Raw genomic sequence first — 72,089 nt, forward strand, 5'->3', positions numbered from 1 at the left:
TGGTGATTATAGTAATTAATTATAATATGATTGTACTACAAGTCTGAATCTGTCCTTCCTTCTTTTCTTTCTGGTTCATAATGTGTACATAACAAAAAGACTTTATTTTTTTACTGTCAGTATTGATCTCAGAGACACATGTAGTTGTTTTCCCTCTTATTTTTTGGCAAGCTGCCATCTTGCACTTCTGTCATCTGGTTGAAGGTCCCATACATTCTATAAAGAAATTATGGACTAAATGTCAGTTAATGTACAGAGATAAATACTGTATAGGCCTACATGTATGTACATAATCTTCCAGTTTAAGCCTACATGTATGTTGTCAGACACAAATTTATAACAATTACACATCTTTTGAATACTGTAAAGTTCATCAAATTCAAACCTCACTAGATACTACCGAGTCATTTCTTGAAGTGGCTTCTTTAATACAGTAATATCCATAGCAAACAGCACAGTAAAATGATGTAGGCCTATATATATACTCCTGACGCTATAACATTAGCTACAATAGTGTACATATCGTACATAACACTGAAAAATGCGATCATCCTTTACTAGCTAATAAGGGAAACACGTATGTAATCCAAGATTAAATCTGTTATCGTCCCCCAATTTATCAACACTTTTCCTGGTTTCTATTTTACTATGGTACCAGCTCAGAAAAGCGACCAAAACACTTTTATAGAATATAACTGTCACAGTACCCCTTCGGGGCCCCACTCACCTTTTAGAGAAGAAGAGAAGTCAGTTTATGTGGTTTTAGTAGATCATTCACAAGTCATAGTTGTTGTCATAGCTCTAATTCGTCTCCATACATTATTCTCAGCAAATCACTACATGTCTAGTTTAATTTCAATGTTCTCCTTATTCACGTCGAATCAGCAGTTATTCTAAGCCGGTGAGCTTTATTTCCGGACATGCGCAAAGTAGCATTTCTAAGCTTTGAAGGCGGTAACTTTTGATTTTCTGTCGGACCGCGCATTTAATATACGGATTATGAGGCTTTAATCTCAGGTATAACACCGAAACTATGTGCATAATCTACGATATAGCAGATAAGAAAAATAAAGTTACGTGACATTACGGGTGGGGCTATCCTCAAACAAATCGATCTCAAACTATGGTGCAGAAAGCTTTGCGCGTTATCGCTAACAACAAACAATTAATATGCAGACACTTGTTGATATCATAGCAACCAAGAAATGTTACGAGCTGCTACATCTTAATCTCGCATACACTTTGGTCAAAGTTTTTCTGCCATTTGACTACTTCTCAACTTAAGATTGACTGGTAAAAGAGGTAAGATCGATTTTAGTCTTGTTGCTTTTATTAAATTAATGTACCTTATGTTGACAGTGTTTTAAAGTATTCGAAACTACGATTTAGAAAATTTAAACGTATTCCGTGCTTGAAATCGAATGAAAATGAACATTTGTGATTGGTATATTTGCTATTACAGGCTGTTGTAGCATACGATATTTCATAATAGTCTCATTCTTGCCCGTTTACAGATTATGAACGTAAACATGTTGGAGAACGGAACTCAGCTAGGTGGGCTGAAAACGAAGACGGTTGCCCTTGATGAGCTTCTCCCTAGACTGGGTCATCCCGGGAAGTTCCAAGTCATCACATTCCTACTTCTTGCATTAAACTATTTCTTTGTTTGTTTCAACCACGTTTGTATGGCATTTTACGGCTCCACGCCAAAACACCAATGTGAAGACAGTGCCATTGTGAATGGAAATACCACTGTACTTGGTGTAACTCACGGGAAATGTACAACATCTTACATCCTGGGGAATGGTCAGAACACAACTATCACGTGTAAGGCTGATCCTAAGGGGATGTGGAGCTATACTCCGTACTCAGACAGGGAAACTACCATCATCATGGAGGTATGGAACAACTATACCGCAGTCACGAGGGGTGGGGAGGGGGAAAATACCATCAAAATTGAGGTATCGAAATAATATGAACCAGTCACGAGGGATGAGGGAGGGGGAAGCTACCATCATCATGGAGGTATCGAACTACTATTCCGCAGTCACTAGGGTAGGGAGGTGGGAGGGGGAAGCTAACATCATAATGGAGGTATCAAACTACTATGTCGCTGTCACGAGGGTAGGGGAGGTAGGGAGGAACTAACATCGTAATGATGGTATCGAACTACTATGTCGCTGTCACAAGGATATGAGAGGTGGGATGGGAAGCTAATATCATAATCGTGGTAATAAACTACTATATCGTTGTCACGAGGGAAGTGGAGGTGGGAGGGGAAGCTAACATCATAATGAGTGTATCGAACTACTATGTCGCTGTCACGAGGGTAGGGGAGGTGGGAGGGGAAGCTAACATAATAATGAGGGTATCGAACTACTATGTCGCTGTCACTAGGGTAGGGAGGTGGGAGAGGGAATCTAACATCATAATGGAGGTATCAAACTACTATGTCGATGTCACGAGGGTAGGGGAGGTGGGGAGGAACTAACATCGTAATGATGGTATCGAACTACTATGTCGCTGTCACAAGGGTATGAGAGGTGGGAGGGGAAGCTAACATCATAATCGTGGTAATAAACTACTATATCGTTGTCACGAGGGTAGGGGAGGTGGGAGGGGAAGCTAACATCATAATGATGGTATCGAACTACTATGTCGCTGTCACAAGGGTATGAGAGGTGGGAGGGGAAGCTAACATCATAATCGTGGTAATAAACTACTATATCGTTGTCACGAGGGAAGTGGAGGTGGGAGGGGAAGCTAACATCATAATGAGTGTATCGAACTACTATGTCGCTGTCACGAGGGTAGGGGAGGTGGGAGGGGAAGCTAACATCATAGTAAGGGTATCGAACTGCTATGTCTCTGTCACGAGGGTAGGGGAGGTGGGAGGGGAAGCTAACATCATAATGAGGGTATCGAACTACTATGTCGCTGTCACGAGGGTAGGGGAGGTGGGAGGGGAAGCTAACATCATAATGAGGGTATCGAACTACTATGTCGCTGTCACGAGGGTAGGGGAGGTGGGAGGGGAAGCTAACATCATAATCGTGGTATTAAACTACTATATCGTTGTCACAAGGGTAGGAGAGGTGGGAGGGGAAGCTAACATCATAATGAGTGTATCGAAATGCTATGTCTCTGTCACGAGGGTAGGGGAGGTGGGAGGGGAAGCTAACATCATAATGAGGGTATCGAACTACTATGTCGCTGTCACGAGGGTAGGGGAGGTGGGAGGGGAAGCTAACATCATAATGGGGGTATCGAACTACTATGTCGCTGTCACGAGGGTAGGGGAGGTGGGAGGGGAAGCTAACATCATAATGAGGGTATCGAACTACTATGTCGCTGTCACGAGGTAGGGGTAGGGTAGGAGGTGGGAGGGGAAGCTAACATCATAATCGTGGTAATAAACTACTATGTCGCTGTCACGAGGGTAGGGGAGGTGGGAGGGGAAGCTAACATCATAATGAGGGTATGACGAACTACTATGTCGCTGTCACGAGGGTAGGGGAGGTGGGAGGGGAAGCTAACATCATAATGAGGGTATAAACTACTATGTCGCTGTCACGAGGGTAGGGGAGGTGGGAGGGGAAGCTAACATCATAATGATGGTATCGAACTACTATATGTCGCTGTCACGAGGGTAGGGGAGGTGGGAGGGGAAGCTAACATCATAATGATGGTATAAAAGCTAACTATATCGCTGTCACGAGGGTAGGAGGAGGTGGGAGGGGAAGCTAACATCGTAATGATGGTATCGAACTACTATGCCGCAGTCACGAGGGTAGGGGAGGTGGGAGGGATCTAGAGTATAACATCCAGTAATGATGGAACTAACATCTAAGATGGTATCGAACTACTATGCCGCAGTCACGAGGGTAGGGAGGTGGGAGGGGGAAGCTAACATCATAATGATGGTATCGAACTACTATGCCGCAGTCACAAGGGTAGGGGAGGTGGGAGGGGAAGCTAACATCATAATATGGTATCGAACTACTTTCCGCAGTCACGAGGGTAGGGGAGGTGGGGGAGGAACTAACATCGTAATCATGGTATCGAACTACTTTGCCGCGCAGTCACGAAGGGTATGTGCTGAGTGGAGGTGGGAGGGGGACTAAACATCATATAAATAGATGGTAATCGAACTACTATGTCGCTGTCACGAGGGTAGGGGAGGTGGGGAGGGAAGCTAACATCATAATGGATGGTATCGAACTACTATGCCGCAGTCACGAGGGTAGGGGAGGTGGGGAGGAACTAACATCATAATGATCTGTATGGTATCGAACTACTATGTCGCTGTCACGAGGGTAGGGAGGTGGGAGGGGAAGCTAACATCATAATGGGGTATCGAACTACTATGTCGCTGTCACGAGGGTAGGGGAGTGGGAGGGGCTAACATCTAAATCACTAATAGAGGATGAAGCTACATTATAATCGTGGAACTATATCGTTGTCACGAGGTAGGGGAGGGGAGGGAAGCTAACGCATAATCGTGTAACACGTTGTCACGAGGGAAGTGGAGGTGGGAGGGAAGCTAACATCATAATAGTGTATCGAAATGCTATTCTCTGTCCAGGGTAGGGGAGGTGGGGAGGAATTAACATCGTAATGATGTCCGATACTATGTCGCTGTCACGAGGGTAGGGGAGGGTGGGAGGGAAGCTAACATCATAATGATGGTATCGAAGTACTATGCCGCAGTCACGAGGGTAGGAGAGGTGGGAGGGGAAGCTAACATCGTAAAGACGGTATTAAACTACTATGCCGCAGTCACAAGGGTAGGGAGGTGGGAGGGGAAGCTAACATCATAATGATGGTATCGAACTACAATGTCGCTGTCACGAGGGTAGGGGAGGTGGGGGGAAGCTAACATCGTAATGATGGTATCGAACTACTATGCCGCAGTCACGAGGGTAGGGGAGGTGGGGAGGAACTAACATCGTAATCATGGTATCGAACTACTTTGCCGCAGTCACAAGGGTAGGGGAGGTGGGGAGGAACTAACATCGTAATCATGGTATCGAACTACTATGCCGCAGTCACGAGGGTATTGGAGGTGGGGAGGAACTAACATCATAATGATGGTATGGAACTACTTTGCCGCAGTCACGAGGTAGGGGTAACATCGGTATCGAACTATCAGGAGTCGTAATCATGGATCGAACTACTATGCCGCAGTCACGAGGGTAGGGGAGGTGGGGAGGAACTAACATCATAATGATGGTATCGAACTACTATGTCGCAGTCACAAGGGTAGGGGAGGTGGGAGGGGGAAGCTAACATCATAATGATGGTATCGAACTACTTTGCCGCAGTCACGAGGGTAGAGGGAGGTGGGAGGAACTAACATCGTAATCATGGTATCGAAACTACTTTGCCGCAGTCACGAGGGTAGGGGAGGTGGGGAGGAACTAACATCTCGTAATCATGGTATCGAACTACTAATTGCCGCAGTCACAAGTAGGTAGTGGGAGGGGGGGAGGAACTAACATCGTAATGATGGTATCGAACTACTAACACGAGGGTATTTAACATCATAATGTGTGTATCGAATACTATGCCGCAGTCACAAGGGAAGGGGAGGTGGGGGGGACTAACATCGTAACGATGGTATGAACTACTATCCACAGTCACGAGGGAAGGGGAGATGGGAGAACTAAGATCGTAATGATGGTATTAGAAACTATGTCCATGTCGATGTCACGAGGGTAGGGAGGTGGGATGGGGAAGCTACATCATAATTGTGGGTATCGCTAACTACAGTACGCTGTCACGAGGGTAGGTGGAGGTGGGAGGTGGAAGCTAAACATCAATAATGAATGTATCGAACTACTAATACCGCTGTCACGAGGGTGTGGTGAGGAGTGTAAGCTCGCATTATAATCGTGGGTATTAAAACTACTATATCATTTGTCACGAGGTAAGGGAGGTGGGAGGGAGCTAACATCATAATCGATTGATAAACTCGAGAACTATGCCGTTATTGTCACGAGGGAATTGAGAGGTGGGAGGGTAAGCTAACATCATAATGATGGTATCGAATGCTAATGTCTCCTGTCACGAAGGTGGTAGGGGAGGTTGGGAGAGAATTAAACATCGTAAAGATGGTTCTCGAACTACTATGTCCGCTTGTCACGAGGGTAGGTGAAGGTTGGAGGAAGCTAACATCATAATGATGGTATCTATAGACGGTAATACTACTTTGCCGCAGTCACGAGGGTAGGGGAGGTGGGGAGGAACTAACATCGTAATGATGGTATCGAACTACTATGCCGCAGTCACGAGGGTAGGGAGGTGGGAGGGGGGGGAACTAACATCGTAATGATGGTATCGAACTACTATGCCGCAGTCACAAGGGTAGGGAGGTGGGGAGGGGAAGCTAACATCATAATGATGGTATCGAACTACTTTGCCGCAGTCACAAGGGTAGGGGAGGTGGGGAGGAACTAACATCGTAATCATGGTATCGAACTACTATGCCGCAGTCACAAGGGTAGGGGAGGTGGGGAGGAACTAACATCATAATGATGGTATTAACTACTATGCCGCAGTCACGAGGGTAGGGGAGGTGGGGAGGAACTAACATCGTAATGAAACTACATGCGCAGTCACGAGGTAGGGTGGAGGACTAACATCATAATGATGTATCGAACTACTATGTCGCTGTCACAAGGGTAGGGGAGGTGGGAGGGGGAAGCTAACATCATAATGATGGTATCGAACTACTATGCCGCAGTCACGAGGGTAGGGGAGGTGGGAGGAACTAACATCGTAATGATGGTATCGAACTACTATCCGCAGTCACGAGGGTAGGGGAGGTGGGGAGGAACTAACATCGTAAGATGGTATCGAACTACTTTGCCGCAGTCACGAGGGTAGGGGAGGTGGGAGGAACTAACATCGTAATGATGGTATAAACTACTATGTCGCTGTCACAGGGTAGGAGGGGAGGGGAGCTAATCTATGGTATTACATTGTGCTGGAACTAACATAGTAATCGAGGTATGAAGTACGACTAAGACTACTATGTCGCTGTCACGAGGGTAGGGGAGGTGGGAGGGGAAGAACTAACATCGTAATGATGGTATCGAACTACTATGCCGCAGTCACAAGGGTAGGTGGGGAGGGGTGGGAGGAAGCTAACATCGTAATGATGGTATCGAACTACTATATGCCGCAGTCACGGAGGGTAGGGGAGGTGGGAGGGAAAGCTAACATCGTAATGATGGTATCGAACTACTATGCCGCAGTCACGAGGGTAGGGGAGGTGGGGAGGAACTAACATCGTAATGATGGTATCGAACTAATGCCGCAGTCACAGGGTAGGGGTGGGGAGGGATGATGGTATCGAACTACTGCCGCATCAGGAGGAAGTGAGGAATGATGGTATCGAACTACTATGCCGCAGTCACAAGGGTAGGGGAGGTGGGGAGGAACTAACATCGTAATGACGGTATCGAACTACTATGTCGCTGTCACGAGGGTAGGGGAGGTGGGAGGGAGAAGCTTACATCATAATGATGGTATTGTACTACTATGCCGCAGTCACAAGGCTAGGGGAGGTGGGGAGGAACTAACATCGTAATGACGGTATCGAACTACTATGTCGCTGTCACGAGGGTAGGGGAGGTGGGAGGGAGAAGCTTACATCATAATGATGGTATTGTACTACTATGCCGCAGTCACAAGGCTAGGGGAGGTGGGGAGGAACTAACATCGTAACGATGGTATTGTACTACTATCCCACAGTCACGAGGGTAGGGGAGGTGGGAGGGAAAGCTAACATCATAATGATGGTATCGAACTACTATGTCGCTGTCACGAGGGTAGGGGAGGTGGGGAGGAACTAACATCGTAATGATGGTATCGAACTACTTTGCTGCATGTCAGATATTCATCGTAGTAAACATGGTAATAGTCATTCCCCACATTGTGTTGACAGGAATTTATTTATACATATAGTATCATAGTTATGTATCCATTTTTTTGGCCCAGAATGGCTTTGTGAATAAGCAAATATAATTGTGCAGTAGTAGTACAATAGTATTTAGAAGAAAATACACCATTTCATGTAATGGGCATGTTAACAGTGGGACCTGGTCTGTGACGATGTCTACATGGGGAAGCTGGCCACCACCATCTACTTCTTGGGAGTGATGACAGGTGGTCTAGTGTTCGGACACATCGCCGACATCTTCGGACGGAAATGGACTATGCTAGTATGCCTGTACGCTCCGGTTGCCATAGGAATAGGGATATACTTTGTCACAACATTTGCTGGCTTTGCTGCTTTGAGGTTTTTCCAAGGAGTATTCATTCAGGTAATGTTAAAACTAAGAAAAGTAAATAAAATATTATTGTTTTTCTGAATGATGTAGAGTTGGTTTCGCTACACGTATCATGATTATGATAACTACTTTCCTATAGGTGAGTGGTGGGTAATTTTATAATTAATTGTTTAATATTTTATTTTTATTATTATTAGCATGGATATCTTTTACACTTCCAGTACGCATAATAGTCCAGTAAAAATACGAAAAATAGAGGCCTAATCTCCAAATAATTGCAACAGAATTTGTTTTCTGCTTTTTGAGTTGGAGGATCTTATTATTTTACCATGAAAAAAGTCGCCAAAATAATATGTTCGGAAAGACGTTTTTTCAACATCCGAAAAATAAGAAAATAAAAAGAAATCACACTTTTGACAACTTTTAAAGTATAATATCTGCTATTTTTGCAAGACTTGAAATATGAAATCGGGTATATCTTAAGACAAACTTTAGGTAAGTACAAATAAGTTGAAATGATACAATAATTTCAGTCAATCCAAGAAATAAAGAAGGATGAAAACGGTTCAAAAGCTTTGAATTTAGCTTAGCAATACCGGTTTTGTTCTTTTTAGATGCAAACATTTATAAAATCTTACCATGAACAATATAAGTTAATGTGTTATGTCTTAAAGGAATACTTTTTCTTTGATATTAAAGCATGATCGATAATACATTAGCTAGAAAAAAACTAAATATTAACCCGTCAAGTTGACCGATCGTGCCATTTTGTAGTGTTTTTATACTTAGATTTTTGGCAAAACTCCCATTTTGGTAGTTAATATTTCGAAAAATAAAAAAGCAAATGCTTCCAAATATGTGATATCCTTTTCTGTATATTTTGTACTTGTTATTTTGATCATTTATTGTAAAAACGGTATAAATATGCACATCTTATTTAGTAGTAAAAACTTCCTATCACGTTAATTTGGCTGAATATCAAAATACATGTATGTCTAAGTCCATAAATTTGCAATGCAAATATCTTAATTTTTCGAATATGCTTTATTCGTTTGTCATATAGTTTTGCCAGTAAATAAATCAGAACTGTGATGATTTTCAGCTATAAAATTGAAATTGAACTTTTAATTTATTCCTTTATCTCATTGAAAATTATGTAACCTCCATCCGGTTCCATTATAGAAAAAATTAAAAACTGACCTATTCAAATATTTGATCAAAAAGAAACTTCAATTTCACTTTATAAAGAACATTCCATTATGGTGGTAATATCTGCCAAAGGATTTTGCAATCTGATTAGTCACAAAATAGATATTCATATTTTTTACATTTAAACTTAAGTACTTAGCCAATTAGAGAAGTTTAGTCGAATTGGAACTAAATGAGGATTTGATCGACCTCACGTCTTTTATTTTTGTTGATATCTTGATATAGTTGTCCCTTTTAGGTGAGTTTAGACTACATAGAATCTGAATTAATAACTATCTAAACACTTGAGACGGTACTTACTGAATAATTCTTGAATAAAAATTACATATTATTCAATTTGGACTTCAAAATATCCTTGGAAAAGGTCAAAAGACCAACTTTGAGCAACCATGTTATCTCAGCCTTTAATCAACAAGTTTTATCTAAAAAGATTCCACCAAAATGAGAATCAGTGGTATTGTTGATAATAACAATTTTTTACCTTAGCAATCCAACAAAAGCATATTTGGCTGTTACAAGGACATAATTATGCAATTTTCATGCTGTCATACTTTTTCCCTGTGTTGATTTCAACTTAGATTTTTGGCAATCTGTGCTGTCCTTATAACGTTCTTATCATACAGTAATTTTTTAGTATCTCATGATAACCATGTAAGTTTATATTTGGCAAATATCCCTATTTTTCTGATTTTTTGGGGGTCAAGAAAAACACTTTCCCAAATTTTTATTTGTGGCGACTTTTTTTTCTTGTATAAAACAAAGTCAGATCTGCATAAAAAACAAAGAAAACATTCTGTTGCAATTATTTTGGGGTAGCACCCTATCTTTACTTGACTATAATAAAGCGAAGATGGAATGAACATTTCAAACAAATGTATACAGCTTGGTGCTTACTTTTGATTGTAATCGAAATATTCTTTGAGTATACATTGATCATACTATATAGTTAGATTTTTTACGACTAGCACGACTACAAAGTATTTTTTCGATATATTATGAAGCATAAGGCATTTTACATTTTTAGGTAAAGTCAAAACATTGTGTAACATCTCCTTTACCAGGGTCTGCAGACATCTACGGTTGCCTTGGTGATGGAGATAGCAGTCCGGGAGTACCGTGGCCTGGCCATAGCAGTGTTTGAGTGTTACTGGGGCGCTGGGGTATTGATCCTGGGCGGATTGGCTTACTTCATTCAAACCTGGCGATACATTCAACTGGCAATAACACTCCCTCCCATCCTACTGGTGTTCTATATATGGTAAACTTAACGTAAACAGAAATATATAACAAACAACAAACACAAAATGAGAAGAAACTTTTTTTGGCACATTGGTTTTGTTATGTTCATTCTATTATTATATGGTATTGAACAGTATCCTTAATTCATAATTAAATCTTCATGTATAAAATCTAACAAGGGTACAACACCAATGAAACATACTGTCTTAACTGGTGATATGTAGTATCACTCTGAAAAAATGACCCATATGACATGTTGTAAATGAATAGTGCTTTACTGCACTTTATATGTATATATATTAGTTCCCTAAGGATTTCGAATACATTGGTTTGGGTGGAATTACATGAATCAGGACTCTCACGAAATATGTAACAAACGCTAATATTCACATTTACCAGCTGGGTCCCAGAATCACTTAGATGGCTGGTGATGAAAGGACGATTCGACGAGGCTGAACATGTGGTGAAGAGAATCGCAAAGTTCAACAAATTACCTTACCCGGCAGATATAATGGCTGCTATCAGGAAGGAAGGAGTACCTTTCCAGGATAAGACAAGAAAACAGTACACCGCCCTGGACCTGATGAAGACCTCGGTCACCAGAAATAGGACATTCCTGCTGCTGTTCCTTTGGTAAGAACCTCAGTGGTTCTGACTGATGTCAAATTAACAGCAATTTGAGACAATGTTGTCGTTATTATGAAATTAAAAAAATAGTGAAAAAAGTGTATTAATATTGGCGTACCAGAAATTCGGTTATTTGTTCATTCCATTGGATCGATATTACAATGGAGTTGTATATATAGATCTAAACTATGAACACAATACAGTACGCTGTCATAACTGGCATTATTCTACATTATATTTAGGCTGATGAAATAATTCCTGTCTTATACTCCTTCATGTTCTCAATGGTGTATGTATGGAGTGATTTGTTTATTTATATGTTTAAGAATCTCATGAAAGTCATCTTTTCGCTTCCCTTTCATCGTCATCATGCTCTTGACTGAAATTAAGGCATCGTATAGACTATGATTAAAATTGTTTCCAGTCTTGCATGAATAACTTAGGTAATAGGTATTAGCTGATAATTATAATCTTTAGATGACAAATGTGTATCTCTCATACTATATAATTTAGTATTTTTTTAAAATTTACTTGGGTTTTGATTATTTCCTTACTTACTTTAAATGTAGGTTTACCACGTCTATCGGGTACTACGGCCTCACATTACAGATAACAAGTTTGGCCGGCGATAAATATCTCAACTTCTTCATTGGTTCCATGGTAGAGATGGTCAGTTACATCTGTGTTATTTACATCATCAAACCGTAAGTGAACCCATTTACTAATGCCGACGATGCAAGTTAATAGTTATATAGTCATACAGTTACTTATTCCCATATAAAGCAATGGACGGTACGATTTATAGGGGTTAGTAACTGAATTTTCAATGACTTCCTTGTTTTTCCATTCAATAAAGGCATTTTATAAATATTTATTTATTATACACGTGTAATATAACATATCTGCATTTCGATTGGTTGATTCCGATGAATAGTACATATTTCTACGCATGGGAAACGACTCTTTGTTTTACTACGAAAATCTGGCGCATTTGTACTTGACGTACTTGACCGAATTATGTTTTTGGAACGGTCAAAATCTCAACTGATCGATTGATTGATCATTTGGCAGAAAGCTCCAAACAGGCAGAAACAAAGGCAAATAGAATCTGTCATTCGTTCCCCTTCACATTAGATTTATGATTCTCGTTTCGGATGTCTCATTTTGTGCTCACCAAAGGCTCGCAAGAAATGAAAAATTCTAAACTCATTCTATAGTTCTCTATAGCGCATAGTTCCTTGATTCGTATGTAGCGCAATTCCTCAACCTTGTGGGTTCTCGCGCGACCAGATGACACAGGTCAACGTTAATGAGATCCACTCTTCCCTGGAAAGCACTGCAGCGAACTTCGAAGTTTTACGGAGAGCTTTCAATATTCTGACCTTTTCCACTCCCTTGAAGGCGCTAGTTGTCGAATTTTTGCTGAATTCTTCATTTACAAATCTACATATATTGAATTATTTGGCCCTACTATTTATGTGTTGGCGTTCAGCGATCATTTTGATACCTCATTTGTTCCATTCGGTTGATAAATGTCAATGTTATATCTAATGAAATTCGAGATGGCGGACAACTTCATGTTCATGACCAGAAGTTCATCCCAATTTCTGCAATGTTCACATTTAATTTGTGATCATGGTGTCATAAGGGTTCAGAAAAATAATGGTTTGGGTTTGTTTGTTTGTTTTTTGGGGTTTTTTGGGGTTTTTTTTTTGGGGGGGAGGGGGGAAGATGTTTGGTGGGGAGTGGCATGTACATAAACATAATTTCGAATATTTCTCATCACATTTGCTATATTATTAAGAGCTGCTGATTACGTTTAGATTTGGGCGACGGAAGCCATTAGCCTTCTACTTCCTATTAGGCGGATGTTGCTGTATTCTAGCTGGCATCATACCATTCTTTGGATCAGGTACGTTTCTTTCTGTCCATCTTTCTTGCTATCTATTACTTATTGAGTCATTTAGATTCATCCAATAATCCTTATAACTCAATTTACTACAAATGTCTTTTCAAAATTACAAAGTAAATGCGGGACTCTCTTTTTTCTTTGAAGTCACTACGTCGTTGTATTATTAGTCAATCAGAATGGACGTGATATGTTTCCTGTAAGAGCCGATAAAGTTTTTTGAAGTCCATGAAATACTCGATAAAAGGAAGATTAAATTATATGTTTATTAATAAAACATTCAAAATTCATCATTTTGTAAAAAGTAGATTTTACTGAAAGGTTAGCAGTTTCCCAAGTATTTGTCTAAATATGTTTAAATTACTTTTAAAGGCCAACTTTACTCTGTTTTTGTTGTAATCCAGGTGATGATATTGCCAAAGCCTCCACCAGTTTTGCCATTATTGGTCGGTTCGGTATGGCCGGAGTGTTCAGTGTTATATTATTGTACACCTCAGAGCTTTACCCGACAGTCATTAGGTAAGCTCATGGACCAGGTTAATCTCAACTCGTGACGCTGTTCATGTGGTCCATTTGTGATAAGCTCTTACTAGTAACTTATGTCATGAAGGATTTTATTTTGCTATCAAACGTATTTAGGATTCTATCAGGCGGGGTAATATCAGTGTCCCTGAATGCTCTAGTATAATATATCACTGTCATTGAAGAATTAGGTTGCAGTATGTTACACCTTCAACCATACTCCCACCTGGTCATGTTCCTCTAGACACTCAAGATATCATATAATCTAGAAATATGACGCATTATTTGATCTTTATTGCTATTTAAGTTTTGTCTCGCATATCACATACATGTACTTATGACACTGCCAGCTGTTATTAATTAATCGAGATCCCGAGTATTTATCCTGCTGAAGATAGCTATTACAGCAATTGTTCGGTACATGGATTATATTTATTTCGTCATACCGAACGGCCTATTATTGCTTATTTGACATATCCATGAGAATAATTTGATCATTTTCAGGAGTATCGGAATGGGTTGCTGTTTTTTCCTGACCAGGGTAGGAGGCTTACTTGCCCCTCAGATCTTACTCCTGGTAAGTGTACCTTATTTACTATTGTAGAATATATTCGTGAACAAATCAGACCACAAATGATGTATTTTTTGTGTCTTAAAAGTATTTTCTTGTTGTTTTCTCCCAGATATATACATTTACGACTACCAGTACGTAAAGTTTGCTCACTACATTATACTGAGAGAGAACTAAATCTTGAGGAAATGATTAAAGGAGGATCCTCAGATTATTACATTTCTTACATTTTTCTAAATACCAGTCATATTAGAGTACATAATTGTAAATATATATGTTATAGTCGTATGCTGCACATAGATTATAATTAAAATCCGAATTTTGTTTCTTTATTTATTACATAATACGTAACACACTATTCTATATGAATAAAGGGAGACTATACACATTCGTCAGTTCCGGTGATAGCGTTCGGTGTGTTGGCTGTGATTGGTGGATTCTGTACACTGATACTTCCGGAAACGCTCGGACGTAAACTTCCGGATACCATCGAGGAAGCGGTGAATATTCGAGGTAAAAAGATATTGACTAACCCTGACAATACTGACAATATACATGGTGACAAAGACCCCAAGGGAAAGAATCAAGCTGTTAACCAAGGCTTTAGTGAAGATACCCATATGTAACCACGAGCAGATAGACTGTGTGATGTAAGATAAGTGCGCCAAAAATTAAATTCTTGAAGAATAATGTACATTCTTCGATTCAAATTTACTGTGAAAGTTTTCGGTAAAACAATATTTCCTAAAATGACGAAACGGCTTGGTTTGTTATTAGAGAATTCATTCGTTACCTGGATGTATAATATACAAAGTAAAAATGTTCAATAATAAAACATGTATACCCCTTAACACAAAATAACAACAGCAAGCTTTTTGTGTGGATATTTATCTGTTATCTCTAAATTGCGCTAAAATCCTCACAAAAATAAAATAAAATTGTGTCCCAATGTTACAAATAGGATAGTTTTATTCAGTCAATTTTCTAGAAAATTGAACTTAGATTTATCAAGCAATATTTTTAGCACCACAAAACGCAGTATTTGTATAAGTTATATTGCATGGTAATTTCATTGTAACGATGTGTCACTTAAACATTTGATATTTGAACATTGACACATGACTTGATGCTTTAGCTCCCCAAAAGCATATGTCGGCCTATAAGTGTTATTTTGGACTGAAGAGGTGTACACGTTAAAAAGATTTTCTACTTTTATTATTAAAACACTTTCATCGCTGCAACTTTGAAAAAGGGGTAAAATTAGAAAGTTTAAACCTCGGACAGACGGAGAAAAATATGTATAAAGCTTTAACAGTTTTCACTGTGACAAAAAGAGCGAAAGTTATAGACCATACAACTTTAAGCTGATGAGATTGCTATTTTTCAAATACAGTAACAGTAATATGAAAAGAGACACCTTGTTCAGCATAGTGTATTAATACTTAAATATTTAGAGACATTTGTATTTATTTAAAGGTCCACTACTTTTCCGAAACAAAAAAATAAAGGTTTCTTAAAAACAAAAATATCAAAAGAATTGTATATCGATGGCCTAAGATAAGATAACAACACCAAACAAATGCAGTTTTCCTGTGTAATCTATGTTTACAGTAAAAAATCATTTCGCTGTTTTACCGTCTGGCGCAGTGATAGACAACTATCTTGACACTGAACTTGCCCTACCCAACACTGGCAACAATAAACCCTCCAAATTGACCTACATGTTTTATTGTAAATTAATTCGGGCATCAAATGTGTAAAAGGATACGCCTCCAGAAGCCATTAGAGCTTATGACGGTGTCATACAAATGTAATTACAACTGACACATTCTGCCACCTGATAACCCGACTCTAACTTTGCATTTGGAATGTATAAATAACGTGCATAGACAGAGCCTGACAAAAGATGCAGAAATCATTCCATTCTCTTCGTGATGTGGGTCTTCGATTTTGAGATATTACGGCGATCGAGTCCTCCGTCATATGGAAACGCGTGATATTACCAACCAGAATGTACGCTTGTGAGACGAGGGGAGAAGTGCGGGAAAGAAGCTTAGACAAACTTGAAGTAATCCAGCAGAAGTGTTGTCGAATCATCCAAGGATTTGACAGGAATTGAAACCCTTGGAATCTGTAGACTATCACATTATATGGATAAATTCATTTTGCTCTTCTTTGGAAGGCTGTGTTTAACTGATGTGTAAGGACAATTCACAAACGGTTATTCAATTTTAATATTAGTATATTTCTCAAATTTGGATTGGCAGAATGAACTGAAATATTCCGGACATTGGTTACAACAATATAATTAATTTTTATTTGTTTTCATACCAAATCTGGCTTTCTGATTGGCCAATATTTTTTTATGCATACCACTATAAAAAAATCCGAGAATGGCGCGAAACCCAGACGTTATCGTGACGTCACTATAGAGACATTGACGTTACGTATTGATTCGGAAAAAAGGATCCCTTGAAAAACCACTATAATGTTACATTTGCACATACTTCATTTCTTCAAATGGAGTATAAAAATAATTATAAGTAATGATGTCACTATTTTTTAATTTTATCGGGTTATGAAAAAAAATGTTTGCAAACTTTTGTGAGAATCCGCTACGCGGATTCACACAGTTTGCAAACATTTTTTTTATACCCAGATACAATTAAAAAAAAGTGACATCAATGCTTAAATATTTTTTTTTCATACTTAATCCACCTCTCTGATTGGCAACTTCTTTTTCTTCATATACATGTACTATGAAGAAAAAGTCCGAGAATGGCGCGAAATTCCGACATAATCATGACGTCACAGTAGAGACGTCGACGTTGCGTATTGATTTAGAAAAAAATATTCCATTGGAAAATCAAAAGAATCGTACGTTTAAAAGTAATTAATTATAAGCATTGATGTAACTATGTTTTGACTTCATAGGGTTATGAAATAAATTTTGTTTGCAAACTTTAGTGAGAATCCGCTGTGCAGATTCACACATTTTGCAAACAAAATTTCTTTCATACTCCTATGAAGTTAAAAAATAGTAACATCAATGCTTAGATAAATACGGCATTGAAGGATTTCTCATCAGTTTCATTAAATTTCGACAGTTTCCCACTAAAGCTGCCTGGAAATATTTAGTGAAAAAAGCAATATGTGAAACTTCAGAAATCAAATGCAGAGAACAGTAATCTAAAAGGACAGATCTATAACGGTTTCGAGAACTTCATCCAAAAATAACTCCACATAAGTTATGGCTGTTGTATCAAGAAATGCAAAATATGTGTAGAGAATTTGCATTTCAGGTTAAGCTAGGAACCCTTCCTATTACCAGCTGTATTTGTGACTCTTGTAAAAGAAACGTGGATGACATCGTAAAACATCTATTAATTGATTGTCGTGTTTATTTTAATGAAAGAGACGAATTACAAACAGCTTTAGTAAATCTACTTTCGGTCATACAAAGTGTGAGAATTCTTAATGACGATGATGATCTAGTTAAATTTCTAATTGGAGGAGACATTAATTCAATAGAAACAGTCTGGATCATTGAAAATACATTATGGTGGAATCAGCAAAGAAAATATATGTAATGAAGCAAGCCCTCGTGCATTGGTAAATTATGAAATACATGTAGCAGTAGTGACAATTGGTTAACTTACATCATTGACAGCTAATAATTGCAGTTCCTTACTCACTGTACATATATTTTTTCTGTCTTATTTTTTTTCTGTTTTGAGTTGTACTAATCATCAATCTTCACATGTTGGAGGAAATAAAGATATTCATTATACAAATAAGGTGTAGTGATATCATTATAAGCAAATAGGCACTCATTGATATTCGAAATTTTTGATTGCATTTGGAATATATAAATAACAAATCAATCAATCATAAATTTCTATTTCATGCATGAACGCCTTTTTGAATAATCATCAGCAATCGGAGTACAGAAACATGACGTCATTCGATATTGATAACGTTAACAATTTGTGACGTGACAATGAGAAAAATAGAACAACTGGTACGAATCCGCAAATGGAAGCACGGAATATTCCTTTCCAAACTTCATTTCCGAAACGCTGCATTCTTTAGGGTGGCGTTCTTTGACCAGTGCTTTTCTTGTAATTAATATACATATTAGAGACTGTTTTTGACATTTGTAAAAGAAACGATATGTTTAATATAAAAAATCGGATCTTTGTTTCGGTCCATGTGGTGTTATATCACCCTTGTAGAATTTATTCAGTCATTATTTATTCTACGCGGGGGACATGATACCATATGGACCTAAACAAAGGTCCATAATTGATAGATATGGGTATTTCACATATGGATAGCATGTGATCTATGTAAGATATTTAAACGATCGTTGTACTGAGGATACTCACTCATCAGTCTATATTTAGTAATTATGTTAGTCAAAGTTCATCCGCGATATTGATCGAATACATTAATAGAGTTGTAATCTTGTCAGGTGGCGCCTACATTGTATGCCTGCATAACCAGGTATTGAAGTAAATAAGTGGTACACATATAGATGCTAAGTTATTTTGATCTATAATTTGTAAGCTATACGATAGAGTCTACTGGGTAAATGGAATGTGGATAGACGATATCCGACCAACAGAAATGTATGTAAATAAATGGTGTTGTGTAATATACAGTATTTAGCTAAAACTGGTGTCATGTTTCGATTTACTTCTGAACTTATTGCACTGACGTTAGTTCAGTTCGTTGACTGAATGATATATTAGACATCTCGTTATTGCTAAAGTTTTAACGACATGCGTAATCTCCTCAAGGGGGTATAAGACTCACTAACTAAAAATAGAATTTGTTAGCCGCCAAAAGCTAGGTCGGTAGCATTTTCGTAGCATCGAGTTTTCCCATTTTCCCCTCATTATACCGCATGGGGATATGGTTTTTATACAGACATATTATGGATAAGTTGATTAGATTTACATAGATTAGTAACGTTGAGCCTAACAATATACTATCATTATGGTTTAAGGAACATCACGTGCTCAATCAAATAAGTCTAGATCTATATGTTTGTATTGATTTTAAATGCTTAGGATGTAAAGGAGTATATATGATTGTACCAGTATTTGGCCTTACTTTTTCAGGCCGAAAAAAATTAACTCTGATCCCCATCAATTTCATATCAATAAATACTCTCATTCTTGCAATTCATCAAAACATATTTTTTATAACCATGTACACGATGTGTCCCACCTATGACGTCATCAAATTGATGATTTTCCTCTTCTCGCCAAATTTTGCTAGAAATTCATCATCTTTAGGTTAGAAAAGGCTTGAAATTGATTTGGCCTCCACCTTGGAGCAACTTTACATTTTGCATGGTACACGATACACAACATGTGAAAATCTCTTTCTGCTCCACGAAGGCGGCCACATTCATGTTTAGAGAAAACCACTCAAAAAGTATGATTTTTCAAGGATTTTTGTGAAAAATGGCGGGAAACTGCATGTTGATGACGTCATAGTGAACATAATTGGCACATGATGGATATTTTCGAGATGTAATGTGTTAGCAAATGTATTCAGCTGTTATATGGCAAAATACGTTGTTCTTTACTGGAGAATTAATTTTGAGGCCATATTCGAGTCTTAACGTACCTTCTCCTTTGTTTTTATGTTGATTGTCGCTATAGTGTTACGAGAACCCTACCTTTCCGAGTCAGGACTTTGGAGAATGGATGTTTCTTGAGTTCTTGAACAGATTGATCACGGCGACATCAGATTCGTTATAGCAAAGGGTAATCAGTACATACTATCTCTCTTTGAAATTGATATCAACATTTTTCGGTACGAGTGCATCGGAGAACGATTTTCTGCGAAGAGGATTGAAGCTGTATTGGATTGTACTGAATAAAACGAGCTATACTATAAGTTGGTCCGCTCTACGAACAAAATTGATGATATACGGGAAACCCCTACAAAAGTCGTAAATCGCATGATAATGCAACTTTGTGCTCATTTGATGAATTACCTATTACAATTAACAAACTACTTTTCCCAAATGAGATAAGTTATATCTTGGATTTGAAGCATATATATGTATTCAGAAACTTCATATTTTGATATTGAGGTTTGTTTCTGTTCACATTAAGGTCGAGACAGGTTGACACATGTATGAGCCATATATCTTTGTTTTGTTATGAAATATATTTCTCTTAAAAATAACCTTGGAATCATTAGGTCGGCAAATATTCGCCTATTTGAGTAACACCTAGGGTAGGTTATCATAATCCTTCATATCCTCATATAAAAAGTCTTCACTTTGTTTTCAAAACCTATGATGGTGTATTCCGCCCGCCATATCGGAATAAACTGTTAACCAAGTGTTACACTAGGACATTTTTACCTTACACAATATTCAAGTCATACAATACCTCCCTGTTCTAAATATAAATTAACCTGAATGTGGAATATCGCATGAATAGGATTTGCTGGTGCCTAGCTCTTCAATTTAGGAATCAAATGACGTTGATGACGTACATTTTCCTTACGACATTCATTGGGCAACGCAAATGTTGACACTGTACCTATTTGAATGTTTTCTCAAAGGTAAGTTCTGCAGAGTAAGATTCAGTCGGTGTCTTATTTCAGACAAATAATGACAAATGAGAATTGTGTCATTACGTGCACACCAGAGCAATTTGAATCCTTTTTTCCATTATCGTCCTAGACACCGTTTGTGTTTAGTAATGGTACCAGTAGATGATTGTGACCAAATACAAGTACACGTCTACACGTCCTCTTTAACCGTAACTAGGACAGAGGACAGTATCAGACACAAGAGCTTATCCCAAAAGTCACATCATTAGTACGTGGTATCCCGGATAACGAGAAGAAGTGTTAGATATAGCTCGTTTGTGAATATATTAGTAGCACATAGACAATGTTGTATTTACATTGTGATTAAGAAAGGCAAACATTTAATGTCCTGACTCCGATTTCGTGAAACCAAAGTGCAGACTTAGGTCGAAATCTTTTGCTTATGTAACTGAAGTGAACAAATTGACTTAAGTAATATTTCGACTCAAGTCTGTTTGAGAAATCGGGGTTTGATGGTCTTGAGCATTATAGCATTAGTAGTATGGCCAACGCGCTTAATTATACTGCACATCACCCTTAATTGAAACGCATTCAAGCGTCCGGATTAGACTCCTCCCTCAAATGTTGTATCATTCTGTTACGACAGCCCGTGAAATCTCTGGGAAGTTGCCGCGATTGGCTGTACTGCATGTGGTGTAGTGCAAAGAATATTGACTTCAAAGGGATCTACTGATTTGACTTGGTCACACGTTTGTATCAAAGACTTCTTAGCATACACTAAGATATAAACAGGTTTCAAACATGTTTCTTTATTCAATCTACCATATATATAACCATCGAAAGACAACAACATTATATCTTGATAGCTTCGTAAAACGTTGCCTGGAACATACACGGTTGTAGCTGTATATATGAGGCCATAAATATGTCTGTTTAGGGTTACATTGGCGAAAAATAGGGTCGGTAGGTAGGGATTTTTTTTCAAGTTCAGATGCAATAGCGAGCTGTTTACTAAACAGATATATGGCTCCTATTTATCAATAAAATGATTTCACACATGTATCTTTCTCTCTTGACTCTTTATTTAACAATTAATAATTGGAGATTTTGATTAAGAAAGAAGGCCTAAACAAATTAGATTGGCCTAGAGTAAAACTATTAATAGAATCCTGTCAGGTGCAGAAAAAATTAGGGTCATCCGGAAGCAGACATCCCACCTCTTATTGTTAGTTGTATGAATTGTAATAGTAATAATTAAAAGTATGTTTGTAAATATGTAGATTTCTATTCAAACCTGGATAAGTTGTACTTAAAGCACTCTATTGTAGTTCAAGGAGGCATAATTTGACGTTTGGAATATAGATGTATAAAGTAACGACTCTCTATTTCATGTGATTTCAAATAAAATAGTATTGTAAAGTTAAGATACCAAATACATAATTTCCACTTACTTTAACCTTTGACTATAACTACATGCATATTTATGTACATGTAGGTCATGACAATATATATGCATGTAATTTTGTTTTTATTAAACGATTTTGTATGCCAAATTGTTGCGGTATTAATGATTGAAATAGCGTACGTTTTTGAATGTGTAACAGCTATAACAGGTAAACTCCGCCCTCAGTTAGATTATCCCTGTTACTAAACTCCGCCCACAGTTTGACTGACGGTATTCCCGAGCCGATAAACGCGCATACGACTGGTTGAAACTATTCACGTGATTTGTGGTTTGAACTATCCGAAAGGCAATTCCGGACGATTTCAAGAACGCATTTCACTGTACAAACTACGCAAAGTGAATCAAGATCGTAATTGAAAATAAACAACCATCCTTTTTCCATGCTAAATATACCACGAATACCTGCCATGTCCTTCTATATTATATGTTATTATTTACATATTAGGATCAGCTCTGGTGAGGTTTCAATCTTGTTGAAGTCTCGTTTCAACATTAATCAAAGAGTTTTTGTGATTTTTTTAAAAACGTATTGTCTCAATATATAGGAAGTTGCCATTTAGAGAATATGTCAAAAAATAGACGTCTATTGCTGGTAGAAGTTTTTGTACACAAATTTAAAGAAATGACCAATATGGTGGCCATTTTGGAAAGGTGTATTTTTACACTTTGTAAAGAGGTGCAATTTTACCTTGTTTTAATTCCATATCTCTACTTAACTCACCGATACGACACCAGTTTTAGCTATATCAAGTTAAGTTTCGTTGTAAATCTTTCTTAGGTTCATAGAGATGAAAATGATAAACATTTAATGTGGAATTATACCATATTGAATTTTAATTTTTTACACTGAAGATAAAATGATTAAAAGTTTTAGCAAGAAATACAGAAAAATAATAGATGTTGTAACATGAAAAAAGATCAAGCACACTGACCCCCTATTTTTATGATGGTTTTATAAACAACATCTGTATTTCTTTTAAACTGCACAACTTAGAAAAAGTTAATCATTAGACCTTATGCTGTGATGCGTTGAATCGGTCAAAATCGTAAAAGGCGATGCATTTTCATCTTCAAATTTTAGGGGTAACATATACATCTGTTCTGAGCTTAAATCACTGGTTGACTGTGTGATGTTGTTATTTTTAAAAGAAAACATTGGTTTTGTCAATTTTGTGAATATTCATACTGATAAGACAATTAAATTGGAAATTATTGCTAAGTGTTTTATGTGTATGCCCAAAACAGTGAATTTCCGCTAAAATTACAATTTTCGTTAAAGATGCTCCACCGCTGACAAATGGTATTTTCTCACTATAAAAAACAGGAGCAGACGATTTAGTATTTTTCTTCAGTTACAAAAGTTACTTTTTTACACCATTACCATCATTGAAAAGTTTGAGCTTCTAATTCTACTTCAAGTTAAAAATATGAAAAATAATTAATTGCATCCCGAAAAAATTCCGTGACACTATATCCTATATGGAATGAAGTACTGATTGCGCATGCACCAAAGGCGAAATAAATTATTTTATAGTATTTTTTGTGTTAATTAGGCATATATATACACGATTAAACACCAATTATTGTTCAAATGATTAATATCATTTATGCTCTGTCGACGGTGGAGCATCTTTAAATAGCTATCATTGATTCATAATTGCTCAAAATCAAACACACCAGCATATTATTTTTATTCCATTTTTAACTTTGGTATGAATTCCTTTTTCCAAAAATCTATATTAAAAAAAATAGTCATCAGAAAAAACGACTTTTCACCAGAGCAGATCCTTAAGTGAAAAATACAAATATTATATCAACGTCATGAAAATATATCTTTATACATATGAAACGGGTACACATTACATTTACAGCTTTAAAAGTATATTTCGACAATAAAGCATTAGAGTCAAAGAACAGATAAATGCATAAAACTGTAGTTTACGCAGCTTCACATCTCTGTTCACACAACACCCTTGTGAGAGCTCCCCCTTGTCATATATCGCTAGATGGATGTCTGACTTACTGACTATGTGTGACGCCGGTAACAATATTCCCAACAATAATGTGCAATCTATTTCTACGATTAGGCAAAGTTTATCTTCGCAAATGTTTACATGAACATCTGTATATTATGGTTGCATATTTCTGCCATCAAGTTAGTTTAGGTCGACTTATGGTAACTCAACTTTGACTAGATAGTTATGTCGGCAAGTCGAGTTATAACATGACTTGTTGTGATAGTTATGTCGACCAGTCGAGATATAACATGACCTGTTGAGATATTTATGCCGGTAAGATGAGTTTTAACACGACAAATCCACATATTCACATTGGAAAGTCGAGTTACACTATCGCGACTGATTCTCGTGGATCTCGTCGTAATAAGGTAAGTCAATTTTCCAGGATGTAAGTCGACTTTCCGTGATGTAAGTCGACTTGCCGATATAAATATCTCAACAAGTTATGATATAACTCGACAGGACGACATAATTATCTCGGCAAAGTTACGTTACATAACTCGACCTAAAATAACGCGATGGCAGAAATATGCCACCATAGTAAATATCTGACTTATAAATAGTGATAACATTTTTAAATCCGCATAAAAATAATCTTAAAATTATAGATGTGAACTGAATAAAAGTTATCTTTATTAACAGAACACAATATTTTTTTTTAGATTATTTAGTATTTATTTCTTTTGTTCACCAGATTTGTAATAGAAGCAAAAAACGCAAAAATTGGGTTTGTCAAATCTTATTTACTGTAAAATGTCTGGAGCGAAAACCACAAGATTAACATCAGCGCTGAGATATACGCGTACGTTTGACGTGCAATTTGATAGGTGTACTCAATTGAAAATGTGTTACTCTGTAAAAGTACAGCTTCATTTAAAGGAAAACTGGTTTCTTTAAAGGTATGAATAAGATCTAATGAAGCTGTTTCAAGAGAGGTTCATGACATAATTCCTCCCCTGGTGCATTAAGGCCGTCCATTGCCGTACCTGTCTCAGTACAATACACAGAGAGACTGTCGTGGTGTGGTGACGGTGGTGGGAACTGAACCAGAACACCGGTGACCTTCTAGGTAGGCTCTTCACTGCATTCTATCATAATACTGCATGTAAACAAGCTATCAATAAACCTATTCAACTGCACCGCATTCAGGATTGTTTGAAAACAATCATAGAATTTCTTTTTGCATTCGATTTGAACGTGAACCTCAGGACTGGAGGATAAGTCAATAGTCAATTCCAATGCATTAACCGAGGACGATCGCAAGTTCTCTCTCTATATATATACATTTAAATCAGGGAAACTATTTGGTCTTCTCCACTACCTGGTCACGACTGCATGGCCTAAGACAGGTGAGACAGGTAAGGGGGCATATTATTGATATACCTGTTGTCGCTTCTTATCGTGTATGTTTATAATGACAGTATGGCAATTACCTTGATACGTTGTCTTTAGCCTATAGTGAGAGTGGCTTTCTCTAGTGATATAAAAGTAAGTTTTTGTCACTTATATTGTACACCTCTGTAAACAAGGACTTCATTTTATCATTTTAATGTTGCTGCTGTTGACTGAAATTTCCAATTATTGCACTTTCTTAATTCTATTGCTGAACACGGAAATTTGCAAAGACAAGAAATTTTACATTTTATTAGTGATATGGCTGCTTACGATAATCTGGCGATACTTTATCGCTTTTTACCACGGTTTTGACTGAGAGTATTTACTCTGTAAGACACGGGTCTCATGTATTGTAAGACAGTGTTTGTACAGTGAGCTATGTGTAAATACAGTAATGAGGTTTAGAGTGAAGTACAAGATGTCAGAATCAACAGTAGACAGTTTAGGGAGTACACCAAGTGTGTATTATCATACGACTAATTGTGCCTTAGTGAATATTGGTACATCTTGATGACTCATTACAAAGGAAAGAAACTCACTATCCCAGATTTTCTATCTGATAACTAAAGCTATGTACCCTAAAAAACATAGCATCATCGGTATTTCTTAAATATAAGATATTTGTTTTTATAATTATAAATGTGCTTAGCCTGAAGTTTTTCTAATTTCAGTATAATGTCTTGCAGATAATGACATGACATTTTTTGTATATTGGACAGTCTTCGGATTATGGTCTTGAAATGATTAATTTCACCAAGTTATGCAGTTTTGTAAACGAAATGAACAACCAAACATTTTAAGTTGACTATTCTGAACCAGGGCATGTAAACAGGTCCTGTCAACAGGCGTATTTATAAGATTGCTATCTTTTGTACTATTCTAAAAATGAACTTTAGTTTACCTTCACACCTCTAGATCTGCTCTCTCGATATTAGCGGTGATAGGCTGTATCACTGTTTCTGTATGAGCCTGAAAATGTATGTTGTGTAGATTTCAAAACAAGTTGGCGTCGGAGCAGAACGACTTTTATTCAACTGCATCTTAAAGAAAGAGCTTGATATAGTCTATGTATTATATCGTATTTAGATTTCATGAGAGCAGTCTTGATCTAAGCCATTAAGGGTTGTTTATAGTGTATTAGGCTATTACAGACTCGCAACTTTAGAAGATAGATGGATATTCAAAGGCAGCGAGGTCGATAACGGTGAGGATTTCTTTCTTGGTGCATGTTATTTTTTATTTTTGCGTTTCAATCACTTGTGCAATCATATTTTTAACAATTCGCAGATTCCAAGCGTAAACATGGCGGATACGAAAACTGAATTAGGTGAAATAAAAACGAAGACGGTCGCCCTTGACAAGCTTTTGCCTAGACTGGGTCATCCAGGGAAGTTCCAAGTCATCACATTCCTACTTCTTGCATTTAACTATTTCTCTGTTTGTTTCAATCATTTGTGTATGGCCTTTTATGGTTCCACGCCCAAACACCAATGTGAAGACATCGCCATTGTAAATGGAAATACCACTGTCCTTGGAGTAACGCATGGGAAATGTACGACATCTTACATCCTGGCGGATGGTCAAAACACAACCATCACCTGTAAGGCTGATCCTAACGGGATGTGGAGCTATACTCCGTACTCAGACCGGGAAACTACCATCATCATGGAGGTATGACACAAATATTTCACCTTTGTATGACAGATGAAGCATAAAGAGTTTGTGTGGTGTGTTAGGTAGTAAATGAGATACGTTAGAGTGCAGGCATTGGTTCTCGAAGTGATTAAGCCGGATTCATTTTCATGATAGTGATTCTTTTTACTATAACTCTAATGTAAATTAAGCGATAAGCATTCCACTTCCATATTAGAAAAGGTAAATGTTACATAATTGTCCATATGCTTCAAGTTTGCTTTCCAAACATGCTTTTTTCCTTCTCCATATCTTTTGCGCCAGGACTTTGATGCAACTTTACTATGTATTGTTGACCATGGGTGATTTAATTGTGTTTGAAATGACACCACATAATTTTACTATCCTCTGATATATAGAGGTCTACAAACAATGAACAACACACGAACCCGTTTAACCTTTGTTAACAGTGGGACCTGGTCTGTGACGATGTCTACCTGGGGAAGCTGGCCACCACCATCTACTTCTTGGGAGTGATGACAGGTGGTCTAGTGTTCGGACACATCGCCGACTTCTTCGGACGGAAGTGGACTATGCTGGTATGCCTGTACGCTCCGGTTGCCATAGGAATAGGAATATACTTTGTCACATCATTCGCTGGCTTTGCTGCTTTGAGGTTTTTCCAGGGGATGTTCATTCAGGTAAGTAGTTTTTGTTTTTCCTAACTTACATTAAGCTTGCAAGCAAAAGACATCCCTTTTATGTATTTAAGGAGATTCATTAGTAGATTTATATATCGTCTACTCAATTTTACGCATATCAATAATCGCGCTTTGGTTTCTGAATGACGTAATATGCACAGACAGCGATGACACACCTATCCGGCTATGTTTGGATTGTGTGGTTGCGGTTTATTCCTTCTGATATAAAAATGCTGATGATAAACGATCTACTAACCAGTATTTACCCCACAAATACAGTGGTTATGTTTGGAGATCTATTTTGTGATACCATTTTAGTGGGGTGATTTTCATTCCTAAACTATATACAAGACGTTATCAGCAACTTTATCATTTGCAGAAATATTATCGTCAGGCACGATTTGGGTCACTTAACTGTTAAGTGGACGATTAGATCGATCATAACAATTTTATGGAAACTACAATTTACAGTGTTTCTTATATTTAATTATATAGTTTTGTTATATGTAAAATTCATTAAACTGATTCAAAATTCATATTATTTGATATCACATTATACCGACAGAATAAAGAAATGCGGACTTCTTAGAGTATATCACCTACCTAACTGTCTTTACTCGTAGTCTTCATTTGGATATTACAGAATTATCTACATGTGCGGGTAGGTATTGATTATGACGTCATGCGAGCGTAACAAAATAATGACGTCACAATCACAATGGATACCTACCCGCAAGGGCGCTAAATCTATAATATGCAAGGACGAAATAAATGTACCTAAAGAAAATGATACTTGTTTAGCCGAAACACTATTCTCGCAGTCCCCAGACTCTCGCCGCTGAACGAGAGTCTGGTCCAGTTCGTTTGAATTGAAACGGTAAACAAACATGGATGGCAGACGGAAATTACAATACATGTACATCTTATTTGTGCATAACGGTATCTTGAAGAAAGCTGATTTGTAATGTTTTTAACTGAAAATCTATTTTTCGTTATGTAAGTGTGGCTAACGACGTTTTTTTCAAATTTTGTATCCGTCATGTTTGTAGTGGATCTATCAACCAAAACTTCATCGATTTTTCGGTTAGCCTCAATTTGAAATAACAAAACGGAAATACGAACCACACCAGACTCTCGTTCAGGGCGGCGAGAGTCTGGGGGAATACGAGGTTACGGAAACATCTGATTAAAACCTTTCGGTATTCAATACTATATCTTCATTCGATTTAATGGATATTACATGTTACAAACACCTTTGTGAAAATATCAGGTATATACTACACTAGGTCAGACAATAAACTTTTAATCACACTCATCTGTTAATTCCTCTAACACATAATGGTTTACATAGTCGAGACGATTGTATATTTCTGAGGACATGACCTCGTTTGTGTATTTTAAGAAATGCGTTTATGTGAATATCGTGTTAAACTATGTCAGGTTTTTTTCTATGACGTCAGGGCTTTACCTTGATATGCATTCACTGAAAACAGATTTCTGCACATTATTCATTCTTTCCATTCTGTTTATATGATACTTTACGTAAGTCGTTTCATGGCTTTAGACATTTAAATTCTCTTTCACACTGGTCTTTGTAAGGCTGGAAATACAAGGAAGACGGTCACACTGATCTCCAAAGTTTGACAATAAAACATCCACCATCGAGAGTTTGTGTTTGTACACCAATGCCGGAACTACTCTATTTTTTATATGGAGTTGGTGATTCAGACATGCATGTTTTAGAGATAGATTGCACTCATTCATAAAGGAGTTTATATAAACCGTTTTCAAGATATACGATGATAACGAAACTGCATGTGAAAATTATAAAAAGTGATATTTAACATGCCAATTACTCACTTATTTAAGTTAATTGAACATAACGAAATGGATAAAAAGTGTGAATGCATCAGACCTAAAATTAGTCCACGGAGTTCGTAACATATTTTATCACCATATAGCCATGTATTATCAGTGTCTATAGCAGGTACAAGGATCGCTTGTTTGCCCGGATTCGACTTTGTAAATACCTATACATCGAGTCCTTTGTAGCATTGTCATGCAAATGGTAGTTGTAAAGTATACACAAATTATCACTAGATTACACTGGGGATTATACCTTTAAGTTTCCCTTGACTTCATCATTATACGTTATTAGTTCACTTCATCATTTGTTCCCTCAGGGTCTGCAGACATCTACGGTTGCCTTGGTGATGGAGATATCAGTCCGGGAGTACCGTGGCCTGGCCATAGCAGTGTTTGAGTGTTACTGGGGCGCTGGGGTATTGACCATGGGCGGATTGGCTTACTTCATCCAAACATGGCGATACATTCAACTGGCCATCACACTCCCTCCCATCCTACTGGTGTTCTATATATGGTAAACTCAACGTAAATAGAAATAATTCAATTTTACTTCTAACGACTATGTAACGTCGCCTTCCATTTTGAATTACAACCATCTGCTCAACACTCAACACTCTATTGCCCATATTTTATGTATGGTAAACTCAACGTGAACACAGAAAAAACCGAACTCGCCATCACAATCCCTCTCACCCTACTGGTGATCTATTTCGTATTTGCATATCACAGATTTATCTGCCTTTGCGGTAGGTATTAATTGTGACGTCATGTGTGTGCGAGCGCAACCTCATACTTTTCTCATAAAACAATGACGTTACAATGGTAACCTACCCGTAAGAGAGACAACTCTATGTATATGTGAGCGTAACTTTTTGTTTTTCAGAGCTAATAAAGGTGGTTTTGCTCACAAAATAATGACATAGAATTGGGTACCTAACCGCAAGAGAGATAACTTTGTGTATAAGACGGAATAAATAGTAAACTCAACATAAATACAAATAAATACCCAACTGGCACGTTTTATTATTTGCTTATTAAAGAGTTATCTGCCCTTGTTGTTCGGTATTAATTGTGTCGTCATGTATTTGCGTATTAATGTTCTAAGTGTAAATGTATATCCAACATCCAGTACACATCTTAAAGAGTTTTCTGCCCTTGTTGTTAGGTATTAATTGTGACGTCATGTATTTGCGTATTAATGTTGTAAGTGTAAATGTATATCCAACATCCAGTACACATCTTAAAGAGTTATCTGCCCTTGTTGGTAGGTATTAATTGTGCCGTCATATATTTGCGTATTAATGTTGTAAGTGTAAATGTATATCAAACATCCAATACACATCTTAAAGAAACCGAAGCATGTAGTCGTTCTAAGATACGTAGTCGATGAATAGTACATATTTATGAACATGTTTAAAATTGAGATAAATACTGATCAGAAATGCTTATTCATTTAATTATTTCCTCCTAGTTTTAATTAAATTGATTTAAAATAGTGACGAAATTGTATTTAAACTTGCATCAAAATCCTACAAAGCTACTTTTCATATCACAAGCTTGGTGCCAGAGTCCCCTAGATGGCTTGTGATGAAAGGACGATTCGACGAGGCTGAACATGTAGTGAAGAGAATTGCAAAGTTCAACAAATTACCTTACCCGGCAGATATAATGGCTGCCATCAGGAAGGAAGGAGTACCTTTCCAGGATAAGACAAGAAAACAGTACACCGCCCTGGACCTCATGAAGACTTCAGTTACCAGAAATAGGACATTCCTGTTTTTCTTTCTTTGGTAAGGCGGGTTTCCCCCTTTAAATATACAGTATGTAATGTATCTCATTTCACGAAACAGTCATATAAAGGAATTGGCGGTTCTCACTGTGCCTCATTTTTATTGGGATCAGAACTTCAAGCCAAACTTGACCTCAATTCGTATGTCGTCGTAAAGTAGTTCATATTATATCCCAGTCGAAACGTCTTTGATAATCAGGTAATGGCTAAGTATCAATGATGGAATATGCTATCGAGAAGTTATTATAAATGTGTCTTTATTTTGTATCACAGGTTTACCACGTCTATCGGGAAGTCATTATAAATGTGTCTTTATTTTGAACCACAGGTTTAACACGTCAATCGAGAAGTTATTATGAATGTGTCTTTATTTAGTATCACAGGTTTACCACGTCTATCGGGAAGTAATTATAAATGTGTCTTTATTTTTTACCACAGGTTTACCATGTCTATCGGGAAGTTAATATGAATTTGTCTTTATTTTGTACCACAGGTTTTCCACGTCTATCGGGTAGTAATTATAAATGTGTCTTTATTTTGTACCACAGGTTTACCACGACTATCGGGTAGTTATTATAAATGTGTCTTTATTTTGTAACACATGTTTGCCACGTCTATCTGGAAGTTAATATTGAATTTGTCTTTATTTTGTACCACAGGTTTACCACGTCTATCGAGAAGTTATTATGAATGTGTCTTTATTTTGTACCACAGGTTTAACTTATCGGGAAGTCATTATGAATGTGTCTTTATTTTGTACCACAGGTTTACCACGTCTATCGGGAAGTTATTATGAATGTGTCTTTATTTTGTACCACAGGTTTACCACGTCTATCGAGAAGTTATTATGAATGTGTCTTTATTTTGTACCACAGGTTTACCACGTCAATCGAGAAGTTATTATGAATGTGTCTTTATTTTGTACCACAGGTTTACCACGTCAATCGAGAAGTTATTATGAATGTGTCTTTATTTTGCAGGTTTACCACGTCTATCGGGAAGTTATTATGAATGTGTCTTTATTTTGTACCACAGGTTTACCACGTCTATCGAGAAGTTATTATGAATGTGTCTTTATTTTGTACCACAGGTTTACCACGTCTATCGGGTAGTTATTATGAATGTGTCTTTATTTAGTATCACAGGTTTAACACAGGTTTACCACGTCAATCGAGAAGTTATTATGAATGTGTCTTTATTTAGTATCACAGGTTTACCACGTCAATCGAGAAGTTATTATGAATGTGTCTTTATTTTGTACCACAGGTTTACCACGTCAATCGAGAAGTTATTATGAATGTGTCTTTATTTTGTACCACAGGTTTACCACGTCAATCGAGAAGTTATTATGAATGTGTCTTTATTTTGTACCACAGGTTTACCACGTCTATCGAGAAGTTATTATGAATGTGTCTTTATTTTGTACCACAGGTTTACCACGTCTATCGGGTAGTTATTATGAATGTGTCTTTATTTTGTACCACAGGTTTACCACGACTATCGGGAAGTTATTATGAATGTGTCTTTATTTTGTACCACAGGTTTACCACGTCTATCGGGTAGTTATTATAAATGTGTCTTTATTTTGTACCACAGGTTTACCACGACTATCGGGAAGTTATTATGAATGTGTCTTTATTTTGTACCACAGGTTTACCACGACTATCGGGTAGTGATTATGAATGTGTCTTTATTTTGTACCACAGGTTTACCACGTCTATCGGATAGTAATTATGAATGTGTCTTTATTTTGTACCACAGGTTTACCACGACTATCGGGTAGTGATTATGAATGTGTCTTTATTTTGTACCACAGGTTTACCACGTCTATCGGGTAGTAATTATGAATGTGTCTTTATTTTGTACCCAAGGTTTACCACGTCAATTGGGTACTACGGCCTCACATTCCAAATAACAAGTTTGGCCGGCGATAAATACCTCAATTTCTTCATAGGTGCCATGGTGGAGATGGTCGCCTATATAGGCGTTATATACATCATCAAAAAGTAAGTAGACCTGCTCGTAAAAGCTGACACTGGGGGCTTAAATTTCCATGTTTCTAATGTAAAAAAAAAGGTTTTTGTGGTTAATAGAGTTGACTGTGTACACCTTACCAGTGACATATGTATCCTAATGGTATAGCGAACGCCTCGGATGCATTTCAAGAATTGTAAATCCATGTATGTTTTCAATACAATGACAATTCTTAATTATAATATTATCTTATTAATTTAAATGAAAGTAGGAGAACAAATGCTTTGCCATATTTTGAGAATGAATTGTTATATAATCGTATACATTCACATTGTTTTCGTATGTAATTGATATTATTTATATGGGGGCAAATTCAAACAATTTGGACAAAATTTCGTCGAATTTCCGAGACAGATTGGCAAAGAAGTAATTCCAACATTGTGGACAAAATATTGTTTTGAATGTTTGAGACAGATGGGCAAAGACGTTATTTCAACATTGTGGACAAAATTATATCGAATTCTCGATGCATTTGGACAAAGAAGTAATTGCAACATTGTGGACAAAATGATGTCGAATTTTCAAAGCAGATTGGCAAAGAAATAGTGAAGCAGCTTATTTTCAGCTCGACCACTACATAAACTACATGATTATTAAGTGCTTTTTACGTTTAGATTCGGACGACGGAAGCCGTTAGCCTTCTATTTCCTACTTGGTGGGAGCTGCTGTATTCTGGCTGGCATCATCCCGTTATTTGGATCAGGTACGCTACAACTATAACATATCAGAGTTAGGATATCAACTAACGGATTCTTTGCTACATATTATCATTCCATCTCTATATATTACACGGTTGCTTTCCGGACGGGTAAGTATCAACTCTGACATTATTATTTTTTGAGGCTACCCACAAGAGTAGATAACTGTTATGTCTAAATACGGAATATACTGAGAACGATTTCCGTAAAAAATGACCATTTTTACATTTATAAGCTAATTAATTACTATAACATATTTTTTGTTGTTTTCACCATGGTTACGTTTATGAATTCAGGTGGTGATATTGCCAAAGTGTCCACCAGTTTCGCCACCATTGGTCGGTTTGGTATGGGCGGGGTCTTCAGTGTTATTGTACTTTACACGTCTGAGCTTTACCCGACTGTCATTAGGTAAGCATTGCATAGATAACGTTGTAAGGATTTCATTGAGTTCCAAAATGAATTTTAAATTTTAAAGAGTTTATCGTTTGTAAATTTCCCTATTTATTTAGAGTTCACACACTCCATCACATAAAAATATATTCAAACGAATTCTTATAATTAAGTTTACTAGTATTTTTTCACCAATTTTTACTATCTGTTACATATTTCAATAAATGTTATTGAATGTTTGCAGGAGTATTGGAATGGGTTGCTGTTTTTTCCTGACCAGGGTAGGAGGCTTACTTGCCCCACAGATCTTACTCCTGGTAAGCGTACCTTACTGGTTGATATAGACTAAATATTAAACCTAAAGTAATTAGTATTACAGCCTTAATTTATTTAAAAATCAAATGTAATTCTGATTTGCTCTTTAATCTTTATAAATTCAATTTCAAATAGTTTTAGCTACATAAGAGATAACCGTATCTTTTGAGATCGCGTTATTAATAAAAAATACATTTCTTTTCATTTAAAATATTATTTGATTTCTGATATTTAAAAAAAGAAACTATTTGTTTCATGATGGAACATATCTTGTTATAACGCTTTTGTACTGTAAGTGAAACAGAAAGAACAAAAAATCAATAATTCTATAGAATATGTTAGTTTACACAATTTCACCCCTAATTGGTGTTCTATTAAGGTATCTATGGTAAAAAGACAAAATAGATACAAAGCAGGAATAAAGTCGTAATTAATATTTAACACTCCAACTTGTAAAACATCGGAGTGTGGCCAGATTTTGAAACCTCACCTTTTGCTTATTAGATTAGATTGTGACCGGATATAAGAACTAAACCTAGAAGAAATGATAATAGATGACTCTAAGATTCTTGTATTCCTTATCACTTTTCTAAATATCACAGTTACTTTAAGTGTTGTAAACTAATACTTGATGTACACATACGGCTCTTGGATTCGTATGAACCCCGAAATTTACATTTTGTTTTTTGTAGTGGTAATGTCTTGTATATTTTGTGGTCACGTTTTTATACGCTATGGTTGAATTGAGGTAGTGAAATACATATCTATTACACAATGCATAACACACTATTCTCTATGAATGAAGGGAGACTACACACATTCGTCAGTTCCGGTGATAGCGTTCGGTGTGTTGGCTATGATTGGTGGATTCTGTACACTGATACTTCCGGAAACGCTCGGACGCAAACTTCCGGATACCATCGAAGAAGCAGAGAATATGCGTGGCAAAAAGTTATTGCCTGACCCCGACGATGCAGAAAATATCAAACATGAAAAAGAACCCAAGGAAAAGTACAAAGCTGTTAATGAAGGCTTTAGCGAGGATACACATATGTAATCACTTGACAAAACATGGATATACCGTAAACGGCCTTAGAACAAAGACACGTGTGCTGAAGACAACTAATCCCGACGTTATTGTGACGTCACAATAGGAACATTGACGTTGCGTATTGGTTTTGGAAAAATTATCCTTTGGAAAATCATTGTAATCGTACGTGTTTACGTATTTCATTTTATCAAGTAGTCTACAAGCATAAATGTTACTAATTTTTAATTTCATCGGATTATAAAATACATTTTGTTGGCAAACTTTTGTGAGAATCTGCTACGCACAAAGTTTGCAAACATAATTTCTTTCATACCCCGATAAAAAAAATAGTGACATCAATGCTTAAATACTTTTATCTGTTAATTTAGTCACCTTAATTCCATAGACATAGACAGGTATTATGCTGTTTTCATTTATTATCATATATATATATACTTTTAAATGTATAATGAATGTGTCTATTTCCCCCTACAAATTCCCTAGAGCATGTTTTGTACCTTGGTAGTATATAACCGTTTAAAATAACAATCTAATCATTTTAAGATATATTTTGGATCCCATATATGTAATATTTTCCTCTAAAATACTCTTGATCACTGTATTAAAGGAATACTCACTTAAACATGCGTTTATTTTTCATTTCGGCGCCAATTTTATTATAACTTCCCGACGAAGTTAGGGGAGTACTAGATTTAGGTTATCCGTGTCTATCGTCCGTCCGTCCGTGTCTGTCCATATATATCTTTAAAGACAACGATTGACCGACTATTAATAAACTACCGGAGAGAATTTTAGTGAAACTTGATGTCTATAATCTTTACATGGTCGCTGTGCGTAATCCATGTCGGAACAACATATGTACACACTTTTCCAGCTTTATGCCCATTTGTAATCATTATATAATGTTAATGAGTGTAACGTTATTTTGAATTAGTTACCTCTCATATGCAGAGTTTTGCCACTTATCTATATAATGATCGACATACTACTGTACAAGTTGGCTTCCTGGACGACAATTCTATTATAATTAAGGAATTATATCTAAACATTTCACAGACGTTTACCCGCTGATACAAAAAATAAATGCACCATGCACCGCTCAGTTAATTCTAAATAGCTAAGCCCGTAAATGTTCAAATTTCTAGAGGTGTCATTACGCGGTTATGCAAGCCAATTAGAGGAGACGTTATTTTTAAACGGTATGAGATTATGACATTCTGAAGCCAATGTAAATGTTTGTTACAAGCAAAATTGAAGCAATAATTGAATCGGATAAAATATTTCCCGGAGTAAAGGTAATCCACTTCATTCAGTCTGTTTTATCGATTAGTTTGTTCTAGATTTACCATTTCTGCAGATACCAAGATGTCAGTGAATACTGTCTTTTTTCTTATATTCAAACCTTTATCAATAACTTTGTTCAATAATCGAAAATGCAGTTTTTAGGACTAAATGTTTTAAATGAGAATATCCACATCTCGTATATAGCAAACTTTAATGTACAATAGTAAGATTAGGATATTTGCGTAAGACAGGTCCATTGGGAAAAAATCTATGAAAAATATAATCAAGAATTCTACGAAATGATTTATAGATTCCTGAAAAGTAATGGCAGACTTATACCAATGTAAGTAAAAGTCAGGTCTGCTCCAGTTTAAAAAAAGATCTCCTCAGCCTTTTCAGAAACACAACCTGAGTAGTACATGAGTGAAACCTCGTGTTTTATCATGACATTTTGGCTAAGAAGTTCACACTACTTCTGGTGTAATTGTGTCATCAGCCTTCCTCCGGGGTACATATGAACCAGCCCTGCTTTGAGCAGTCGGCCGCTATCCACCCAGACATCGTCGACGGCGGGGTAAACTTCATACTTAAACAATATCCATCGACATTGTGAGCCTCTTCCCAGTTTGAGCGTAGAAAGTCAGGATAATTGAAAGGTGAGTCATCACTCGTTTTCCAGGATCCCTGCTGATACGAGGCATCCAGCCAGATTAGTTCAGGTTTAGCTATAAAATACAATGATGTGTAACTATTAAATACAATGAATGTAACTATTAAATACAATGAGATGTAACTATTAAATACAATGAATGTAACTATTAAATACAATGAGATGTAGCTATATAATACAATCAGGTGTAATTATTAAATACAATGAGTGTAACTATTAAATACAATGAGGAGTAGATATTATATACAATGAGGTGTAACTATTAAATACAATAACTGTAACTATTAAATACAATGAGTGTAGTTATTAAATACAATGAATGTAACTATTAAATACAATGAGGTGTAACTAATAAATACAATGAGGTGTAGCTATTAAATACAATGAGTTGTAACTATTAAATACAATGAGGTGTAGCTACTAAATACAATGAGTGTAACTATTAAATACAATGAGGTGTAACTATTAAATACAATGAAGTGTAGCTATATAAAACAATTAGGTGTAACTATTAAATACAATGAGGTGAAACGATTAAAACAATGAGGATTAAATACAATGAGGTGTAGCAATATAAAACAATGAGGTGTAAGTTTTAAATAAAACAAGAGCTGTTGGAAAACAGCAAAGCTCGCCTATTCAGAAGAAGTTGATGTTCAAGTATTTACTATTTAAACATGGAAATATGACAAATTAACAGACTCAAAAAACCCCTAAAGGGCCCAAAATTGGTTGTATTATCACGTCCAGCATCCATACACATTAGGAAAATAAAATCAAAAACATTTATGATGACTTAAGCTTAAACAAAAGACAAATTAGAAACTTGCTCAAAAACTTTAGCATGGAAATATGACAAATTAACAGACTCAAAAAAACCTAAAGGGCCCAAAATTGGTTGTATTGTCACGTTCAGCATCCATACACATTAAGAAAATAAAATCATAAACATTTATGATGACTTAATTGTTTAAATTGACGAAACAGAAACTTGCTCAAAAACTTTAACGTGAAATGAAACGCCAACGCTGACGCCGACGCCGGGGTGACAACATTAGCTCCCCCTATTCTTCGAATAGGCGAGCTAATGAGTTGTAACTATCAAATACAATGAGGTGAAGCTATTAAATACATTGCAGTGTAACTATTAAATACAATGAGTTGTAGCTATATAATACAATGAGTGTAACTATTAAATACAATGAGGTGTAACTATCAAATACAATGAGATATAACTATATAATACTTTATTTATTTTTACGTCCTATTAACAGCCAGGGTCATATAAGGACGTGCCAGGTTTGTTGGTGGGGGAAAGCCGGAGTACCCGGAGAAAAACCACCGACCAGCGGTCAGTACCTGGCAACTGCCCCACATGGGATTCGAACCCGCATCCCAGAGGTGGAGGGCTTGTGGTAATATGTCGGGACATCTTAACCACTCGGCCACCGCGGCCCCTATATAATACAATGAGATGAAACTATTAAATACAATGAGAAGTAACTATTAAATACAATGAGGCGTCGCTATTAAATACAATGAGGTGTAGCTATTAAATACAATGAGACGTAGCAATTAAATACAATGAGGTGAAACTATTAAATACAATGAGTTGTAACTATTAAATACAATGAGGTGTAGCTACTAAATACAATGAGTTGTAACTATTAAATACAATGAGGTGTAGCTACTAAATACAATGAGTGTAACTATTAAATACAATGAGGTGTAACTATTAAATACAATGAAGTGTAGCTATATAAAACAATTAGGTGTAACTATTAAATACAATGAGGTGAAACGATTAAAACAATGAGGATTAAATACAATGAGGTGTAGCAATATAAAACAATGAGGTGTAAGTTTTAAATAAAACAAGAGCTGTTGGAAAACAGCAAAGCTCGCCTATTCAGAAGAAGTTGATGTTCAAGTATTTACTATTTAAACATGGAAATATGACAAATTAACAGACTCAAAAAACCCCTAAAGGGCCCAAAATTGGTTGTATTATCACGTCCAGCATCCATACACATTAGGAAAATAAAATCAAAAACATTTATGATGACTTAAGCTTAAACAAAAGACAAATTAGAAACTTGCTCAAAAACTTTAGCATGGAAATATGACAAATTAACAGACTCAAAAAAACCTAAAGGGCCCAAAATTGGTTGTATTGTCACGTTCAGCATCCATACACATTAAGAAAATAAAATCATAAACATTTATGATGACTTAATTGTTTAAATTGACGAAACAGAAACTTGCTCAAAAACTTTAACGGAAATGAAACGCCAACGCTGACGCCGACGCCGGGGTGACAACATTAGCTCCCCCTATTCTTCGAATAGGCTAGCTAATGAGTTGTAACTATCAAATACAATGAGGTGAAGCTATTAAATACATTGCAGTGTAACTATTAAATACAATGAGTTGTAGCTATATAATACAATGAGTGTAACTATTAAATACAATGAGGTGTAACTATCAAATACAATGAGATATAACTATATAATACTTTATTTATTTTTACGTCCTATTAACAGCCAGGGTCATATAAGGACGTGCCAGGTTTGTTGGTGGGGGAAAGCCGGAGTACCCGGAAAAAACCACCGACCAGCGGTCAGTACCTGGCAACTGCCCCACATGGGATTCGAACCCGCATCCCAGAGGTGGAGGGCTTGTGGTAATATGTCGGGACATCTTAACCACTCGGCCACCGCGGCCCCTATATAATACAATGAGATGAAACTATTAAATACAATGAGAAGTAACTATTAAATACAATGAGGCGTCGCTATTAAATACAATGAGGTGTAGCTATTAAATACAATGAGACGTAGCAATTAAATACAATGAGGTGAAACTATTAAATACAATGAGGATTCAATACAATGAGGTGTAGCTATATGAAACAATGAGGTGTAACTATTAAATACAATGAGTTGTAACTATTAAATACAATGAGATGTAACTATTAAATACAATGAGTTGTAGCTATTAAATACAATGAGGTGAAACTATTAAATACAATGAGGATTAAATACAATGAGGTGTAGCTATATGAAACAATGAGGTGTAACTATTAAATACAATGAGTTGTAACTATTAAATACAATGAGATGTAACTATTAAATACAATGAGTTGTAGCTATATAATACAATGAGTGTAACTATTAAATAAAATGAGGTGCAACTACTAAATACAATGAGAAGTAACTATTAAATACAATGAAGTGTAGCTATCAAATACAATGAGGTATAGCTATTAAATACAATGAGATATATTTATATAATACAATGAGGTGTAACTATTAAATACAATCATGTGTAAGTATTAAATACAATGATATGTAGCTATTTTATACAATGGGGTTTAGCTATTAAATACAATGATGTGTAGCTATTAAATACAATGAGGTGTAGCTTTATATACAATAAGATGTAGCTATATAATACAATGAGTTGTACATTTTAAATACAATGAATTGTAACTATGAAATACAATGAGTTTTAACTATTAAACACAATAAGATGTAGCTATAAAATACAATGGTGAACTAATAAATACAATGATGTGTAACTATTAAACAGAATGAGATGTAGCCATTAAATACAATGATGTGTAAGCATTAAATACAATGATATGTAGCTATTTTATACAATGGGGTTTAGCTATTAAATACAATGATGTGTAACTATTTAATACAATGAGGTGTAGCTGTTAAATACAATGATGTGTAAATATTAAATAGAATAATATGTAACTATTTAATACAATGATGTGTAACTATTAAATACTATGAGAATTAAATACAATGAGTTGTAGCTATATGAAACAATGAGGTGTAACTATTAAATACAATGAGTTGTAACTATGAAATACAATGAGGTGAAACTATTAAATACAATGAGGTGTAGCTATTAAATACAATGAGGCGTAACTATTAAATACAATGAGTTGTAGCTATTTAATACAATGAGTGTAACTATTAAATACAATGAGGTGTAGCTATTAAATACAATGAGGTGTAACTACTAAATACAATGAAAAGTAACTATTAAATACAATAAGGTGTATCTATTAAATACAAGACGTAACTTTTAAATACAATGGTATGTAGCTAAATAATACAATGAGGTGTAGCTGTTAAATACAATAAAGGGTAACTATTAAATACAATGATATGTAGCTATACAATACAATGACGTAACTATTAAATACAATGAGTGTAACTATTAAATACAACGATGTGTAACTATTAAATACAATGAGGTATAACCATTAAATACAATGACATGTAACTATTAAATACAATGAGGTGTAACTATTAAATACAATGAGGTGTAGCTATAAAATACAATGAAGTGTAACTATTAAACACAATGAGGTGTAGCCATTAAATACAATGAGGTGTAACTATCAAATACAATGAAGTGTAACTATTAAATACAATGATGTGTAACTATTAAATACAATGAGGTGTAACTATTAAATACAATGAGGTGTAACTATTAAATACAATGAGGTGTAACTATTAAATACAATGAGGTGTAGCCATTAAATACAATGAGGTGTAGTTATATAATACAATGATATGTAACTATTAAATATAATAAGGTGTAGCTATAAAATACAATGTGTACCTATTAAATACAATGAGTTGTAGCTATTAAATACAATGAGGTGTAGCCATTAAATACAATGAGATGTAGCTATAAAATACAATGAGGTGTAGTTATATAATACAATGATATGTAACTATTAAATATAATAAGGTGTAGCTATAAAATACAATGTGTACCTATTAAATACAATGAGTTGTAGCTATTAAATACAATGAGGTGTAGCCATTAAATACAATGAGATGTAGCTATAAAATACAATGAGGTGTCGTTATATAATACAATGATATGTAACTATTAAATACAATGAGTTGTAACTATTAAATACAATGAGTTGTAACTATTAAATACAATGATATGTAACTATTAAATACAATAAGTTGTAACTATTAAATACAATGAGTTGTAACTATTAAATACAATGATATGTAACTATTAAATGCAATGAGTTGTAACTATTAAATACAATGAATGTAACTATTAAATACAACGAGATGTAGTTATATAATACAATGATATGTAACTATTAAATACAATGAGTTGTAACTATTAAATACAATGAGTTGTAACTATTAAATACAATGAGGTGTAACAATTAAATACAATGAGGTGTAGCTATAATATACAATGAGGTGTAGCTATTAAATACAATGAGGCTTAGCTATATAATACAATGAGGTGAAGCTATTAAATACAATGATGTGTAACTATTGAATACATCTAGTTGTAACTATTAAAAACAATGTGGTTGTAGCTATAAAATACAATGAGGTGAAGTTATATGATACAATGATATGTTACTATTAAATACAATGATGTGTAGCTGTAAAATACAATGGTGTGTAACTATTAAATACAATGATGTGTAACTATTGAATACAATAATATGTAAGTATTAAATACAATGATTTGTAACTATTAAATACAATCATGTGTAACTGTTAGATACAATGATGTGTAACTATTGAATACAATGATGTGTAGCTATTAAATACAATGATATGTAACTATTAAATACAATGAGGTGTAGCTATAAAATACAGTGATGTGTAACTTTTGAATACAATGAGGTGTAACTATTAAATACAATGAGGTGTAACTATTCAATACAATGAGTTGTAGTTATATAATACAAGGAATGTAACTATTAAATACAATGAGGTGTAGCCATTAAATGCAATGAGGTGTTACTATTCAATACAATGAGTTGTAACTATTAGAGACAATGAGGTGTAACTATTCAATACAATGAGTTGTAACTATTAGAGACAATGAGGTGTAACTATTCAATACAATGAGTTGTAACTATTAGAGACAATGAGGTGTAACTATTCAATACAATGAGTTGTAACTATTAGAGACAATGAGGTGTAACTATTCAATACAATGAGTTGTAACTATTAGAGACAATGAGGTGTAACTATTGAATACAATGAGTTGTAACTATTAGAGACAATGAGGTGTAACTATTGAATACAATGAGTTGTAATTATTAAATACAATGATATGTAACTATTGAATACAATGAGGTGTAGCTGTTAAATACAATGAGGCGTAGCTTTATTACACATTGAGGCGTAGCTGTAAAATAGAATGAGGTGTAGCTTTATGATACAATGAGGCGGCACCACCACCACCACCACCACCACCACCACCACCACTACTAGGTAATCGGTTGGTGTAGTGGTTACGGCGCTCGCCTTTCACCTAGCCGGCCGGGGTTCAATCCCCGGCACGGACGTAAAAAGGTTAGGGGTCACCTGCCCGATCACGTGGTTTTTCTCCGGGTACTCTGGTTTCCTCCCACACTAAGACCCCTCGCTTGCGTCCGGGCTATCGAGAGTGATTTACATAAGTTGTATAACTTGATTCTCAATCGATGTAAAATAAATAAAGTTTATATCATTACCACCATCACCACCACCGCCACTACCATCATTATAATCATCATCTTAATATTCAGAAAATGACATGACTAGAATCTTTATAACTAGGTACCAAATTCAACTTTACACACATGGTACTCTTACGTAAAGAATTAATTGCTGTGTTTCACTATGTTTTTAGAAATAATATGGCACCAGATACGACTTGCATTTTATATAGAGTTCATTCGAATGGGGGCGATAAAATTGTAATTTGATGTTTCGAGCCAGAAAAACAGCTTGTGCGAATAAATGGTTTTATGAATATTTACGTATGTAAACTGAGAAGAGTCATCCATGTGTTTATCAGTATTTTTTCTTTGTTTTTATACTAAATCTGTTTTTTTTTTACACCATTTTGAAAAATAGAAAAAGTTTGAAAATGGTGCGAAACCCCGACGTAATCGTGACGTTACTATAGAGACATTGACGTCGCGAATTTTTGTGGTGTGTTTATGTATGGATGTAGATGAAAAGTCAATAGAAATAATTTTGTTGCAATTACTTTGAGGACAAAATGTACACTGACTATACTAAAATTGAATCGGAAAGGGAATACCTTGAAAAGATCACTAGAATAGTACATTCGCAGTTCATTCAATTTGTTTCAAGAGCAACTCAATTCATCACCCCATGAAATCGACCAAAGCAAGATTCAATTCTTCAAATGAAGAAAATATCCGAGAATGGCGCGAAAATCCGATGTGATCGTGATGTCACAATCGACGTTGCGTATTGATCTGGAAAATAATCCCTTGGAAAATTAATAGAATCGTATGTTTAAACGTTTGTTATAAGTAGTCTGGAAATTTAGCTATAAGTATTGTTGTTACTATCTTTTTAATGTCATCGGATTTACGCATATTTTCATTTATCAAATGTCTTCAAAATTACTAACAAATCAATGTGCGCGGACGTAGTGGTACCAGTATAATAAAAGCCATCTTACGGTATATATTACATAACATGATATATAAACTTACTTATAAAAATGGCATACTTTCAAAGCATATTATAGGTATATGTTACGTTTTATTTTCGATTCCGTCTTTATTTTCGAGATTTAAAGATGTATTTATTGTATTCTATTAAAACAATAAGATGACAGTCGTTAAATGTGTTGAGAAGCATCTTTGTAATAATCATCATAATTCTGAAAAAACCCTTCTTTCCTCTAATCTGTATTTGACGTTTGTTGCACGTAAATAATTCACGATCAATGTTAATAAACTGTCGTTTACTTATCAAATAAGATAAAAACTTACTTGCTCCTGTCGCCGCCGCAAAAACGACTTCATCGATAGCTTGTAGCCGTTCCCGACTATCCAAGAGGATAAGCTTAGATCCTTCTCTCTCACAGAACTTCTTCGCCTTGTCATAGGTATACGGCAACATCAGAAGATTGTAGCATATGGGCGGATCAAACTTTGTAATGGCGTTGTACGAATGCGGGCACGCTGGTGGTGGTGTCGGTGTAGTCATAGGTAGCGTGGCTGTACCGGAAGTTGAAGCGGTGGTTTTACTGGATATCATTACAGCTGGGGTTGTGGTGGCTTTCGTCGTAGCTATCGTTGCACGCGATGGTGAGACAGGTAATGATGTAGCAGGCGTGTTATCGGAAGTGGTCGTAACTGGTATTGATCCGGATGTTGGTGATACACCAGATGTGTCCATGGCCGTTCCTTTACTTGAAATGGTTGTGGAAAGTTTAGTGCCTAAAATATGATAGAAATGTTGAATGGATAAATGCTTTGGACGAAGCAATCGAGAAGAGTATGCAGCTAGTGTTTGGAAGGTACAAGGTTCGAATCCCGATCTTTTCGTGCATATTCCAGCCCCAATAGCAAGCGTGTGTCATTTTCATAAGCTAGAGATACATGAAGTTTGTAATAAATGTAGTAGATTAAAGTGTAGTTTTCAAAAATGGGTTTTTCAAAAGACCAAAACATCAGTTACTCTTACTTTAGAAAAGAACATTAGGTTGAAGCATCAAAAATGTAAATATCTCTTCAGTTGGCAAAATTCTATAGCAAATATTACCATCAAAATAAACACTGGAAACCAATGGGGGACTTTAGACTTTAATATTAGATATATAGGCAGTTTCTGACCCCCTATCAATCAGCAATCAAATTTAAACCGTCTTGATGAGATTTAATAGTCAACTAGGCCTACAAATGTATTTACGTTTGTCTTTCCGAATTCTGTGATTATACCGTACAGAGAACCTACAGAGAACAATTACGACGTTAGATTCGATGTACTGTTGTAAAGATCACAATCAAAGTGACACAACAATCCATGAAACATTTTAAAGTGTAATCCCTCAGCTAATAGTTGCCTATCGATTCTTTTTGTAGAGTGATCATTGAGTTCTGCGAACCTCTCACTTTGTCACTATGCTTGAACCCCGCAACAACTTTCAAACAGTCGTAAAGGAAGAGACCATATTTGTAAATGGATTTCACATTGGTTGAAGTGGTATACCGAATCGACATAAAACATTCACAAATAAACGATATTTTTTCCATTATGGAGTTGTATATTTTGTTGAAGAGCACGTGTTTTAATTTTAAAGCGATTAAGCAGAGCCGCTATATTATCAAGCTTGTCTTACTAGACACCTCATTTCATACTATGAAAGATCCTCCAAAAAATCTAAAGAGTAGGAAACAAATTCAAGTTATGGTGTAGTTATGTGAAGCTTAGGTTGTATTTCATTAAAACAATATAGACGTAAAAGGTTACTTTAGGATCACACTTCATCAGAATAATCAGAACAATCGGAACAAAGATTAGAAAGGTTTATTGTTACTAATTGATTTTGAAAAGGCCTTTGATTTTTGAGAGTTTATTTTTTTTAAACAATTAACTTTTATGGGTTTGGTCCATCTTTTATAAAATGGATAAAAACTTTTTATGATAATAACTCATGTTGTGTATTGAATAATGGATATTGTTCCAATTTTTTTAATGTTTGCCGTGGAGGTACCCAAGTTGACCCTATTAGTCCATATATTTTCATTTTCATCATATGTGTTGAAATTCTAAGTTCAGTCGTTAAAATGAATCCGAACATCAATGGTATCAAAATAAATAACTCCGAGTACTTGATAAACCAATTTGCAGATGACACGTCTTTTACTTTATCTGAAGATCCAAAATCCTTAAATTGTCTACTTGAAATTTTGAATGATTTTGGCAATATTTCTGGTCTTAGAATAAATGTTGGAAAAACGGAATTGTGGTGAGGAAATCCTTGCAGAAAGGAATTTGAGTTGGAACCATTCAGGTAAATTCAAACTATTAGATATATCTTATAACCTTCAGTCTGTAAAATTTGAAGATAATTTCAGACAAAAGTTTACAGCTGTTAAAATTTTTTACATGATTGGTCGTATATAGGGAGGGTAACTATTATAAAATCATTAGCATTACCCATTTTATACAAACTTTTACTGTCTTACCAGATCCTCCTAAAGAAATTATCAGTGAATTACAAAAATGTTTTTTTTTTTTTTTTTTTTTTTTTTTTTAATTTTTATGGAATGAAAAGACTGATAAAGTAAAGAGCATTGTTATGTATGGCGATTATGATCAAGGAGGTCTTCGAGTACCACATATTGTTTCTTTTTGTCATGCTTTAAAAATGTGTTGGATCAGAAAATTACTTGATCCGTTGAATTCCTCCCCTTGGAAAACACCGTTTCTGGATAAAATTGAAACTTATGGTGGAGATAAAATTTTCAAAATGAAGAGAGAAGGTCTTTTAAGAATTTTGAATTCCCTAAATATTTTCTGGAAAGGGATTATAAACATTTGGGCAGATCTGTCTGGTGATGAACTCCCCACAACCCCTGATAAAGTTGCATCTCAGCCAATCTGGTATAACAATTACATAAAAATTGATAACAATATAATATTATATAAACAATGGTGTAAAAAAGGTGTGTATTTTATTGGAGACCTTATTGAAAATAATGAATTTCTGTCATACAATAACTTTTGTATGAAATTTAATTTGAATATTAATTTTATTGAAATTTATGGAATTTTGAATGCAATATCTACATCTTGGAAACATATTTTGTACCAAAATAATACACCACTGGATATGAAACCAAAAAAACATATTCAATTTAAATTTTCATTTTTTATTGAATTTTATGGAATTTTGAATGCAATACCTACATCTTGGAAACATATTTTGTACCAAAATAATACACCACTGGACATGAAACCATGTAAACATATTCAATACTTAAAAAGTCATGAAAAGGTTACAATTTTTTTATAAATGTTTACTGACAAATGTTACAGAAGTACTAAAAAAGAGTCAAGATTCCTGGCAGGACATGTTACATGTCAATATTTCCAACGAGTCTTGGTCTAAGTTTTACCTTATTTTAAGATATATTACAGATGAAACAATATTGCAAAATTTTCAATTTAAACTTCTTCATAAAGTAGTATATACAAATACCAAATTAATGCAAATTAAATTGAGCGAGACGGAAAGGTGCACGTTTTGCGAAGAGGGAAGAGAAACTTTAATGCATCTGTTTTGGGAATGCTGTCATGTACAATCATTTTTATCATCTTTTCATACGTTTTAAGAACAAAATATCACTAAGAAAGGACTCCAATTATTATGTTTCTTGGAATTTTGGGCAATGAATATGAAGATGTGATCATTTTTTTTATTCCTAATAATAAAATATGATATATACACGTGGAATTTGAAAAAGAAAATCCCTATAATTAGAGATTGGAAAACACATATTTTTATTAAAGAAATGTAGAAATGTATGGGTATTATACTTATTTAAATAAGAAACAAATTGCTATAAATCAAAAGTGAAACTTTATTGATAAACTTTTAGAGTAATTATTAAAGTAATGAAATTGGCATTAGTTTATGATGTCATAACTAATAATGCAATGCCATTTAAATAAAGTTGTTCCTCATTATTTTTCTATTAAACTCCAATATTACAATATATTATAGCTGGTTAGGCATGGATGGAATTACAATGAAAATTTTGGTACTATGTATTTTTTTGTCATTTTTTTTGTTGTTACCTGAAAGTCTTTTGAATGTTGTTTCTTTACGTATTGATATTCATGAAAAAACTTCTTTTTTCACATTTTAGATTTACTTAGCAAATAGTGTCAATAAATTACCGTAAATAATAAGTGTTCTCCTTTAACCATATTGCTAACTAAGGCCGTGTTTGTTTTTCAACCAAAATTGCTTACATTGCTATATCTTTCATGTAAATAATGTAGACATCTTATGTACAAATGAGCTCACTCTTTATAGATAAAGCTCTTTATTTTCATTGTAATTAAAATTGTGTATGACATATGAATTTGACACCAAAAAAATTGAGAAAAAACCCCAAAACAAATGAAAATAAAAGATTAGAAACTTGAACAGAAAAATAAGTTAGCTTCGGTCTTACCATTTTTACAGCTCGCTTCCCACTTATTTTGAGTAGCTAAGCATTCCTGTGCACTTTTCTGAAATTTAAACAAAGTAATTTCACAAAAAATAGTATATTAAAATATATTCATAGAAACACATATAAAAAATACGGTAAATCACGTGAAATCACGATCTGAAAAGAGCCATGATTATCTTAATTAAAACCTGGGCGATAATATCACGTGATTTAAATAATGCAACGGATATTTAATTACTTGCCTTTCTGTATGTGGTTAATGTTTGAGGACTCAGATGTTGCTCTGTTTGTGCTCAATAAATTCGTATGTTACATGAACAAAATATATGCATTATGTTTTAAGAAGTAAATTCTTTGGATAATGAATTTAGAAGAGATTGGGAAGAATTTCAAAACAAACTGCTGTAATGCACATGCCACTGGATTGTTTTAAGTTCTTCTGATCGGAAAATTTTCATAGAATTGATAAAGTCTCATCGTTTACATTTAGCGGTATCGAGAATTCTGGTATTTGGTGCGTCTGATTTACTAAAATGTGCCATCTCCTCTGAGTCATACTTACCTGCCAATTCAATTCTTTATTTCTTTGAACCTTTCGGTTAATCACGCGATGATTACATACATTGCAATAAAACATAATTTACAATAATCAAGATATTTCACACACAAACACACATACATTGTACAGATACACCCACCACGTACACGATCGCTACCCTAGTGTGTAAGGTGTTTCTACGTTTGTTTCAAACAGCATTAATTATTTTCTTTGCATGGCCTTAACAATAAATTTTCTTATATCAGATTTTTTTTTAATTTCTTGTTTCCAGAAGTTGAATTTTAGCCATGCTAGGTTTATTATTATAAAATATTTTGATAAAGCGGTTCCTAATATTTGAATAATTATTGCATTTATTATAAATAAAAATATAATTATATACTAAAGGCGCATTTCCGTACAAAAATGTACCTCATATACCCAGTGAATTTGATAACGAACTGTAGCAAGAATCTCACCTGCGTACTAGAGAATGGTTTTTCGCCATACTTAAATCCCTTGATCCGTAGCATGGATGTTTTTGCGATCTTCCTGTTCAGAAAACACGTTTTTGTTTTCTCCTCCAGCAGTATAGAGTTACATCTCGGTCTCTGAATACACTGCTCTATACAGTTTACCAGGGAAAATGGTCTCAGTGAGGCATATATGTCCACTTGTGAAGTGATATCCAGTGTACAAGTGGACAGTCCTAGTACCATAGCCTCAATCAGAATCACAGGTAGGAACGATTTCATGGCGGCACTATCCTTGCTTTAAGTTATAAAACAGTATTTTACTGAAAAATGTATACAATTTTCAGAATCCAATAGCAGTGAATGTTTAATGATATATCGGTATTCACTTCAATGTGTCTGTACAAAGATTGAAGGAGACAATTCATTGGTAGAGGATCATGTGTTCCAGGAGATTGACCGTTAACAGTTATCGACACGTTCCATAAAAATGGATTATGTAAAACTGTGTCGCAATATCAGTCAAGAAAACTATTGCAAAAGACATCTCGAAAAGGTTAGTAGATAATATAATTCTAAAAGAACGTAGAAAATTCATGAACGTGAATTCGACAATGCTCATATTAAGTTTGATCGTTTCTAAATCTCAAAAGATAAAATTCAGTTGAAAAAGACACCCCTTGGAGGCCTAATATCACTCACATTCCTTCTTTATTAAAAAATGAAGGGATTTCCAATAAATTTGTCTCAAATATCTAATCAATGTTAATTAGAAAGTCCAAGTCTAACTCATAAACGTAAGTAGAAAATAATAATAAATATATATGGTAAAACTGAATTATCAAGAATAAAGTGACAAATGCATTTCATGAACATAATTAAATAGGTTCAAAATAGTACTTACCATGCAGGACGAAAATTGAAAGTATGCGAGCCGATACTCTATGTTGGTTCTTATATATATAACGGCTTAGCTACAGCCAATGATATATCGGTGTTAGTCGGTAGTTAACCTGGACTAATAAACTCTCTATAACAATACCTGTGGGCCCTATCGATGTACACACCGTTTTAATCCGACATTTTACAGACCTCCTCTATATTTCCGTTACTAAGCATCAGAATATCAATACTTGTAAGGTAATGTACGGGATCATTGATTGTACCATATCATTATTGGCTCAGTCCGGTTCTTTTAAAATCAGAAAGGGGATATTAACAGATTATTCACCTTTATCATATTTACTTTGCTGTTAGAAAAATTACAGAATCTATTGCAAAAATCTGTCGGAAAATTTAGTTTTCATTCATTTTTCTTTTGAGGTGTCACAGCATACAATTGAACTATTTTGACAATCTTCTAATTTTGATTATTTTAATGAGAAAACCAGATCCATAATTCCATAAATCAAAATCAAAATCTGATACCTGTTTAATAGTTAAGTAGATCAGTTACTGCATAATGAAATGGTGTGCTTCACTTTAACAAGATATCAAATAACTGATAAAGCATTCTTTATGACAGGCATTGTTTGGTATAGGGATAAGACAAATTTATCCCACAGCATTACCTATGTTTAGGAAATCTAGTAACCACATAGTGGAATGATGAATGAGGACATCAGATCGCTAACGACTTATTCATCATCGCCGTAACAGCATAGCATTTAATTATGGTAAATTGTTGACTGCATATGGCTCACTCAAAAGAATATTTTGAAATAATTTCGAAGTGTTGCTGTGTTGCTACCATTGAGCTTATAATGTTAACCGGTAACTGTTGGACCAAACATTTCGCCTCCTGTTGACTAAAAACGGTATGCTACAGAGTATACCACAGTGTTTAACGTTTTGCAATATTTAATTGAAACAGGTAAAATAAAAATCACAGAATCGCATAAGTTATAAGCTTACCTTAAATTATCATCACATTTTGAACAATTTAATTAGATTAGACTAAATGTCAATTTCCATAGCGTAGGTCGTTTTATTTTCCCCATCATCCTATATACCCTATTGTCTGAGGGTAGTAACATATATTTTCTTATATTATTATTATTATTTTTAAGAAACTTGTAACTTTTGTTTCGGACAGGTAGTAGGCCTGACCTGAGTGCGTTTCAATTTCAACAAATTGTATTTGATAACATAATGAAAAAGGATTGTACAAGATGCACAGACTATATATCCCCCTTAGGTAACAACTAGTATATTATGTATACATATAATATAAAGTGTTGTTATCACGAAATTTAACATTTATTGCATACATCTTATACTTATTAAATATAAAATTTAAGAGATTATCTATTATAAAAACACTATATGCATTCTTAGTATGTATTTCAAATTTCAAGATTTGTAAGAATTTGTCAGACTTGAACTCTAATAATGATTGGTCAGCTGTGTCAATAAGCAGACGACACTAAGTATTGCCATACGATCTGAACTTATAACCGATTGGAAAAAACAGTTTGCTGTCGGGAAACATCTTTGCTGCGTCACGCCAAATATGAAAAAAATGCTAAAAAAGCTCAAAAATCGATTTTTTTTTCATTTTCTGCGTAGAAATCACCACATATATTAGATTATTCGGTCCTGATGTATATTTGTTGTTCTATTGGGGTCATTTTGATACCTCATTTGTCTACTAATTTTCAAAAATGTCAATGTCATGACTATTGGCGGCCATCTTGATGACGTTATAACCGGAAGTTATCAAACTTGTGCAAACTGGGATGAAGGGCTAATGTTTACATTTTGATTGTGATCAGTTGTGGTCATAAGGGCACAGAACATTTGTTCGGAGGTTTGAGGGGTGTGTGGGGTTTGCATGTAGGACCCTCCTAGTCCATGGCCTATATGCTTTAATGTGTAGGTACCACAAACGAAATCAATCATTAAAAATATTTCATCGCAAAACTAAATATGAAAGTTCTTTGTTTCAGTTTCCATTTGTATTTATTCATAATTGATAGGAGGTTGAATTTTTATTTTTTGGGTAGCGATTTCAATTAAATTGAAGAAACGTCAGATTCCAGACGAATAAAATCATGCAAATGTTTTTTTAATAAATTTGAATTTCACAGTGTATAGGCTAATTGAGCAGTATCATAAAAATAGTGCTTGTGGCATCAGGAAAAGAAATATACTAATGGTATGATAAAAGTATCACAGTACACAAATAAGTACTTTATTTGTTTCTAATATAACTGAATGTTTTCTACAATTACATTATTTCCCATATGCTATGAATTACGATTTCAGTGTACATTACAATTATTAGAGTAGTAAGACTAATTTAGCATAATATAATTTCCAAAATATGCAGGGAAAAGTAGGTTTTTGAAAGTCACCATCTCAATTATTCTACCAATAAAATCATATGAAAGTGTTTAGAGTTATTACAAATTGTTACAATGCGAACGACAGTATATGACAATATTCTATCACCGATGCTGCTTTGGTGTGACATGTCTGCATGTGGACCAGTTCTGATATTTCCTCACGTTTTGTAGATTTCATTTCTTTGTAGTACAAAATACGTGCCACAGAGAACCTTAACGTATGTACTCATTTGAATCTCCTGTACAGTGTATATCCGTTTTCCGGCTGCAGATGTCCACTTGCACCTGCAGTGGTGTACAACAGACAAATTACTGGAGAGAATGATGACCCTCCTGAGGATGTTGGGGAAGAAATTGGCCCTCCCAAATTTGATTTTGTGGCCAGTAGATAACATGCGTTATACTGCAGGCACTGAACAAGACACATCCCTGGCGATTCTGTAGTTGTGTTAAAAAATGGCAGCTCGGATGGCAAGTAGTCTTGAAATCTCTGTACTGCTCTAGTTTGTCGAAATGTATCTGTAACACAAATATTTTAGCATAGACGTCACTATTCTTCAGGTTTTGAAAAATCCTTTCAAAACCTAAATAAATAAAAAAAAATAATGGTAACACCAATGTTTAAAATCAATTTTTAAACTACTTGATAAGATGAATTACGTTTAAACGTACAATTCCGTTGATTTGGCATGGATATATCTTTAACTCGTATGACGTCACGACATCGTCGTTCAATTATCAGATTTTGTTTTTGATACAGACATATATGTCAATCTGATTAAATAGATTTGTTATCATAATATGACTATATTTTAATTTAAACAATTGTTAATATGTATTTGCGGTCTGGATTGCATTAAATGTGTGTTCTCTTAATACAAAAGTACAGAGTGTTTACAATAAATCCAAAATTAATCCCAATTAATATACCGAAAACATGTATCCATAACATTTAAATGAACATTATGATATAATGTAATCGGATTATAATCAACTACCTTTATATGGATTATAATCAATTGTCTTTATATGGATTATAATCAATTGTCTGTATATGGATTATAATCAGTTATCGTTATATAGATTATAATTAATTATCTTTAAGATGTTGTAGCGAAAACATGTGTCCATAATGAAGATCATAGTCTCATGTCATCGGATTATAATCAATTACATCTAAGATGGATTATAATCAATAACCTTTAAGACGGATTATTATCAATTATCTTTATATGGATTATAATCAATTATCTTTAAAGATTATCTTTAAATGTATTATAATCAATTATCTTTGAGATGGATTATAATCAATTACCTTAATGATGGCTTATAATCAATTACTTTAAAGTTGGATTATAATATTTTAACTTTATATGAATTATAATCAATTATCTTTATATGGATTACAATTAATTTTCTTTATATCAATTATAATTAATTATCTTTATATCGATTCTAATCAGTTATCTTTATGATGGATTATAACTAATTATTTTTATATTATGGATTGCAATGAATCATCTTTTTATGGATTATAGTCAATTATCTTCATATGGATGATAATTAATTAACTTTAAATGGATTATAAACAATAATCAATATATGGATTATAATCAAGTATTTTTATATGGATCATGATTAATTACTTTTATTTTGATTAAAATTACCTTTATATGGATTATATAATTAATGATCTTTATATGGATTATAATTAATTATCTTTACATGTATTATAATCAATTATCTTTAAGATGAATTATAATAAATGTTTCTTTATATGAATTAACTTCAATTTTTTATATATATATTATAATTAATTACCTTTACAAATTGTATATGGCTTTTAATAAATAATTTTTAAGATGGATTATAATAACTTTTTCTGATATGCATTATATTTAATTATCTTTAAATGTATTATAATCAATTATCTTTAAGATGGATTATAATCAATTACCTTAATGATGGCTTATAATCAATTACTTTAAAGTTGGATTATAATATTTTAACTTTATATGGATTATAATCAATTATCTTTATATGGATTATAATCAATTTTCTTTATATCAATTATAATTAAATATCTTTATATGGGTTATAGTTAATTATCTTTATATCGATTATAATTAGTTATCTTTATGATGGATTATAACTAATCATTTTTATATTATGGATTGCAATGAATCATCTTTTTATGGATTATAGTCAATTATCTTCATATGGATGATAATTAATTAACTTTAAATGGATTATAAACAATAATCAATATATGGATTATAATCAAGTATTTTTATATGGATCATAATTAATTACTTTTATTTTGATTAAAATTACCTTTATATGGATTATATAATTAATGATCTTTATATGGATTATAATTAATTATCTTTATATGTATTATAATCAATTATCTTTAAGATGAATTATAATAAATGTTTCTTTATATGAATTAATATATATATATATTATTATATATATATATATTATAATTAATTACCTTTACAAATTGTATATGGCTTTTAATAAATAATCTTTAAGATGGATTATAATAACTTTTTCTGATACGCATTATATTTAATTATCTTTAAATGGATTATAATCAATTGTCTGTCAGATGGATTATAATCAATTATTTTTAACATAGTAATTGCCTACATGTATTGTAAGTGAATAACAAAACCACAAAAACATTATTTTGATAGTTAAGATATTCTTATGTTATTTGGTAATAGTGAACTTGTAAAGTGTATTCATGGTAAGGAATTGTTATCATCCATATGGCGTTTTGTTAATATACACTGTAATATTGTGTATTTGAAATTGAAATAAGTTGGCGAGTTATAAGTCTTAGTGTTACAATCTTGCTGTATTCAATATATCCTTTAAATTATTTTACACGATCTAGTTAATCATCATATAGCATATTTTGTGGGACGAAAAAAAATACAAGCAAGATATACAACTTGAAGAGAAAGCGTACAAATAGTTTTTTAAAAAATAGCATTAGCATGAATTCCAGTAATATAAATACACATGAAAATATATGGTTTTGAGAAATAACATTCAGTATTAATAATTGATGTTTCATGAAACAAAGTGTGCCATTGACCGAGTGTTATTCCATTCTCTAAATATCAAGAAGATATAAATGTTAAAATATAGACAATTCTTTTCTTGATAAAGATTACTCATATATATTAAATAAGGACAATTATATAAATGACAATATTGAGTAATTCAATCAATGACACTTGCTTGAGAGGATTTTTGTTTGAAATTAATTGAAAATATTTAAATGCAAAGATGATTCGACAACAGTATATAAAGATAACTTACTTGTGTTAACATTCTTCGAGATATCGATCTAAAACAGAAGAACCGATAGTAGTTCAGGTTTCAGACCTCGTTTCAACTAGTGATTTTTTGTATGCCTATAAATCACTTTAAGGTGAACTTAGTTAGATAAAGTGTCTATGCATCCGTCCTAACCTTAGATATCACTTGTAGATTGTTGTGTTATTTGCAAATTTTGGAAAAATATGCGAAAAAACGTACATTTTTGTTGCAACTCCACATCGTTTAGTACATATTTCTGTCACCAAATAACCATGCCATTATGTTTACTAGTTTTTATAACATGTAGTAAGAGCGCTGGTTCGACCTGATTCGATTTTACAAAGGCATACACGTCGACTTTGACCTGGTCAGGAAAATGGCGACTGTAGATTATAATATGCAAATATGGCATATATATGGGACGTGCCAATTGAAACAACTTTTGAATTGACATTAAGTCTTACATTACACTGGTGCAATTTAAGTATTGTTATGAAGACGTTTTGATTATACTGAGGTGTGGTACATAAGTCTAGGTTTCTGTACGTCCTGGTCACCAGAACGTTTTTATTACATACAAAATATCCATGTCTGCGAATGGCCCTTATATATTTCGATATATCTTAAATTTAAAGGAAATGATTTATAACATTGGGATTATCTTAAAGTGTTCTTTATTAGGTCTTGGTCATGTTTTCAGCAAACGTTTATGCTAATTTCAGTGCTAGGGCTCATATCATGTAAATTGTGACTCCCACTTTTCCTCCTTCTACATTAGCATTTTTACTGTTATTGACTTTTATCGTTGACGGTTTTTTGTCTAGTTTACTAATCACGGAGTAGGATATTTTTGTCGTGTTCCTTGAATACTTTTTGTGCATTTAGTGCATTTTATTGAGTGAAAATCAAGACAATTAATAAACGTTTGTTATACCGATCAAACAACAAAACCTTACAATAAGTAACTTCTTTAGGTCGTGCTCTGATCAACCAGAAATATTCCAGTCTCGTATTAAACACTCGGGTGATAAAGTCGACAAAATCTTATTTGTAATTCTTATATTAGAGTACCCGATGAACTAACCAAATGTTTGTTAAAAGGACTGAAAGATAATTATAGATAATGAAAAAACATTTCTGAGAGGTATATAAAGAACTTCTTGCTGTAAAAAAACATAATTCGTGTCCTTATTACCCCGTTATTTGCCAATTCGAACAAGTTACCAAGTAATAGACCTAGATCTTTGATTTTCATTTCCATCTATAACAAACATACCTGATCTCCGGTCCAACAGCTTTCTGAAAATGTTCGCTATTCCCAAAGCCATGTATGACCCTGCTATTTGATCTCCGGTCCAACAGCTTTCAGCGTATGTGTTCCTTTCGAGATATCTGTGATATCTGTGGCAGAAAATTCACCCTGGATATGCTGAACCAATTACTTGGCGATAAATGGATTCCATCAAATAGTATATTACTCGTGTATGCTGTCTGTGCAATAATTAATAAGTTGTACTGATCCAGGTTTGTACCCGCTTTCGCCGGAACACAAAATATATATTCGGAGTGAAGGAAGTCCGGATAGAAAGCTAAAGACATGGATGGATCTCCTTTGGTCTCCCAATCAATACACCTCGACGGACTGATCTGTGCCACCAGTATGGGGTGGTCTGAATTGATCACGGCACCAGTGTCTGGTAGATCAAACTCGTAATAAGACCCTATTTCCTGAAGTTCAATAACGTCAGTTGAAGAATCGTAACTAATAATGACGTTAGTGGTAGCCGCTGTGCTGACCACACGGATATGTTCCCGAGTGACCAGATAAGAAGGCTTCTTTACTACCATATACTGACGGCCAAGAGACTTCATCGGAGGAAGCATGACCTCCATGTGGTCACCACTGTCGCCTCCCAACTTGATAAACGAATGTCCACAAAACGCCGCCAAGGTCGTATTAGATTTGATGTGGATCCCAGTGACATCTACTGCTACCAGGTGAAACACTTCATACTGATGTAGAGTGATATGTATCTCCCCTGAGTAGGTAACACCGTCATACACCACAGATATAGTAGTCGGTAGATAGAAGGACACCGCCCCCATCTCCAGGGCCACAACCCCAATGTTGGACCCGATATAGGCGGGGTTAGGGATATCGGATTCCTTAGACACGGCGATGTACTCGTCAGAAAGAGTGTCGGTCGGGTACACGACCATGGCATCTGTGCTCTTATGTTGCATATTTGAAGCAAATAACACAATAACGTCATCACTTGTTACAATGATAGACTTGTAAGTCTTTTCAGATTTAAGGTCACTTCTGATGGTCTCCGGTAGGACGACGTTGGTCGTGTTACTACTGTAGACCTGCAGTGTCATGTCTATTTGTACCACAGTGAGTTCATCTGGTGTTCGTACCCTCACAGTGACAGGGCCAGACTGAGGGGTCGTAATGAACAGCTGTAAAGGGAAACCCGACACCTTCTGGTTTATAAACATAAGGACAAACTCAAAGTCGATAATGTACCTCCCATGGGAAGATGATAGTACTGTCTTTTTTCAACAAAAGTTTCTAACATTAGGAATTATCAGTTTGGCTTACATAAACCATTTATTTCTCTAACCATGTTTTATATCAGTTTTATTTACCACTTTATCAGATCCAGTCATAAACGTCATTTAAACACTGAATATCCTTTTTATTTCGTTTGGCAGTTAAATATTGTTAGCGTAAAAAGAAATATTTTTTTTTGTAAAAATGAGGGTGAAGGGGGAATGGTACTGTTCAAAGTAAAACTTTCTTTACTGGACTGAGATAACATGAAAACGTAAAGCTCTGAGATCACAATCTAATGAATGAATCAATGTGTTTAAACGGCAAAATTGTTATACTAGATGTGCTTATGGCAATTTGATTATAATTATTTTAATACAATGGTGAGGAGATGGTTTTTGGAAAGATGTTTTAAAGTTTGAAATTAAGTAACATTAACAAATAAAACAATTTTTTTTACGAAATATAAAAATTTCCATTTAGGCATTATAGTTTGTTTAGAATGGACAATAGACAGAACATTTTGATTGTAAAGAATGGTATAAAAAGGTCTAAGAAATGTTCATTTTCTTGTAATTTTAAATGACTCTTTTTCGACTTCGAGGAATTTCAGAACAATTTAAAAATGTCAGACAATTGCATATCATTTAGGATACTTTGTCGATCGATTCAATATTATTGTAGAAGGAATATTTTAAGATCTAACTAACATAACTCTTTTATAGACCGGTTAAATTTTACTGGTTGACTTTTACCATATTCTGTGTAAACGGTGTTTAAAACAGTCTTTGTTCAGTTTATCAAGGACATTAAATGTTACACATTTCCAAGGAAACATTATTGACTACATTTATGGTAATCTACCCCTGAACTGTACCAATACCTATGATCAATATCGTGGCTGGATGATTCACTTAGTTACATATTTTTTTATTATATAAATGCTTGGTGGTTGCTATATAAAGGAGATTCCATATTACCTGAAGCATGTAATGACCTTGAGCTGGAGACACGGACAGCAGCGCTGCTATCTGTAAACACAATAACACTGAAATGTATTGAAATCGTAAATAAAAGAATCAAAATTAATTCAGCAGTTACAGTCATTCAAGGCTATGTCAGAAATAACTCCAATATATGACTAACTTCGTGTCTATAAAAGCAATCAGATTTTGGTTTATTGGTTAATAAACTTTATCGATTTATCCAACAAACGAATCGATAATAGATCTATGTTTTCAAAAAGTGTTACAACTGAACGTTGGACATTGTCAGTGAAAATCAGCTGTACGGATTCTAGATATAAGAATTAAGTGTACATACCTAAACTGAACCACTTTTAAATAGGAATGTAAAATGAAATTAATAATTGTGTACCTTAGCAAAAGTTATTAGCTTACCTTTTATCGTCTTCTTAATATTTTTTTTAAAAATTCATCAAATGCTAGTTGTCATAACGCTGGTCGTGCTATGCTTACCGCCGTCGTCCTAATAGACATTTCCACCAACTGAGCGAATGTGAGAATGAGCTGTGAATGTGAACTCTGACGTGGGTCGTCTCAAAAGTTAATGTGTGATATAAAGTTTGATATATGTCTGTATGTGTACTATCCCAACCTCATTTCAATTGTTAAAACTAATACGTTTTACATGTATTGACAAGTCATCAATGTAAATTTATACGTTATAGTGTAATAATATAATAGGGCCACGTCAGTTTATTTGTCCGTTTACTTACACAATTTATGAATCAATCTACGGCAGTCAGAAGATGTAATACAAATTAGATTTAAGAAAAAAACATACACACACATTTACACGGATACGTAACTAACGTAACAAACCAAAAATCAATCATACTTCTACTTTTATTTTACTTCTGTGTCAATAAATTGAAGAGAAGTTGTCGCCGTACAGCAGGAGCAACACATATCTCAACAATGGAGGATATCTCAATTAGGCATAAATTTCGTGACTTTACTTTCTTTTACAGTAAAACAAATTCAGATGTGGCGCAGTGAGGTGATATCTTATCCAATAATTCATTTTGGCTAATGACTGCCGCTTTTAAAATTCCCCGCGAAACCATTTTGTATACTTGACGTCATAATTGACATACAGTTCTCTCGTTCTATGGGAAAAATATCCTCAAAGATCTAAGCAATAGAAATGAGCATAACAAATGAAATTAAATCATTCAAAGATATTCCATTGTTGCTATGGGGCCGCGGTGGCCGAGTGGTTAAGATGTCCCGACATATTACCACAAGCCCTCCACCTCTGGGATGCGGGTTTGAATCCCATGTGGGGCAGTTGCCAGGTACTGACCGCTGGCCGGTGGTTTTTCTTCGGGTACTCCGGCTTTCCTCCACCAACAAACCTGGCACGTCCTTACATGACCCTGGCTGTTAATAGGACGTAAAACTATACAAACCAAACCAAACCAAATCCATTGTTGCTAGAGGAAAGATTAATAAACTCTGATACCTGTAAGTGATCAGCTAATGCCGTGGCTGGGATTTTCTTTTTTCTATTAATATGGTATTAATTTTATCGATTTTTATATCTCGCCCTGGGATAAAACAAAAAAATGACGTCGCGATACAACTATCCCAACGTAGCGGTAACAGTTGCTATACATCTCGACATAAATTCAATGACGTCACAATGACGACGACGATTTATTCAGGTCACGTTACGACATCATTGCTTGCATTGCTGACCCGTTCCTATTAGAGACAACGACGTGGCGCACAATGTAAGACAAAAAGTATCTTTCACCCTCTTTTGTGTAGGCCTATGACAGGAAACCTCAACTCTGCAAAGCACTCGGTGTACAGCCTCGTGTTTGACAACTTACGATTATCTTACCTCCCCCCCCCTCCCGAATTAGATTTTCCTGTCACCCCAAAGAGTGTCCATACTGTGTGTCCATACTGGTATTATCGACTGTACTCATATTTTACATGTATAGTGTAGTGTGACAAGTCCAAATTGTGCTTTGTCCTTAATAAAATAAATCGGTTATCTGTTTTATATTCATTTTGTTAAAATGCATTATATAAAAAATAATATATTTCGTCTGTCGTCTCCGATTTGTTATAAGCTATCTGATTGGTCCAATCGCTCCTAGTAGTCAATCAGAAAGCTTGTATCAAATCGGAGACGACAGACAAAAAATGGCCGAGATCGGTGATCATCTGTTCTGCATGACAATAAATGGAGCGTGGGGATCGCTAAGGGATACAAGGGATGTGCAATTTTTATAAGTAAGTGAGTTTATAATGAGAATCTGCACTTCAGGGATGCATTCGTTGAATAGATGGCGATTTTATTCGGTCAGTGCTCATTAGGGAATCGTGACCTGGGGATGTAGCGTGTACTTTTCCGACTAACGATTTTTACACGAATCGTCGTAATTCAACTTTCAATATGAAATAAAATTCGCCCATAATCCCATCATATCATATACCATAGTGACCAGTAAGAAATGGTCTTTAATGTAAGCTAAAAAATATTCAGATCGGCTGATTTTTGTGGTGTTCAAACCATTTTAAAATTAATTACCCCATTTTCTGGAAATGGGATACAGGGCTAAGTAAGCAACCTTTCAGTATTTTTAGTATTTTTTTTTTGCGCGCGTCGTAAACCTGTTTTCGAACTAGGGACCCTCGTGTCACTGAACGGCTGACTAACCGACTGAGCTAAGCGCGCTTTTAAGTTTTAAAAACAACATTACATAATATAGTTTTAAAAGCATAAAAATAACAAATAACATTTTGAGATGACCCCTGTCAGAGTTCACATTTACAGCTCATTCTCACATCCGCTCAGTTGGTGGAAATGTCTAATAACCGCGCGTTAGTTGACTATCGCTGGACAAAACGGCACAACAGTGAAATAAATCTTCATTGTTAGCAAAGATTAAACGGGGAATCTTGCATGTTTTGAATGAAATTTTTACTTAATTTTAGGCCACAGATATAATTTCTTAAATATTTTTTTGTGAATCTTTTATTTTTGCTTTGTTTTTGATACATATTGGGCCTTCAGTACATATGAATGCGCTAATCCTGTCTTAAGGAATACGGACGGTTGTTGTAGGACGGTCGTTGTAGGACGGTTGTTGTAGGACGGTTGTTGTAGGACGGTCGTTGTAAACTTAAGATGTTACCCTAATACAGATTCGCATCAATAAAATGTTTACCATATTAAGCAATAGTAATAATTTTCGAAGAGTGCAAGTTATATCGAAAGATTACCTTACAAATTTGTTTGTTGTATATGTAATTCATTTGCAGAATTGACGAATAACAAGGAGCTGTTGTTAATTCATGAACTACTATGAGATGAAAGAACTAATAAAAGAATATTATTTTAAAGGCCCACTACCTTTCCGAAACGGCTTTTAATTTTTAAAATAGAAATGTAAAACGAGATTGATAATTTTGTAGAGTCGCAAAAGTTATCAACTTACCGGTAATGCTACACTTATCATCACCTTCTGAACAATTTAATTTAAATAAATAAAATGTTAATTTTCATAACGCGGGTCGTCTTATGTTTCCCGCCGTCGTCCTAAATGCCGCGCGGTAGTTGACTATCACTGCCCCAGAAGGCAAAACAGTGAAATGAAACTCAACTGTCATCATATATTACGCAGGAAAACTTGCATAAGCTTCATGTTATAACCTCATCTTAGGCCATCGATATATATTTTCTTATGTTATCTATGATTTTTAGAAACCTTTAAATTTTGCTCCGGAAAGGTAGTGGGCCTTTAATCGATAAATATGTAGAAAATGGAGTTGTCGACTGTTCTCACTTAATCGGTCTCCTATATAATTTTCCGATTTGGGTATTATAAAATGTACATAAAATCATTATTAATTGTCTAGAGCAATTATCAATACTATGCGTTTTACTCATGTGTCGTATGGGGACTGATCGTCCATAAAACACAGCTGTACGAATATGTAATACAAAACAAGTTGGATAATATAATGTTACAACGTCAGCTTGTATACTTGTCTTAAAAATGGTGTGATTAAGTGTGATTTGTGATATGTTTGCGGCTGTATGATCTTTCTTACTCCGCCATGATTGTGCCCTACAATTTTGGTAATATTCAATTTCCGGAGATACAGCCTATACATTATAGGGGGTTGAACACTGTGTACCATAGTGGAAAACGTCCGTTGGTAAAATTATGAATTGAATGCTTCTGATTGAACTTTAGACGAAAATTGGTATAAAGGGCTTGGGGGATGCTGAATACGGGGTTGTATGCGGGACGTCTGTAAAGGTCCCGAATTACAATTAGTCTTATTGCAGTTCATTTCATCATCAGACCTCAAATTCTGTGGTATGATGCTAAATGTCGTAAGGAATGTTTACAATGATCATGTATCTGAAACCTATTGTGTACGGAACAGGTCGCTCGTGTTTCGTCATTTTTAGAATTTGACTTAAATTTAAGATGTTAGCAGAACAAAAATAGTTTTATTAGATTTTCCTAAATTATATCTTACATAATTTTAACATAGCTAATAGTCTAATAACATAGCATTGGTGTTTCTCATAAATACATATTAATTTTACCTTTCGCCATCATTTACAAAGCGAAAAATGTGTTTATTGTTTGAAAACAATACATGAATAAGTGTAACATATTTCAACTTAGGATAGATATGAGAGGAAGCACACTCAGTATTTATTGAACACATTTACTCTATCTTTTATACGATTTGAAGTTTAGTAACCTATTTCTCATTGTCACCTTCATTCAAAGTCAAACTAGAAGATACCAGTTACAAAAACATTCCTACAGATACCAGCCGAAAGGATAATTGTTCTATAACTACATATTTTAAATACATTTTGTTATTCACTAAATAATAGGTTTGGCAATTTCTCGTAAAAGGAAGGCCAAAGTACAAAGTCCTTTCAGAACGTAACTTGTTCATTTTCGTCAGTGTATATTTGCTAAAGCGAACATTTTAGCTAAAATATTCAACATTTCAGAGGATCAAATTGATAACAATATGTTAAAAGATAAGAACACTTACCCAAAGATAAAAACTGTAATTCACCATTACTATGCTAACCGTCCACACCTATAAGGATTGAATCTGTAGTGTACCTGTCCGACACGTCGCTATTGTCGGTACCACCGTACTCAGAAACGACTGTAATAGACTCAGGGACACAGAAAGTTTTCTCTGGGTGAGTTGAATCGATATCTCTATAACTGTTAAAATGTGTTGCTTAAACATTATCGATATTACTTTTTTCATTATACTTAATTTTATTAATTCAGGAAGAAAACCTGTTTATCAAAACTAATCTTCCACTGGATACTTACATTGTTGGACTGACATTCAGTGTTAATATGGCAAGATTAAACCTTGATGAAAAGTTTTAATATAATTTGTTATGAAGTTATACCTGATAACACAAAAATAATCTACCATGAGCCACTAAATTAAATCTAAATCATCTAAGTGCGTGAATTTTCAAATTTTCGGAGGACTTTTTGTATATGTGCTCATTACGTCGCATTTTCAAGCCATATATACAAGCAGGATGTAAGTAATAACTGAATCGGATAAAATACTTCTTGGCGTCTCAGTATATCTATAGGACAGAAATGTAATCCACTACATCCCTGTCTGTTGTTTAACGGTGCACAGCTACATGACTTGATAATATATTACCAATGTTACTAGCACAAATACAAATGGTGTGTATGACAGAAATCATTGGTCAAACTATGGCATAAACTAAAAATTGTAATACAAAATACTTTACAGAAAAAAAAAACCAAAAACCAAGTGGCAACAAATCTAACAAAAGAGTATTTATCCAGCTAGTTAAGCTCAGATTCGCTCGCTCTTGAACCAACTCAATAATGACAGCTTTTAAACTCAAATACACTCACTCAGATCGATCGTACAGCTATTCTAGTATCATTCTCACGTATTATCAATCTAGCTAATGACTAATACTTTTATTTGGCTTAACTACAAGACTAATACTGCAAGCTATATTCATAATGGGCTTATTTTACCTTTAATTTCCATTCAATTCTGCCAATCAGAACAAAAATATGTGACAAAAAATTCATTAACAGCTGCAATAAATTTGTTCTTAAATAAGGCTTATCCAGTCTGTTTTATCGAGTAATTTGTTCAGAGTTATCATTTAATCAGTTCATGAAATTAAAGGGCATGACGAATGCTTTTAGGACATTTTTAAAATGAGAATTATCAACATCCCGTTATTTATAGACAAACTTTAATGTAGTAAAATACAGTAGTAAATTTAGGATACTTTAAAAATAAAATAAAAAAGTATAAATCAAACATTTTGCGAAATGATCTACATACTCCCGAAAAATAATGGCTGACTTATTTTTTAAAACTGTAATCCTGAAAATTGTGGCGCATTAATTCTGGCGTAATTGTGTCATCAATCTTCATCCGGGTTACATATGAACCAGGCCTGCTCTGAGCAGTCGGCCGCTATCCAACCAGACATCATCGACGGCGGGGGTAAACTTCATACTTAAGCAGTACCCCTAGACATTGTGACGCTCCTCCCAGTTTGAGCGTAGAAACTCAGGATAATTGAAAGGTTAGTAATCACTCGTTTTTCAGGATCCCTGCTGATAGAAGGTATCGAGCCAGATCAGTTGAGAGGTAGCTTTAAAATAACAAAATAAAACAATACACATGTAACGCATTTCCATAAAAATGAATTATTGCACTATATGGGGTAGGTTATTGATATAATGTAAATTCGGGTGGGGAAGATAAAACTTTTACGTTCATTCATTTGGTGTAAGAGTAAGAAATTGGTTCCATAGTGTCTATATTATTATTTTATTATCCGAGTAAAATTTTGATTAAAGGGTGTAAAATTTGTCGGTTCCGTCCAGTTTGGGTCTGGGGGAAACCTAGACACTTGGTCAGGTAGCCGCAACTAATTAGGAATGGTACTAGTGTATAGGGAGGCTGTGTACAGGAGCCTGAACTCTAGGCAACCTGTGTGTGTATTTTAGGGTCCAGTTGACCTACTTCTCAGAGGGATGACATTGTATATATTCAGTTTAGGAGAATTCATTATAGAATTATTTTAGGGGTCACTTGGACTCGCTTGGAAAGAATATTTGGCTTCATTTTGGATGCTTCGAGTGTATAATTAGTATACGGGAAATCCCTGAAGTCTTTACTTAGATTCCTTAATTAAGGTGCTTGCAGATTCTATATTTGTATTTTGTAGACATAGGTTATACTTATGCATAAGGTTATTAATGAAGGGGTATAAAAGGGCTGCGGCCCTGGGACCGGGGTTTTTCGACTGGATTTTACAGATTGTACCCTGGGATTGGGACTAACTGAGTACGCTTTTCGATAAGAGTGTTTCGCAGGGAGCGGCACGTAGGCCAGTAGCGAAAATCGCGACAATAATGTAATGTAATAGAAGGAGGTATTATTCACAGTATGAAAATGCATGTAAATATTGGGATTGAAACACTTTGTTCCATTTGATGTAAATTAATATAAATTAATTACTTTCATACTGGTGACAAAATGAGAAAACTGTCATAATTGTCATAACAAGACTGGAACACTATGGGTAAACTGGTCTAATATCGGCAAACTGGGCCAAAACGAATATTGAAAGCGAGCTAAGCACTCATCCAACGGCAATTGGAACATTTCCTAGACTCATTATGATGACTAAAGTATAATACGACCTGTTTTAATTAACAAAGTTTGAAGACGTCCAACCAATCGAAACACTTTGTGGAAATTTCCGATAATCTTCGGAAATAAAAATTCTCCGAGATATTATGCGATAGGACGTGACTCTATTGCGACACTATTGACAACGAACATACACATGGGTATGTAATGGTAGAATTATTTCACGTTAATCTAAAATGTTTCGTGTTGAGGAACCAGCTATAACCTTAAACGCATCTTTCAAGTCGTTGCCGACCATTTTAAGTTCAGAATCGATAATACAAATGCGATGCTTTCCTGTAGGAAGCAAGGACTAGACGCCGTTCAAACAACAAGTCGTTGGCATGCGAATGGAAACTTGATCATAAAACAGATTTAAAATTTCACTAGGCGTAAACCTGGCAGACATCACATCTAAGGTACAATTAAGCTACAAGAATTGTGTTTACCTTGGATGGCCCTGAGTTCCTGTCTATTCCTAATTAATTCTGAATTCTGTATAGTATCTGTGTGGTTTATTGAATTCTATTGAAAACGTAAGATGTCAATCGTGTAAATGTGTTGATATGAGTATTTTTAATAATTATAGTTATTCTGAAAATGTTCCCAGTTTTCTATCCCGCACACTGATCTCAGCATAAAAAATTCTCGGCACGACCAATGCTAACATAGTATCGTTCACTTATCAAATTAAAAAAAAAATAACTAACTTGCTCCTGTCGCCGCAGCATAAACAACTTCATTGTAGCCGTTCACGACTATCCAGGAGGATGAGCTTATATCCCTCTCTCTCATAGAACTTCCTCGCCTGGTCATAGGTATACGGTAACATCTGAAGATTGTAGCATATGGGCGGATCAAACCTTGTAATGGCTTTGTACAATGGAGGACACGATGGTGGAGGTGTCGGTGTAGTCATAGGTGGCGCGGATGTACCGGAAGTTGAAGCGGTGGTTTTAACGGATGAAGTTTTATCTGAAGTTGTGGTAGATATCGTCGTCGCTATCCTCGCACGAGATGATGAGCCAGGAAATGATGTAGTAGCCATTTTACCGGAAATGGTTTTGACTAGTGTTGACCCGAATGTTGGTGATACACCAGATGTGTTCATGACCATTTGTTTACTTGAAATAATCGCGGAAAGTTTAGTGCCTACAACAAGTTGAAAAGATACATGTTTTGGATTAAACATCTAACCTTAGTTTCAGCTTAGTTTCAGGTGATCGGGTGATGTAGTGGTAAAGCCACTCGCCTTTCACCTAGCCGGCCGTGGTTCGATTCAAGGCACGGACGTGACAAGGTAAGGGGTCACCTGCCCGATCATGTGGGTTTTCTCCAGGTTCTCCGGTCTCCTCCCACACTAAGATCCGTCGCGCGCTTACATCCGGGCCATCGAGAGTGATTTACAAAAATTGTATAACTTGTTTCTTAATCGATGTTAAATAAATGAAGTTTATAATTTATAGGTTCAGCAACTCTATTTTCAACACTATATGTTCATACCAAAGAATCATTGAAGTAATATTTGTAACGGTTTAAGATCGGGTTGATTGACGGCGACCAGGGAGCTGTATTAGTAGAGTACCCAGCTAGTGTTTGGAAGGTACTGGGTTCGAATCCAGATTTTTTCGTGCACATTCCTGCCACTCTAGTATTATTGTGTAAACATTTATTCTAACGTAGTTATACATTTGCTTTGCCAAGTACGGGTTTCTGGCGAGTGTGTGGGTGTTTGGAGTCACTTCTGCAAAAGCGTTATTCTAACTTGAAAGTGACACCTAAATCAAAACATATTGAAATACTGTATATAAGTCGATTAAATTCCAAGAAAAAAAAATCTGAAAATGGCCTTAAGTTGAAACATCAAAAATATGAATAGATATTCTGGGACTCATCAGACTGCAAAATTCTAGAGCAACTTTTATCACCAAAATGAACGATGAACCCCATGGGAATATATATAGATTGTAATATATAGTTACTGACCCCTATAAAGCTCTAGATGGTCAGTAAGATTTTTATTGTTCTATCATGTAGTATTACTAATGGAAAAAATAATCCTTCAAGAAATCAATCACACATTCTTATTATTTAGAGTCAATATTGCGTATTTTTTGTATCTAAAAAACTACACTATTTTATTTAGTTATGATTAGAATCAACATTTCGTGAAGACAAGTATGTGAGTATACATGCTCTTGTATCTTCTTTGATTTTTTTGCTTTATATTTATTTCTACAGCAGAATTACAAACAAATATTAGAACAATTGTTTATCTTTTTACAGTTAAGATATATATTGGATTACAGAGCTATTGCTATAAAAGGAGACGGTGATATTTTATAACTTTAACATACAGTGTAGCCCGTTATTTCGAGACAACATCGCGAAACTTTTGTCCGCAAAATGCCAGAAAATAGCTGAATCATATATTAACTTATAACCAGATTGAAAAAATTCAAAACTGCTAAATTCATTTTCTTCTCATATAACTACTTAATCATTAAGTTGAAATTTCTGCCTGATTTCAAACTATCGGTAATTAATATTCAGTCCACCTTAACTGCTTGTTTACATCCATACAAAAAGGATCGATACCAAAACCTACACAACACAAGGGTAGATTAAAACAACAATATTTATCAAGCCAGCTTTCCTCAGTTCAAATGACTTTCTAACAAAGAGGCCAAAATCCTATGGAAGCCTTAGGTCATAAGAAGACAAGAGTCGTATCAAATTTTAAAGATCTCTTAGATGATGGTTAATTGCATCTTTATATCTATTATTTGGTGGTGTTGAAAATACGGC

The 72,089-nt window shown here is 34.8% G+C and overlaps 3 protein-coding genes and 1 pseudogene across 7 annotated transcripts; 2 read left to right on the forward strand and 2 right to left on the reverse strand.

Moving 5' to 3' along the window:
- The first annotated feature begins 1,124 nt into the window (after positions 1-1,124).
- Positions 1,125-16,090, forward strand: LOC138332101 (solute carrier family 22 member 13-like). Its single transcript, XM_069280060.1, has 10 exons — positions 1,125-1,302; positions 1,515-1,898; positions 8,100-8,330; positions 10,568-10,764; positions 11,145-11,378; positions 11,942-12,076; positions 13,196-13,284; positions 13,686-13,800; positions 14,308-14,380; positions 14,749-16,090. The coding sequence occupies exons 2-10, from the start codon at positions 1,518-1,520 to the stop codon at positions 14,998-15,000; spliced, it is 1,707 nt and encodes a 568-aa protein (XP_069136161.1). The 5' UTR covers positions 1,125-1,302; positions 1,515-1,517; the 3' UTR covers positions 15,001-16,090.
- A 4,759-nt stretch (positions 16,091-20,849) lies between these two features.
- On the forward strand, positions 20,850-36,935 carry LOC138332102 (solute carrier family 22 member 13-like). Of its 5 annotated transcripts, XM_069280063.1 has the most exons (11): positions 20,850-20,965; positions 25,339-25,508; positions 27,122-27,505; positions 27,937-28,167; positions 30,351-30,547; positions 31,590-31,823; positions 33,694-33,828; positions 34,471-34,559; positions 34,851-34,965; positions 35,192-35,264; positions 36,068-36,935. In XM_069280063.1, the coding sequence occupies exons 3-11, from the start codon at positions 27,137-27,139 to the stop codon at positions 36,317-36,319; spliced, it is 1,695 nt and encodes a 564-aa protein (XP_069136164.1). In that variant the 5' UTR covers positions 20,850-20,965; positions 25,339-25,508; positions 27,122-27,136; the 3' UTR covers positions 36,320-36,935. The 5 variants fall into 5 exon arrangements, with proteins under 5 accessions (XP_069136164.1, XP_069136162.1, XP_069136163.1 ...); XM_069280061.1 differs by lacking the exons at positions 20,850-20,965; positions 25,339-25,508 and adding an exon at positions 25,544-25,797; XM_069280062.1 differs by lacking the exons at positions 20,850-20,965; positions 25,339-25,508 and adding an exon at positions 25,544-25,788.
- An 859-nt stretch (positions 36,936-37,794) lies between these two features.
- Positions 37,795-51,617, reverse strand: LOC138330716 (uncharacterized). The gene is made up of 4 exons (XM_069278248.1): positions 51,251-51,617; positions 50,281-50,378; positions 46,081-46,530; positions 37,795-38,322 (listed from the first exon to the last, which is right to left on the reverse strand). The coding sequence occupies exons 1-4, from the start codon at positions 51,571-51,573 to the stop codon at positions 38,090-38,092; spliced, it is 1,104 nt and encodes a 367-aa protein (XP_069134349.1). The 5' UTR covers positions 51,574-51,617; the 3' UTR covers positions 37,795-38,089.
- A 7,696-nt stretch (positions 51,618-59,313) lies between these two features.
- Positions 59,314-70,024, reverse strand: LOC138330717 (uncharacterized; annotated as a pseudogene).
- Positions 70,025-72,089: the final 2,065 nt, after the last annotated feature.

This window comes from Argopecten irradians, chromosome 9 (assembly GCF_041381155.1).
Source record: "Argopecten irradians isolate NY chromosome 9, Ai_NY, whole genome shotgun sequence".
Lineage (NCBI taxonomy): Eukaryota > Metazoa > Mollusca > Bivalvia > Pectinida > Pectinidae > Argopecten > Argopecten irradians.

What these genes read in the sequence shown, in the direction of transcription:
- LOC138332101 (XM_069280060.1), top strand. Translation starts at nt 1,518, where the DNA reads ATGAACGTAAACATGTTGGAGAACGGAACTCAGCTAGGTGGGCTGAAA. An exon ending in CTACTGGTGTTCTATATATG is followed by an intron (nt 10,765 to 11,144) that starts GTAAACTTAACG and finishes CACATTTACCAG; the next exon opens with CTGGGTCCCAGAATCACTTA. An exon ending in CCCCTCAGATCTTACTCCTG is followed by an intron (nt 14,381 to 14,748) that starts GTAAGTGTACCT and finishes ATATGAATAAAG; the next exon opens with GGAGACTATACACATTCGTC.
- LOC138332102 (XM_069280063.1), top strand. Translation starts at nt 27,137, where the DNA reads ATGGCGGATACGAAAACTGAATTAGGTGAAATAAAAACGAAGACGGTC. An exon ending in TTCCTGTTTTTCTTTCTTTG is followed by an intron (nt 31,824 to 33,693) that starts GTAAGGCGGGTT and finishes TTTGTACCCAAG; the next exon opens with GTTTACCACGTCAATTGGGT. An exon ending in GTTATATACATCATCAAAAA is followed by an intron (nt 33,829 to 34,470) that starts GTAAGTAGACCT and finishes TTTTACGTTTAG; the next exon opens with ATTCGGACGACGGAAGCCGT.
- LOC138330716 (XM_069278248.1), bottom strand. Translation starts at nt 51,573, where the DNA reads ATGAAATCGTTCCTACCTGTGATTCTGATTGAGGCTATGGTACTAGGA. An exon ending in GGAAGCGAGCTGTAAAAATG is followed by an intron (nt 46,531 to 50,280) that starts GTAAGACCGAAG and finishes ATCATATTTTAG; the next exon opens with GCACTAAACTTTCCACAACC. An exon ending in TGCGGCGGCGACAGGAGCAA is followed by an intron (nt 38,323 to 46,080) that starts GTAAGTTTTTAT and finishes TGTATTTTATAG; the next exon opens with CTAAACCTGAACTAATCTGG.